Below are 72,089 nucleotides of genomic sequence, written 5' to 3' on the forward strand. Positions count from 1 at the left end.
GTATCTAATCTTATACTGTGTGATACTGTCTGCTGAGCAGTGTATCTAATCCTCTCCTGTGTGATACTGTCTGCTGAGCTGTGTATCTAATCCTATCCGGTGTGACACTGTCTGCTGAGCTGTGTATCTAATCCTATCCGGTGTGATACTGTCTGCTGAGCTGTGTATCTAATCCTCTCCTGTGTGATACTGTCTGCTGAGCCGTGTATCTAATCCTCTCCTGTGTGATACTGTCTGCTGAGCCGTGTATCTAATCCTCTCCTGTGTGATACTGTCTACTGAGCATTGTATCTTATCCTCTCCTTGTGATACTGTCTGCTGAGCTATGTATCTAATCCCATCCTGTGTGATACTGTCTGCTGAGCTGTGTTTCTAATCCTCTCCTGTGTGATACTGTCTGCTGAGCTGTGTATCTAATCTTCTCCTGTGTAATACTGTCTACTGAGCTGTGTATCTAATCCTATTCGGTGTGATACTGTCTGCTGAGCTGTGTATCTAATCCTATTCGGTGTGATACTGTCTGCTGAGCTGTGTATCTAATCCTATCCGGTGTGATACTGTCTGCTGAGCTGTGTAGCTAATCCTATCCGGTGTGATACTGTCTGCTGAGCTGTGTATCTAATCCTACCCTGTATGATACTGTCTGCTGAACAGTGTATCTAATCTTCTCCTGTATGATACTGTCTGCTGAGCAGTGTATCTAATCCTCTCCTGTGTGATACTGTCTGCTGAGCCGTGTATCTAATCCCATCCTGTGTGATACTGTCTGCTGAGCTGTGTATCTAATCATGTAATGTGTGATACTGTCTGCTGAGCTGTGTATCTAATCGTCTCCTGTGTGATACTGTCTGATGAACTGTGTATCTAATCCTATCTTTCGTGATACTGTCTGCTGAGCCGTGTATCTAATCCACTCCTGTGTGATACTGTCTGCTGAGCTGTGTATCTAATCCTCTCCTGTGTGATACTGTCTGCTGAGCTGTGAATCTAATCCTGTCCTGTGTGATACCGTCTGCTGAGCTATGTATCTAATCCTTTCCTGTGTGATACTGTCTGTGGAGCCGTGTATCTAATCCTCTCCTGTGCGATACCGTCTGCTGAGCTGTGTATCTAATCCTCTCCTGTGCGATACTGTCTGCTGAGCTGTGTATCTAATCCTCTCCTGTGTGATACTGTCTGCTGAGCTGTGTATCTAATCCTCTCCTGTGTGATACTGTCTGATGAACTGTGTATCTAATCCTATCTTTCGTGATACTGTCTGCTGAGCCGTGTATCTAATCGTCTCCTGTGTGATACTGTCTGATGAACTGTGTATCTAATCCTATCTTTCGTGATACTGTCTGCTGAGCCGTGTATCTAATCCACTCCTGTGTGATACTGTCTGCTGAGCTGTGTATCTAATCCTCTCCTGTGTAATACTGTCTACTGAGCTGTGTATCTAATCCTATTCGGTGTGATACTGTCTGCTGAGCTGTGTATCTAATCCTATTCGGTGTGATACTGTCTGCTGAGCTGTGTATCTAATCCTATTCGGTGTGATACTGTCTGCTGAGCTGTGTATCTAATCCTATCCGGTGTGATACTGTCTGCTGAGCTGTGTAGCTAATCCTATCCGGTGTGATACTGTCTGCTGAGCTGTGTATCTAATCCTACCCTGTATGATACTGTCTGCTGAACAGTGTATCTAATCTTCTCCTGTATGATACTGTCTGCTGAGCAGTGTATCTAATCCTCTCCTGTGTGATACTGTCTGCTGAGCCGTGTATCTAATCCCATCCTGTGTGATACTGTCTGCTGAGCTGTGTATCTAATCATGTAATGTGTGATACTGTCTGCTGAGCTGTGTATCTAATCGTCTCCTGTGTGATACTGTCTGATGAACTGTGTATCTAATCCTATCTTTCGTGATACTGTCTGCTGAGCCGTGTATCTAATCCACTCCTGTGTGATACTGTCTGCTGAGCTGTGTATCTAATCCTCTCCTGTGTGATACTGTCTGCTGAGCTGTGAATCTAATCCTGTCCTGTGTGATACCGTCTGCTGAGCTATGTATCTAATCCTTTCCTGTGTGATACTGTCTGTGGAGCCGTGTATCTAATCCTCTCCTGTGCGATACCGTCTGCTGAGCTGTGTATCTAATCCTCTCCTGTGCGATACTGTCTGCTGAGCTGTGTATCTAATCCTCTCCTGTGCGATACTGTCTGCTGAGCTGTGTATCTATTCCTCTCCTGTGTGATACTGTCTGCTGAGCTGTGTATCTAATCCTATGCTGTGATAATCTGCTGAGCAGTGTATCTAATCTTATACTGTGTGATACTGTCTTCTGAGCTGTGTATCTAATCCCCTCCTGTTTGATACTGTCTGCTGAGCTGTGTATCTAATCCTCTCCTGTGTGATACTGTCTGCTGAGCAGTGTATCTAATCTTATACTGTGTGATACTGTCTGCTGAGCTGTGTATCTAATCCTATCCTGTGTGATACTGTCTGCTGAGCTGTGTATCTAATCCTATCCGGTGTGATACTGTCTGCTGAGCAGTGTATCTAATCTTCTCCTGTGTGATACTGTCTGCTGAGCTGTGTATCTAATCCTATCCGGTGTGATACTGTCTGCTGAGCAGTGTATCTAATCTTCTCCTGTGTGATACTGTCTGCTGAGCAGTGTATCTAATCTTATACTGTGTGGTACTGTCTGCTGAGCTGTGTATCTAATCTTCTCCTGTGTGATACTGTCTGCTGAGCAGTGTATCTAATCTTCTCCTGTGTGATACTGTCTGCTGAGCTGTGTATCTAATCCTATCCGGTGTGATACTGTCTGCTGAGCTGTGTATCTAATCCTATCCGGTGTGATACTGTCTGCTGAGCAGTGTATCTAATCCTCTCCTGTGTGATACTGTCTGCTGAGCAGTGTATCTAATCTTATACTGTGTGGTACTGTCTGCTGAGCTGTGTATCTAATCTTCTCCTGTGTGATACTGTCTGCTGAGCAGTGTATCTAATCCTCTCCTGTGTGATACTGTCTGCTGAGCCGTGTATCTAATCCCATCCTGTGTGATACTGTCTGCTGAGCTGTGTATCTAATCATGTAATGTGTGATACTGTCTGCTGAGCTGTGTATCTAATCGTCTCCTGTGTGATACTGTCTGATGAACTGTGTATCTAATCCTATCTTTCGTGATACTGTCTGCTGAGCCGTGTATCTAATCCACTCCTGTGTGATACTGTCTGATGAACTGTGTATCTAATCCTGTCCTATGTGATACTGTCTGCTGAGCTGTGTATCTAATCCTGTCCTGTGTGATACCGTCTGCTGAGCTATGTATCTAATCATTTCCTATGTGATACTGTCTGCTGAGCTGTGTATCTAATCCTATCCTGTGTGATACTGTCTGCTGAGCTGTATCTCTAATCCTACCCTGTGTGATACTGTCTGTGGAGCCGTGTATCTAATCCTCTCCTGTGCGATACCGTCTGCTGAGCTGTGTATCTAATCCTCTCCTGTGCGATACTGTCTGCTGAGCTGTGTATCTAATCCTCTCCTGTGTGATACTGTCTGCTGAGCAGTGTATCTAATCTTATACTGTGTGATACTGTCTGCTGAGCTGTGTATCTAATCCTCTCCTGTGTGATACTGTCTGCTGAGCTGTGTATCTAATCCTCTCCTGTGTGATACTGTCTGCTGAGCCGTGTATCTAATCCTATGCTGTGATAATCTGCTGAGCAGTGTATCTAATCTTATACTGTGTGATACTGTCTTCTGAGCTGTGTATCTAATCCCCTCCTGTTTGATACTGTCTGCTGAGCTGTGTATCTAATCCTCTCCTGTGTGATACTGTCTGCTGAGCTGTGTATCTAATCTTATACTGTGTGATACTGTCTGCTGAGCTGTGTATCTAATCCTCTCCTGTGTGATACTGTCTGCTGAGCTGTGTATCTAATCCTATGCTGTGATAATCTGCTGAGCAGTGTATCTAATCTTATACTGTGTGATACTGTCTTCTGAGCTGTGTATCTAATCCCCTCCTGTTTGATACTGTCTGCTGAGCTGTGTATCTAATCCTCTCCTGTGTGATACTGTCTGCTGAGCTGTGTATCTAATCCTATCCGGTGTGATACTGTCTGCTGAGCAGTGTATCTAATCTTCTCCTGTGTGATACTGTCTGCTGAGCTGTGTATCTAATCCTATCCGGTGTGATACTGTCTGCTGAGCTGTGTATCTAATCCTATCCGGTGTGATACTGTCTGCTGAGCAGTGTATCTAATCCTCTCCTGTGTGATACTGTCTGCTGAGCAGTGTATCTAATCTTATACTGTGTGGTACTGTCTGCTGAGCTGTGTATCTAATCTTCTCCTGTGTGATACTGTCTGCTGAGCAGTGTATCTAATCCTCTCCTGTGTGATACTGTCTGCTGAGCCGTGTATCTAATCCCATCCTGTGTGATACTGTCTGCTGAGCTGTGTATCTAATCATGTAATGTGTGATACTGTCTGCTGAGCTGTGTATCTAATCGTCTCCTGTGTGATACTGTCTGATGAACTGTGTATCTAATCCTGTCCTATGTGATACTGTCTGCTGAGCTGTGTATCTAATCCTGTCCTGTGTGATACCGTCTGCTGAGCTATGTATCTAATCCTTTCCTGTGTGATACTGTCTGCTGAGCTGTATCTCTAATCCTACCCTGTGTGATACTGTCTGCTGAGCTGTATCTCTAATCCTACCCTGTGTGATACTGTCTGTGGAGCCGTGTATCTAATCCTCTCCTGTGCGATACCGTCTGCTGAGCTGTGTATCTAATCCTCTCCTGTGCGATACTGTCTGCTGAGCTGTGTATCTAATCCTCTCCTGTGTGATACTGTCTGCTGAGCAGTGTATCTAATCTTATACTGTGTGATACTGTCTGCTGAGCTGTGTATCTAATCCTCTCCTGTGTGATACTGTCTGCTGAGCTGTGTATCTAATCCTCTCCTGTGTGATACTGTCTGCTGAGCAGTGTATCTAATCTTATACTGTGTGATACTGTCTGCTGAGCTGTGTATCTAATCCTATCCTGTGTGATACTGTCTGCTGAGCTGTGTATCTAATCCTATCCGGTGTGATACTGTCTGCTGAGCAGTGTATCTAATCTTCTCCTGTGTGATACTGTCTGCTGAGCTGTGTATCTAATCCTATCCGGTGTGATACTGTCTGCTGAGCTGTGTATCTAATCCTATCCGGTGTGATACTGTCTGCTGAGCAGTGTATCTAATCCTCTCCTGTGTGATACTGTCTGCTGAGCAGTGTATCTAATCTTATACTGTGTGGTACTGTCTGCTGAGCTGTGTATCTAATCTTCTCCTGTGTGATACTGTCTGCTGAGCAGTGTATCTAATCCTCTCCTGTGTGATACTGTCTGCTGAGCCGTGTATCTAATCCCATCCTGTGTGATACTGTCTGCTGAGCTGTGTATCTAATCATGTAATGTGTGATACTGTCTGCTGAGCTGTGTATCTAATCGTCTCCTGTGTGATACTGTCTGATGAACTGTGTATCTAATCCTGTCCTATGTGATACTGTCTGCTGAGCTGTGTATCTAATCCTGTCCTGTGTGATACCGTCTGCTGAGCTATGTATCTAATCCTTTCCTGTGTGATACTGTCTGCTGAGCTGTATCTCTAATCCTACCCTGTGTGATACTGTCTGCTGAGCTGTATCTCTAATCCTACCCTGTGTGATACTGTCTGTGGAGCCGTGTATCTAATCCTCTCCTGTGCGATACCGTCTGCTGAGCTGTGTATCTAATCCTCTCCTGTGCGACACCGTCTGCTGAGCTGTGTATCTAATCTTCTCCTGTGTGATACTGTCTGCTGAGCAGTGTATCTAATCCTCTCCTGTGTGATACTGTCTGCTGAGCCGTGTATCTAATCCCATCCTGTGTGATACTGTCTGCTGAGCTGTGTATCTAATCATGTAATGTGTGATACTGTCTGCTGAGCTGTGTATCTAATCGTCTCCTGTGTGATACTGTCTGCTGAGCTGTGTATCTAATCGTCTCCTGTGTGATACTGTCTGCTGAGCTGTATCTCTAATCCTACCCTGTGTGATACTGTCTGCTGAGCTGTATCTCTAATCCTACCCTGTGTGATACTGTCTGTGGAGCCGTGTATCTAATCCTCTCCTGTGCGATACCGTCTGCTGAGCTGTGTATCTAATCCTCTCCTGTGTGATACTGTCTGCTGAGCTGTGTATCTAATCCTCTCCTGTGTGATACTGTCTGCTGAGCTGTGTATCTAATCCTCTCCTGTGTGATACTGTCTGCTGAGCCGTGTATCTAATCCTATGCTGTGATAATCTGCCGAGCAGTGTATCTAATCTTATACTGTGTGATACTGTCTTCTGAGCTGTGTATCTAATCCCCTCCTGTTTGATACTGTCTGCTGAGCTGTGTATCTAATCCTCTCCTGTGTGATACTGTCTGCTGAGCTGTGTATCTAATCTTATACTGTGTGATACTGTCTGCTGAGCTGTGTATCTAATCCTATCCGGTGTGATACTGTCTGCTGAGCAGTGTATCTAATCCTCTCCTGTGTGATACTGTCTGCTGAGCTGTGTATCTAATCCTCTCCGGTGTGACACTGTCTGCTGAGCTGTGTATCTAATCCTATCCGGTGTGATACTGTCTGCTGAGCAGTGTATCTAATCTTCTCCTGTGTGATACTGTCTGCTGAGCTGTGTATCTAATCCTCTCCGGTGTGACACTGTCTGCTGAGCTGTGTATCTAATCCTATCCGGTGTGATACTGTCTGCTGAGCAGTGTATCTAATCTTATACTGTGTGATACTGTCTGCTGAGCAGTGTATCTAATCCTCTCCTGTGTGATACTGTCTGCTGAGCTGTGTATCTAATCCTATCCGGTGTGACACTGTCTGCTGAGCTGTGTATCTAATCCTATCCGGTGTGATACTGTCTGCTGAGCTGTGTATCTAATCCTCTCCTGTGTGATACTGTCTGCTGAGCTGTGTATCTAATCTTCTCCTGTGTGATACTGTCTGCTGAGCTGTGTATCTAATCCTATCCGGTGTGATACTGTCTGCTGAGCTGTGTATCTAATCCTATCCGGTGTGATACTGTCTGCTGAGCTGTGTATCTAATGTTCTCCTGTGTGATACTGTCTGCTGAGCTGTGTATCTAATCCTCTCCTGTGTGATACTGTCTGCTGAGCTGTGTATCTAATCCTCTCCTGTGTGACACTGTCTGCTGAGCCGTGTATCTAATCCTATCCGGTGTGATACTGTCTGCTGAGCTGTGTATCTAATCCTATCCGGTGTGATACTGTCTGCTGAGCTGTGTATCTAATCCTATCCGGTGTGATACTGTCTGCTGAGCTGTGTATCTAATCCTCTCCGGTGTGATACTGTCTGCTGAGCAGTGTATCTAATCCTCTCTCATGTTATGTCTTCATCTTTTAATATTTCTAACGGCACCAGGCAGGGATGCCCGCTTTCCCCTCTCCTTTTTATTCTTACACTAGAACCTTTACTACAAAAGCTCAGAGAGGAGGGGAGGATCGTTGGCATCAAATCAGCTGGTACTGAACATAAAATCGCAGCATACGCAGACGATCTACTGATCATGACCTCTAACCCGAGAATATCTGTCCCAGTTATCCTGACATTACTCAAGGAATACGGTGCACTATCAAATTTTAAGGTGAATCTTAGCAAATCTCAAGTCTTAAATATAAATATCCCAGAACCACAAAAAACACAAATGGCAATCGGGTCCCCCTTTACCTGGTCCCCCCCATCAATACGTTTCTTGGGAGTTGAGATTTCTCCAAACCTACAAGAACTTTATAAGTTAAACTTCCCACCGCTATTGCAGAAAATCCAGAAACTTACCCCCAACTGGAATATCTCATACATCTCCTGGTTGGGTAGGAAAAATCTCCTTAAATGTATGATATGGCCAAAAATAACTTATCTAGTGCAAGCCCTTCCAATCCACCTACCTAATTCTTTTTTCATTGACATACGAAAACTCCTCAGCCGTTTTCTGTGGCACAACCAAAAACCCAGACTTCCCTTACAAATATTATCCCTCCCACACTCTGAAGGAGGTATAGATCTGCCAGATCTAAAGATACTTCAACAAGCCACTCATCTCCAAAGAGTCGTGGATGGATCAGGCTCCCACCACAGAAGCAATGGATTAAAGTAGAAGAAACAATCCTTAAATTCCCCCTTAGACAGCTCATCCTCACGCCCTCAAGTAGTACTAGGTATACATCAATTAAAAACCCTTTCACCGCCACTACTTTTAAAATCTGGTCCAATCCCCATATAAGACAAATATGCTCCCCGTTTCCCTCCCCTCTCCTACAAGTTACAGACCTAGTTCTCTCCTTTCTCCAGCCCATAATGCCACAATACACAACTCAATTCGCAACTTGATAACACCACTCCAAAAAATTACAGATAATGGGGTCATGCCCTGCTTGGCAGAACTCAATCAAATGCTAGATACTATCTCTTTTCACCCCTTTATGTACCAGAAATTTATGTCTAACTTAAAACTAGTCTTTAAAACTCCAAATTATATTAGGGAAATGACTGATTTTGAAAAACTTATAGCTGCAAAAAACCCCTAAAAAAGAACGTTATCAGCTCTACAAAAACAATTATGCCTAGCCAGAACCCCTAAGAAACTGCCATATGTAATGAAGTGGGAACAGGATCTGAATAGGCCTTTCACCCCATCTGAAATTAAAAGATGACTACTAGCACCTAAAGTCTCCTCTAGATGTGTTAGAGTACAAGAGAATGGCTATAAAGTTCTCTCCAGGTGGTATATGACTCCATCAAAACTTCAGAAATGTTACAAAGGACTTGATCCTAACTGCTGGAGATGCTCTTCTGATGTGGGCACTATGCTCCACATGTGGTGGAACTGTACATTGATTAAGCCCTTCTGGACAAAAATAATTCAAACTATTAATACAATTTTAAACTTGCAACTCTTGACCTCGCCGGAGATCTGCCTTCTGTTTCTGTTCCTAGATAACTTCCCTAAAATAAAATTAACCCTTCTTAGACAGCTCCTGGCCTCGGCTAAGTTACTTGTGACATCCTTATGGAAATCTGCGAAGACCCCAAATATCTCACTCTGGGAAATGAAGGTTGAACAAGTATACAGGCTAGAAGAATTGGCTAGTTGGGATGAAAAAAGGCATAAACAATTCTCGTTGATATGGCGTCCCTGGCACAAATATATTACAGACCGCACAATACTAACCTAAAATACTCAGATCGCTAGCCCATTCTAATCCCAACTCCCCCCCCCCTCCCATCATCTATATCTTTGTAGTCCCCCCCCCTCCCATCATCTATATCTTTGTAGTCCCCCCCCCCCTCCATCTCATCTCCCCGTTCATCCCACTTCCCTTTCAACCTTCCCCCCTTCTCCAGGTTTTTTTTTTTTCTTTTTCTCTTCTGAAGTTTTTATTTCCAGGATATCACAATAAACCTTCTTGAATATGATAACATGTTATGTGACCACAATTTTGTACTACGACATGTTCAAAAGAATTGAACCTCTCTTATATTTTTTCTCTCTTCCGAAACGTGTCAATGTTTGGCTGAAATTTATGCAGTCTGGTCAATTTCTGCTCTTATAATCTATGTGATATCGTTATCTTTGATTTGTTTCATTAACAATGTGACTTTTCTTTGTTCAATTGTTAACCTTCTTTAAAAAAAACCTTAATAAAAAGATATTTAAAAGAAAAGAATAAGCAGGACAAATAAAGGGTTTATCCAACATGTAAAACTAATTTGGAAGCTACAGTTAGGCTTTTAATAGGACTCTTTCAGCATGACTGTGCAAACCAAGCACAGGAGCTCACTGCCAATCATTTAACTACTGTTTTTCCACTATATGATTAGATATTAAGTGCAAATTGCTTGTTTCTTGGTAATGGCCGCATGCTTTTGCAAAAACTGTGCAGCCATTAACAATAAGTGAACCATTTGTAATTAATTTCTACCAGTACAGCTGAAAAAAGCTGTGATCTTTATGAAATGGGTTGTTAGCAGATGTACCTTGGTCGCACACATGCTATACTCATCAGGTGCTACATGAAACTCAAGCCTAAAGATGGCCGCGACACTCATGGGCCGCTGCATTGTGCTTGCCCCCCAGGCTAAAATTTGCCAGCCAATAATATGTGACTGGTATATCAAATACTGTGATACAGACATCAGATGTTTTACAGTAGATACACTGTCATATATATGACTACCAACATAAGGAGCATGAGTAATCCAAGACTTTATCACTACAGGCAACACCAAAACTATAGATACCACCAAAATGAAACAATAGGCGCTTATTGCCGCTAAAATAAATCTCTATTAAATATTGCAAAAATTAAAAGACAATCGTACAGAGTAGAGCAATGGAGGATCACAAACACATGAGTATCACATTTATAGAGACATAGTAGTCACATATATATATACAGTACAGACCAAAAGTTTGGACACACCTTCTCATTTAAAGATTTTTCTGTATTTTCATGACTCTGAATATTGTACATTCACACTGAAGGCATCAAAACTATGAATTAACACATGTGGAATTATATACTTAACAAAACAGTGTGAAACAACTGAAAATATGTCTTATATTCTAGGTTCTTCAAAGTAGCCACCTTTTGCTTTGATGACTGCTTTGCACAGTCTTGGCATTCTCTTGATGAGCTTCAAGTGGTAGTCACCGGAAATGGTTTTCACTTCACAGGTGTGCCCTGTCAGGTTTAATAAGTGGGATTTCTTGCCTTATAAATGGGGTTGGGACCATCAGTTGTGTTGTGCAGAAATCAGCTGGATACACAGCTGATAGTCCTACTGAATAGACTGTTAGCTGCTTTTTTCTTACCATAATACAAATTCTAAGTAAAGAAAAACGAGTGGCCATCATTACTTTAAGAAATGAAGGTCTGTCAGTCCGAAAAATTGGGAAAACTTTGAATGTATTCCCAAGTGCAGTTGCAAAACCCATCAAGAAAACAAAGAAACTGGCTCACATGAGGACCGCCCCAGGAAAGGGAGACCAAGAGTCACCTCTGCTTCTGAGGATAAGTTTATCCGAGTCACCAGCCTCAGAAATCGCAGGTTAACAGCAGCTCAGATTAGAGACCAGGTCAATGCCACACAGAGTTCTAGCAGCAGACACATCTCTACAACAACTGTTAAGAGGAGACTTTGTGCAGCAGGCCTTCATGGTAAAATAGCTGCTAGGAAACCACTGCTAAGGACAGGCAACAAGCAGAAGAGACTTGTTTGGGATAAGGAACACAAGGAATGGACATTAGACCAGTGGAAATCTGTGCTTTGGTCTGATAAGTCCAAATTTGAGATCTTTGGTTCCAACCACTGTGTTTTTGTGCGACGCAGAAAAGGTGAACGGATGGACTCTACATGCCTAGTTCCCACCGTGAAGCATGGAGGAGGAGGTGTGATGGTGTGGGGGTGCTTTGCTGGTGACACTGTTGGGGATTTATTCAAAATTGAAGGCATACTGAACCAGCATGGCTACCACAGCATCTTGCAGCGGCATGCTATTCCATCCGGTTTGCGTTTAGTTGGACCATCATTTATTTTTCAACAGGACAATGACCCCAAACACACCTCCAGGCTGTGTAAGGGCTATTTGACCAAGAAGGAGAGAGATGGGGTGCTACGCCAGATGACCTGGCCTCCACAGTCACCAGACCTGAACCCAATCGAGATGGTTTGGGGTGAGCTGGACCGCAGAGTGAAGGCAAAAAGGCCAACAAGTGCTAAGCATCTCTGGGAACTCCTTCAAGATTGTTGGAAGACCATTTCCGGTGACTACCTCTTGAAGCTCATCAAGAGAATGCCAAGAGTGTGCAAAGCAGTCATCAAAGCAAAAGGTGGCTACTTTGAAGAACCTAGAATATAAGACATATTTTCAGTTGTTTCACACTTTTTTGTTAAGTATATAATTCCACATGTGTTAATTCATAGTTTTGATGCCTTCAGTGTGAATGTACAATATTCAGAGTCATGAAAATACAGAAAAATCTTTAAATAAACTTTTGGTCTGTACTGTATATATAATATAACACTACAAGCCTCTCTCTGTCTGAAGCCTTTAAAGACTTGGCAAGTGCTACATGCCTGCGCAGTCTGGCTCTAGACAGAAGAACCCATTACGCTACAGGTAAGAGGAGTGTGTATGGCGCCGGAGATTGCGGTATGCGTAGACACTGAACACATACCGCGTTCTCCGGCGCCATACTTACCTGACCGGGAGGAGCGTTGCAGCGGTGCTTCTCTTCTCGCCGGAGACCAGGGCAGGAGTGAAGGCGTTGGAATCGGCACATATGCATAGCTCTATCCGGCGCCATTTTACTGAAGACATATTTGCAGTGTGTCTTCAGCAAAATGGCGTTGAACAGCACGGTATGGGCACACGCGTACTCTGGCGCCGCACGGCTCCCCGGCAGAACAGGATACAGAAGCGCTGGAGCACAGGGAAGAAAGGTGAGTATGTGTTTATTTTTTTGTATCTGTGCACCGTGAAAGGGATGAGGGGTGCCATACATAACAGGAATGGGGTGTGACGGGTACCATACATACCAGGAAAGGGGTGTGAGGGGTACCATACATACCAGGAAAGGGGTGTGAGGGGTACAATGCATACCAGGATTTGGGGGCTGACTGAACCATGAAAACCAGGATTGGGGGGTGAGGGGTGCCATACATACCAGGATTGGGGGGTGAGGGGTGCCATATATACCAGGATTGGGGGGTGAGGGGTGCCATACATACCAGGATTTGGGGGGTGACTGAACCATGAAAACCAGGATTGGGGGTGAGGGGTGCCATACATACCAGGATTGGGGGGTGAGTGGTGCCATACATACCAGGAATGGGGGGTGAGGGGTACCATACATACCAGGAAAGGGGTGTGAGGGGACCATGCATACCAGGATTGGGGGATGAGGGGTACAATGCATACCAGGATTTGGGGGGTGACTGAACCATGAAAACCAGGATTGGGGGGTGAGGGATGCCATACATACCAGGATTGGGGGGTGAGGGGTGCCATACATACCAGGATTTGGGGGGTGACTGAACCATGAAAACCAGGATTGGGGGTGAGGGGTGCCATACATACCAGGATTGGGGGGTGAGGGGTACCATGCATACAAGGATAGGAAAGTGGGGTTCTATGCATACCAGAATAGGGATGAGGGGTACCATGCATACCTGGATTGGGGGATGAGGGGACCATGCATACCTGGATTGGGGGATGAGGGGACCATGCATACCAGGATTGGGGGATGAGGGAACCATGCATACCAGGATTGGGGGATGAGGGAACCATGCATACCAGGATTGGGGGATGAGGAGGCCATATGTACCAGGATTGGGGATGAGAGAGTCATGCATACCAGGATTGGGGATGAGAGAGCCATGCATACCAGGATGGGGGATGAGGAGGCCATACATACCAGGGTAACGCTGAGGGGGCCATGTGCAGCATGATGGGGATTAGAGGTGCCATACATACCAGGACAGGGATGAGGGGTGCCATGCATACCACTATACCAGGACAGGGATGAGGGGTGCCATGCATACCACTATACCAGGATAAGGATGAGGGGTGTCATGCATACCGGGACAGGGATGAGGGGTGCCATGCATACCGGGACAGGGATGAGGGGTGCCATGCATACCGGGACAGGGATGAGGGGTGCCATGCATACCGGGACAGGGATGAGAGGTGCCATGCATACCGGGACAGGGATGAGGGGTGCCATGCATACCGGGACAGGGATGAGGGGTGCCATGCATACCGGGATAGGGATGAGGGGTGCCATGCATACCGGGATAGGGATGAGGGGTGCCATGCATACCAGGATGGGGATGGGGACCACGTATAAAAGGAAGGGGGGGGGCATATATACCAGGATGGGGGATATTGTCAGAATTGGGGGACATTACCCCTATACCAGTGTCAGCAGAAGACCCCCTCCCCCTTAAAAGTGCATCAGGAACACATTTTTGGCTTAAATTTTTTTATTTTTATTTTCCTCCTCTAAAACCTAGGTGCGTCTTATGGTCCGGTGCATCTTATAGTCCGAAAAATACGGTACTTCTTACATTACATGAGTGATATCTATTGTAAATTCTATAATAGCTCAGAAACCGGCGAATCCTCACAGTGCATGGGGCGTGTCATGGGGGGATTCAAAAGTTTTCATTTTAGACTGTACATTATAGTCCTCCATACAGTAGTATGAGCACCACATAGTCCTCCATACAGTATTGTGGACACCACATAGTCCTCCATACAGTATTATGGGCACTACATAGCACTCCATACAGTATTATGGGCACCACATAGTCCTCTATACAGAATGGGCTCCATACTGAATAATGGACCCCATATAATGTTCCATACAGAATAGTAGGCCCCATATAATGCTCTATACAGAATAATGAACCCCATATAATGCTCATTACACCATAATTGACCCCATATATTACTCCATGAAGAATAATGGGCGTCATGTAATATGCCATACAGAATAATGGGCCCCATATAATGCTCCATAGAGAATGGGCCCCATATAATGCTCCATAGAGAATGGGCCCCATATAATGCACCATAGAGAATGGGCCCCATATAATGCACCATAGAGAATGGGCCCCATATAATGCTCCATAGAGAATGGGCCCCATATAATGCTCCATAGAGAATGGGCCCCATATAATGCTCCATAGAGAATGGGCTCCATACATAAAAAATAAATAATAAAATACTCACCTCTCCTCATACCCTGCTGGCTACAGGTCCTGTCTCTTCAACACTGAGACGTGACAGAGTCAGAAGACGCAGAGGAGACTGGACCTGCGGCCAGCAGGGTATGACGAGAGGTGAATATTTCAAACACCGTAAAGCACGGGGGGGGGGGGGGTTACACCGGGCCCCCCCAACTCACAGGCCCAATAGCGTTCCAGTGTCCCCAACTGTGAGTGGGGCCCCCCTCTTGCCCAGGGCCCTGGCACTTGCCCTGGTGCAATGGGTGGTTATGCCGGCTCTGCCCTGCAGCTTGTGCAGGATCAGTCTGGGGCAGGGGTCTGTATAGTAAGGTCTGAAGTATCTCGATCTCAGGTCCGATGTGATTTGAACATTCATACAGATCGAGAGCCGATGATCTCACACTGACAGCACGACCCCAACCTGCTTGAAGGGTCCATCTGCTACAATAAATCTGTCTGATCCTCAGCAGAGCGACCATAGATAACATTCAGGATCTGGCCCTGGACTTGTCAGGAGGTGAGCAGCGTCCTGCCACTTCCACACTCTACAAAAAGTATAAATCTCCTGTCCTGACCACTATCCGGAGCTCAGGCTAAGGCCACGGCCCCACTATCAGTATTTGGTCAGTATATTTTCTCAGGAGTGGGAGCCAAAACCAGGTCAGTAACAATCAGAGAAAAGGTATAATAGAAACAAGTCACCAATTCTGCATTTATCACCAACTCCTGGTTTTGTCTCCCACTCCTGAGAAAAAATACTGACCGAATACTGACCAAATACTGATAGTGGGGTCGTGGCCTTACAAGAATCAAAGATGTCTGCCCTCTCGTACTGCTCAGCGGCTGAAGCTTCTCTCCGGCAGGCATAAGAACGTGGCCTGTGCCGGCTGTTCTGGGCTGCAGATGCCCAGCTGGCACATGTACACAATGAAAGATACAGGGCCGCCCTGCAGTCTGTAAAGAAGCAGCTGCTTGGCCACCGGCTTGGAGGGCATGTGCCCCTCTGGCCCACCTCGCCCCTGGTCAATATGATACCATCTTTTTCATTACTTGGTGAGGTTAGAAGAAATTTCACTCCAAGACAGTGGATTTTGTACTTTATTCCAGTATATTTATACATAGAAAACATGGCAATGAAAAACAAGTAGATGCACGTGCATAAAAATGTCCCAACATTAATTTAAAAAAGCCTTTAAGATACAGATAATACTTGTATACAAAAATATTAACACATTCTCAAATTGTATATAAAGTGCACAAAAGTCAATAGCCCTGACATATAGTGTACACAGGGTCCCGTCCCCCCATATGGTATACACAAAATACAATGTCATCCAGGAAATAACCAAAAATAACAAATACATTTAATCTATTCTGAAATCCCATGTCTATACAAGATAATAATATGTAAAATTCTACAGTGTCAAAGAAATGAGCTAGAGACTACTACATGGCGATGATGCCTACACACAAGATAATGCCCAGCTAATGCTGTAAATGATACAAATATTACCAGTCACCCAATTAGACACATGAGGTCCGGGCAAGTGATTTTCTACAGTTCATTGACCTCTATGATGACATCTAATATTTTCAATCATTTATAGAGCGGGATACATTGGGCCTCATTAATAAATCTGCTCACTAGAAAACTAGTTGCCCATCCTAACCAATTAGAGCTCAGCTAAGGTTGTTTTAACTGACCTGGAAAAGTAAAAGCTGTTCTGTGATTGGCTGGGATAAGTAAAAAGGCTGTTTTAATAAATGATTCCCAATGTACCAAGCCCCGCCATAAATGTTATTGATTACAGTAGGGGCCACAATATCCCATGTGTATAGTCATCACATTCATCTTATTGTCTGCGGTTACCTTGGGACATGCTATATTGAAATGTAAGATGATATCAGTGGGGTCCATGAGGCAGAGCAGTGTGTGGTACGTGTGACATTTCCTAATATCGAGCAATCAATACTCTACCTTGGTCTGGAATGCAAAGTCTGCGTGGACAAGGAAGGGGCTCCCAGATGCCAGCTGTAAAACCCGTCGCTCCACCATCACACGCTCATCACCGTCAGCAAGCAGGGCTCTTTTGCCGATGATCTTAACAGCAAAATGTTTGCGGGTAGATGAATCTTCCGCCAGCAGGACTGTTCCATAGCATCCCCGGCCAAGCACTTGATGGAATAATAATCTCCTCTTGATGGTATCAGAGACTGTGCTTTTGGAGCCGGTTGGCCGAACACCGCTGCTTCCTTCAGCTTCTTCAGCCTTCTGCTTTAGATCCATGGGTTTCTGTCCTAATGTAATCCTTCTTCTTTTCTTCTCCTTTTTGTCCCCTGATGAGATGAAGATGGCTCCTCTCTTCTTGGCTCCCATCTTCTGACTTTCTACCTTCTCCTTTTCTTCCACTTCTTCTTTCTTCTGGACTGGTTGTTTTGTCCTGTTGACTGAAGACTTCCTCTCATCATCAGATGTGTCATGGGAAGGTCTTAGTCTCTTCGCTCCTTCCCTCCTCACCACGTTCTCCTTTACTTCTTTCTTCTGGACTGGTGGTTTTGTCCTGTTGACTGAAGACTTCCTCTCATCATCAGATGTGTCATGGGAAGGTCTTCGTGTCTTCACTCTTTCTCTGCTCACCACAATCTCCTCCTCTTTTATATCCATATTATTGCTTTGCTTAGAGTTAGCCGACATCTCCTCCACTGTTGTTGGTCAATTCCAACTGTCACTTCCAACTGTCACTCAGTGCATTTCATATGGAATCATCATGCATGCACCACCACTGGTCATGTGATCAGCATCTGACCAATGATATTTAAGAGATAAATGAACATTAGCTGAGATTAAATATTCAGGTAATATTCAGATATTCTGTGGAACACAAGGTGCCACATTTACTAATAGTAATAGAACTGCACTAAGTCGCCAATTTAATTTACATTGTTACTACAGAGCATCAGATGAATGTAATATAATAAATATTAGCAAGATGTATGATTTCCATCCACTCTACGTATCATAGAAATACAGATATACTATCTTTTTATATAGAGATGTAGCAGAAGCCATCCTGATTGTTTGCAGCATGCTATGGTGATAGAGAAGCATGCATGACTGTGCCATGCAAATGGTGAGGAGCACCAAAATGGGACATATGATTCACGTAGCCAGGGGCGTAATGTCCGCGGTCGCAGTGGCAGTCACTGCGACCGGGCCCAGGGGGGGTTGGGGCTTGTAAACGGCAGCAGAAATTTCAACAGGATGTGTGTATCGCAGTGCACAGTCGCTTCGGGTCCGTGCGTGACAAATCAGGAGCGGACTGGGTCGGGGGCAGAGCCGGACTGGGGTGTCTGGGGCCCACCAGGGACACTGACTCCAGGGGCCCACCCGGGCCCACCCACCCTTCAGCTATTTGCAAATACCTGTTAGCCGTTATACCCATTATACTGGCGGCTCCTGCCCATCACTGTGCGCTCACCAGAACTGCGATGTACAATTACTGTAGTTTGCATTAAAGGGTTTTTATTGGTGAAAACAAGTTATCAGCGATGCACAGGTTGGGAAGGTGATCACTTATTTATTGGTGGAATCCGCACTGTCAGAAGATTGTGGCACTTTGACTATTTGGTGAGATTTTTACCTCTGTATTTATAAGACAAAACCAGGAGTGGAGCAATCCGAATTAATGTTTTATGCATTTCTCACCCACTCCTGGTTTTGTCTTATAAATACAGAGGTGAAAATCTCACCAAATGCCAACTTGCTTTCTCTGGTGAACCTCTGTAACTGCATCTCTGCTGCTGTGTAATAGTCACAGGGCAGGGAGGGGTTAAACATCCAAGTATTTAATATCTATTGGAAATAAAGAGGTTTCCCCTTATTGATATCAGATAAAACAAATGACCAACCACAATCCACTCTACCAAGACCAATATTACCAGATAGAAGGCAGAAATACCACCACACCGTGACCAGATCACATATTACCACCACATAGTGCCCAAATAATGCCACATACAAGGCACAAATACCGCCACACCATGACCAAAGCACATAATATCACCACATAGTGATCAAATGCTACCAGATACAAGGTATAAATACTGACACACCATGAGACCACATATTACCACCACATAGTGACTGAATAATACCACATAGAAGGGACAAATATCGTCATGTCATGACCAAAGCACATAATGCCACCACATAGTGACAAATAATGCTAAAATAATAAAAATGTAAAAAAGCTCAGTATATTGGGTCAGTGTACAGGTTATACAGTGATCACCAGTGACATTATGCACAGGAGCTCTGTATATAGTGTACAGGTTATACAGTCATCACCAGTGACATTATACACAGAAGCTCTGTATATAGTGTCAGTGTACAGGTAATGCAATGATCACCATTGATATTATACACAGGAGCTCTGTATATAGTGTACAGGTAATACAGTGATCACCAGTGACATTATACACAGGAGCTCTGTATATAGTGTCAGTGTACAGGTAATACAGTGATCACCAGTGACATTATGCACAGGAGCTCTGTATATAGTGTCAGTGTGTGTGTGTATAGGTAATACACATACTCACCAGTGATGTCTCTAGGTGAAGTTCTTTATTTGCAGACCGATATATCACATCTTCTATGCAGGACTTATCTCTGCAGAAAATAACATAGTTAGCTATAACTCATCACTTCCAGAGCACAAGCCACACTTTTCCCAAGATTTCTACACTGCATGAAATGACAAAATGCAACATAGTGCCGCACTACACAGTAAAAATAAAACACAAAATACATTTAGGGACTCCATCTTTAATAAAAAAAAAAACATCATGAGAGATCAGAGATTATGGGGCCCAGTCAGGGATCGTACATAGAAATCATGTGGCCCAGTCAGGGGAGTATACAGAAATCATGGGGCCAATCAGGTTAGGGGTGTACATAGAGATCATGGGGCCCAGTCAGCGGCGTACATAGAGATCATGGGGCCAATCAGGTTAGGGGTGTACATAGAGATCATGGGGCCCCCTCAGCGGCGTACATAGAGATCATGGGGCCCAGTCAGCGGAGTACATAGAGATCATGGGGCCCAGTCAGCGGCGTACATAGAGATTATGGGGCCCAGTCAGGGATCGTACATAGAGATCATGGGGCCCAGTCAGGGATCGTACATAGAGATCATGGGGCCCAGTCAGCGGCGTACATAGAGATCATGGGGCCAATCAGGTTAGGGGTGTACATAGAGATCATGGGGCCCCCTCAGCGGCGTACATAGAGATCATGGGGCCCAGTCAGCGGAGTACATAGAGATCATGGGGCCCAGTCAGCGGCGTACATAGAGATCATGGGGCCCAGTCAGCGGTGTACATAGAGATCATGGGGCCCAGTCAGCGGCGTACATAGAGATCATGGGGCCGAGTCAGAGGCGTACATAGAGATCATGGGGCCAATCAGGTTAGGGGTGTACATAGAGATCATGGGGCCCCCTCAGCGGCGTACATAGAGATCATGGGGCCCAGTCAGCGGAGTACATAGAGATCATGGGGCCCAGTCAGCGGCGTACATAGAGATCATGGGGCCCAGTCAGCGGTGTACATAGAGATCATGGGGCCCAGTCAGCGGCGTACATAGAGATCATGGGGCCCAGTCAGCGGCGTACATAGAGATCATGGGGCCCAGTCAGGGATCGTACATAGAGATCATGGGGCCCTATGAGGTGAGGCTCTCACCTCCTCAGGGAGCTCTCACAGGGCATCACAGGCCTTAGTATGAAGCAATACTAGAAGACTTGTGGAATTGCTTCATACTAAGGCCTGTGATGCCCTGTGGGAGCTCCTGAGGGCACCATACTGGCGAGGTGAGATCCTCACTTGGCAGTAGTAGGAGCAGCATCTCCATAGTGTGGCATTCACATCACACTACATGCTGCACTGTACAGGACTCCCAGCCGGCAGCAGGACAGATGAGGAGGTAACTGTCTGGGACCAGCGCTGGACTGGAGTACCTGGGGCCCACCAGGAAAAATCAATCTTGGGGCCCACCAGCACCATGCAGTTACCGTATATAGGAATAACATAAGTCCACAAACTCTTTCAAAATGAATCAACTTTATTAACCAATAAATCTCTGCTGCTGTGTAGTAGTCACAACACAGGGAGAGGTTAAACATCCAAGTATTTAATATGTATTGCAAATAAAGAATGTTCCCATTCTTAATATCCGAAAAAACAAATGACTGACAACAATCCACTATACCTAGACTAATAATACCATATAGAAGAGAGAAATACCGCCACACCATGACCAGAACACATACCACCACATAGTGATCAAATACTACCAAGTACAAGGTATATATACTGCCACACCATGAGAAGACCACATATTAGCACAACATAGTGACTGTCTGAATAATACCACATACAAGGGACAAATACCGCCACGCCATGACCATGGCTCATAATGGCACCAGATAGTGACTGATAATGAAAATGTAAAAAAGCTCTGTATATAGAGTCAGTGTACAGATAATGTAGAGATTATCAGTGACATTATACACAGGAGCTCTGTGTATAGTGTCAGTGTAGAGGTAATACAGTGATCATCAGTGACATTATACACAGGAGCTCTGTATATAGTGTCAGTGTACAGGTAATACAGTGATCACCAGTGACATTATACATAGGAGCTCTGTATATAGTGTCAGTGTACAGGAAATACGTGGATCACCAGTGACATTATACACAGGAGCTCTGTATATAGTGTCAGTGTACAGGTAATATAGTGATCACCAGTGACATTATGCATAGGAGCTCTGTATATAGTGTCAGTGTACAGGTAATATAGTGATCACCAGTGACATTATGCATAGGAGCTCTGTATATAGTGTCAGTGTACAGGTAATATAGTGATCACCAGTGACATTATGCACAGGAGCTCTGTATATAGTGTCAGTGTACAGGTAATATAGTGATCACCAGTGACATTATACACAGGAGCTCTGTATATAGTGTCAGTGTACAGGTAATATAGTGATCACCAGTGACATTATACACAGGAGCTCTGTGTATGGTGTCAGTGTACAGGAGATAATTTGCATATTCCCACTGCATTTTGGGGTAAGTGAAGAGTCTCCGCGAGCTCAAAGAACACTGGATTTTGGCTGTTGGAGCTGAAAAGAGGACATCGGTAAACCAGGGGAGGAGTCCTGAGGAGATAATTTGCATATTCCCACTGCATTTTGGGGTAAGTGAAGAGTCTCCGCGAGCTCAAAGAACACTGGATTTTGGCTGTTGGAGCTGAAAAGAGGACATCGGTAAACCAGGGGAGGAGTCCTGAGGAGATAATTTGCATATTCCCACTGCATTTTGGGGTAAGTGAAGAGTCTCCGCGAGCTCAAAGAACACTGGATTTTGGCTGTTGGAGCTGAAAAGAGGACATCGGTAAACCGCGCGCCGGTTTTGAAGCTTTTTTTTTAAGCTTTTTTCACTGTTTTCAGAACATTAACAGTAAGAACATGGAAGAGTCCAGGAGCCATTTGGTGAGCTGCATATTCTGCTACATGTTCACAGACTTGCCAGTGGAAAAGCCAAACTTCACATGCCAGAAATGCAAGCTTGTGTCCCTGTTGGAGGAAAAGTTGCGAAATCTAGAAGAGAGGTTAACTACCTTGAAAATCATTAAGGAAGGTGAAGAGTTCTTAGACAGAGCAGAATTATCTCTTCATGATTCAGAAAGAGAAGAAATTCGAACTGCACCTGAGGAAACAGAGGAATGGAAGCATGTGACCCAGAGAAGCAGGAGGATCGAGAGGCAGTCAGCACCCATACTGCTCAGGAACCAGTACCAGGCTCTCACGCAGGAGAACCATGAAGAAATACAGCAAGATAAGACTTTGCCAGCAATGAATAACCTTGTAAGCCCTCAGAATCCTCCTGGATGGAGAAAGAAGAATGTTGTGAAGAAAAAACGGAGAGTGGTGGTCATGGGGGATTCCCTGTTAAGAGGAACTGAGGCCGCTATCTGCAGACCAGACATAACCTCAAGAGAAATGTGCTGTCTTCCAGGAGCAAAAATTAAAGATGTGTCTGACAGGATATCAAGACTCTTCAGACCTACAGATCACTACTCATTCCTGCTAATACATGTGGGGACAAATGACACCGCAGGAAAGGACCTGGAAACCATCTGCAGTGACTTTGAAGACTTAGGCAAGAAAGTAAAAGAATTGGGAGCGCAGGTGGTCTTCTCATCCATCCTCCCAGTGGATGGCCATGGAACAATGAGGTGGAATAAGATTCTACAGGTGAACAACTGGCTACGTCGATGGTGCCGTCAACAAGGATTTGGATTTCTGGATCACGGAATGAATTACCTATACGATGGACTACTTGCTAGAGATGGGGTGCACCTTACGAAGACTGGAAAACATGTATTTGGAAGTCGCCTTGCTACACTCATCAGAAGAGCTTTAAACTAGAACAATGTGGGAAGGGAAGCAAAAGGCCAGAAAAAGCTATACAGCTGACAAATACTATTGAGATCTCTGCTACTGGAAGTGGAAAGGAAGAACAAAGACAAAACAATTTAAATAATAAAAATATGGGAGGAAGAGAAACCAATCACAAACTAAAATGTTTTTATACAAATGCACAAAGCATGGGCAACAAACTAGGAGAATTGGAACTACTAATGCAGGAAAAGAAATATGATGTCATTGGAATCACTGAAACTTGGTGGGACGATACACATGATTGGAATAAAAGGCTAAAAAGGATACAACTTATTTGCAAGAAACAGACTTGATAAACGAGGAGGAGGTGTTGCATTGTATGTTAGAAAAGCGTATATCTGCACAGAGACTGAAGCTTCAGAGACTGGGAGTTCTGTGGAAACTGTTTGGGTAAGAATACAAGGAGAGAACAACGGAAAGTACACCATTGTAGGCATTTACTACAGGCCACCTGGGCAAGCTGAAGATATGGATGAACTCTTTATGTATCAAATGACCAAGTTCTCCAAAAAATATGACGTAGTGGTCATGGGAGATTTCAACTATCCAGACATTTGTTGGGAATCTCTCTCAAGTAAAACTAACAGGTCAAGCAAATTCTTATCCTCTCTTGCTGACAACTTTATCTTCCAAAAGGTAGGGGAGAAAACAAGGGGATCTGCTACTTTGGATCTAATCCTTATAAACAGGGAGGAAATGGTTGAGGAGGTAAAGGTGGCTGGGACCCTAGGAGGCAGCGATCATGCTATTATAGAATTTTGGATAACTAGAGGAGGAAGACATGTGAAGACTCAAACTTCAAGGTTAGATTTTAGAAAGGCAGATTTTAAGAGACTCAGAAAGAGAATAGGAGGGATCCAATGGCTGGATGTCCTTAAGGACAAAAATGTCCAGGAAGGATGGGAAATTTTTAAAAATGAGATTCTCAAAGCACAATAGTTAACAATCACGAAAAGTAGGAAGAATGGGAAGCATTTAAGGAAACCAGGATGGATGAACACAGAACTTAAACACATGCTAAAAAGAAAGAAAGAAATGTTTATTAAATGGAAAGAGGGAGGCATATCTAAAGAAGATTATAATGCAGTCTGGGACCTGTATTGTTCAACATCTTTATCAATGATTTAGATGAAGGAATTGAGGGTAAACTGATTAAATTTGCTGATGACACAAAGCTAGGAGGGGTAGCTAATACTAGAGAAGAGAGAGAGAGGATTCAAAAAGACCTAAATAAACTGGAGCAGTGGGCAGCAACCAACAGAATGGTTTTTAACAGGGAAAAATGCAAAGTACTACATCTGGGCAATAAAAATGAAAAAAGCATATACAGAATGGGAGGAATAGAGCTAAGCAACAGTACATGTGAAAAAGACTTAGGTATACTAATAGATCATAGACTGAACATGAGTCAACAGTGTGATGCCGCAGCAAAAAAGGCAAATACAATTCTGGGATGTATTAACAGAAGCATACAGTCTAGATCACGTGAAGTCATTATCGGTCTTTACTCCTCTTTGGTCAGACCTCATCTGGAATACTGTGTACAGTTTTGGGCACCACATTTTAAAAAAGACATAGACAAACTGGAGCAAGTTCAGAGAAGAGCGACCAGAATGGTGACTGGTCTGCAAACTATGTCCTATGAGGAACGGTTGCAGGATTTGGGAATGTTTAGCTTGCAAAAAAGAAGACTGAGAGGAGACTTAATAGCTGTCTACAAATATGTCAAGGGCTGTCACATTGTAGAAGGATCATCTTTATTCTCATTTGCACAAGGAAAGACTAGAAGCAATGGGATGAAACTAAATGAGAGGAGACACAGATTAGATATTAGAAAAAACTTTTTGACAGTTAGGGTGATTAATGAGTGGAACAGGCTGCCATGAGAGGTGGTGAGTTCCCCTTCAATGGACGTCTTCAAACAGAGGCTGGACAGACATCTGTCTGAGATGATTTAGTGAATCCTGCTTTGAGCAGGGGGTTGGACCAGATGACCCAGGAGGTCCCTTCCAACTCTACCATTCTATGATTCTATGATTCTAATACAGGGATCACCAGTGACATTATGCACAGCTCTGTGTAACGGATCTGGGAGGCGGAACCTCTGAGCAACTTATACAAGGGGGCGGTCCTTGTAAGGAAGCGGGTGGCGACCAGGGAAGACAGGCAGGTAGTCACAGCAGGTGACCGGGACAGTCTCTGGGTAAACGGGCAGGAGGTCACGGCAAGTGACCGGGACAGTCTCTGGGTAAACGGGCAGGAGGTCACAGCAAGTGACCGGGGCAGTCTCTGGGTGAACGGGCAGGAGGTCACGGCAAGTGACCGGGACAGTCTCTGGGTAAACGGGCAGGAGGTCACGGCAAGTGACCGGGACAGTCTCTGGATAAAGGGTAGGTACGACCTGTGACGGCTGAGCCTCCAGGTAGGCTAGCAGGCAGATGGCAGATGTGTGCTCCCAGGTGAGCAGGCGAGAGTCTCTGGATAAGCAGGTGGTCACAGCATGTGACGGCGGAGCCTCCAGGTAGGTTAACAGGCAGGTAGCAGATGAGCGCTCCCAGGTGAGCGGACCGGAGTCTCTGGACTGGCAGGTGGTCACAGCACGTGACGGCGGAGCCTCCAGGTAGGCTAACAGGCAGGTAGCAGATGAGCGCTCCCAGGTGAGCGAGCAAGAGTCTCTGGACTGGCAGGTGGTCACAGCACGTGACGGCGGAGCCTCCAGGTAGGCTAGCAGACAGGTAGCAGGTGAGCGCTCCCAGGTGAGCGGGCAAGCTGGTCCATAGACAGACTGACAGATGTCGGAAGGCAGACCGTCGGACCTCAGGCTAGCAAGCAGGTAAGCGGATAACAGGCAGGAATCAGACAGCAAACTGGCAGGTAACTGAAAACGGGACCTGAGGGCTGAAGCAGAGTAGTGAACAGTGCAACAACATTGCTCGGGCACCTCCATTTTGGAGGAGGTGCCTTATATATGGTGAAGTCCTCCGGCCATTGGCCGGGGACTCCTTAGGACGGCGCGCGCGGCCCCTTTAAGAGGGGGGGAGCGCGCGCGCCCTAAGCACCGTGGCCGGGAAGGAGCGCGCGCTGCCAGCAGAGCGGGAGGAGGACGCCGGGCTCGGAGAGGAGAGGTGAGGGGAACAGCGTCCCTGCCTAGCAGGAGGCAGGGACGCCGACGCTACACTCTGTATATAGTGTCAGTGTGTGTGTGTATAGGAAATACAGGGATCACCAGTGACATTATACACAGGAGCTCTGTATATAGTGTCAGTGTACAGGTAATACAGTGATCACCAGTGACATTATGCACAGGAGCTCTGTATATAGTGTCAGTGTGTGTGTGTATAGGTAATACACATACTCACCAGTGATGTCTCTAGGTGAAGTTCTTTAACTGCAGACTGATATATCACATCTTCTATACAGGACTTATTTCTGCAGAAAATAACCTAGTTAGATATAACTGATCACTTCCAGAGCACAATCCACACTTTTCCCAAGATTTCTACACTGCATGAAATGACAAAAAAAGAAACATAGCACTGCACTACACAGTAACAGTGCTCCAGTGTCATTCTGTGCCTGCTCATCTGTCAGCAGACATATTTGTCTGATGGCAAAGATCTAAGAGAGATGAAGACAGAAGACCTATGGATTCCGTTGGGAGTGAGGATTTTTCTTTATTAAAGATGGAGTCCCTAAATGTGTTTTATTTTTAATAATAAAAAAAAAAAAATCTGTTTTTTTTTTTTCTGTTTACTAGAAATTGATGGTGGCTATGTCTAATTTGGCGTGAAACCATGAATTTCGGGCTTAGTACCAGCTGATAAGGCAAAGATGGCCTGGTACTAACCCTATTATTACCCAGGTTGCCACTCACCACCAGGGCCGCTGGAAGAGCCGAGTAAAGCACCTGGAAATGGTGCCATGATGAATGCGCCATTTTCAGCGTGGAGGGCCAAGAACGCTTGGGCCTTACCATGCTGCGAATCCCAGCCCCCAGTTGCCTGGTTTTATCTGGCTGGCGATCAACATATGGTGGGAAAAAAAAAAGTTAAGTTTAAAACAAATATTCGGCTTCTCTGTCTTTTGATCGTCAGCCAAGGTAAAACCAGGCAGCTGGGGGTGGCAGTACGTAGCTGTCTGCTTTATCTGCGGTGAGAATCAAAAATTCATTTTTAAAATTTTCTTTTCACACTTTTATATGTGACAGACCCAACAGTCAATCGCAGATGCTGTCAAAGAGGATGGGCTTCTGTGATTGGCTGTTTGAGTAATGTACAATCAGCCCATACATTCTAGTATGGTACTATGTATGGGCTGCTTTCAGGTTACTCAAGCAGCCAATCACAGACGCCCATTCTCTGTGTCAGCGTCTGTGATTAGCTGTTGGGACTGTCACATATAGAAGTGTGAAAATAAATAAATAATAAAACAAAAATGACATAGCGCTCTGCAGAAATTTTGATTCTCAGCGCAGATAGAGGTGGCAGCCCGTAGCTGTCTGCTTTATCTGCCTGGTTTTACCTTGACTGGCGATCAAAAGTCAGGAAAGCCCAATGTTTTTTTTAAATTATTTAAAAAAATAATAATAAAAAAAAAATGCGTGGCCTCCCGCCATATTTTGATCGGTGGGGCTGGGGGCTGGGATTCTCAGCATGGTAAGGCCCAAGCATTCTGGGCCCCCCACGCTGAAAATGGCAGCCTGCAGCCACCCCTGGAATTGGCGCATTCATCGTAGCGCCATTTCCAGGCACTTTATCCGGCTCTTCCAACGGCCCTGGTGGGGGGTGGCACGCTGGGTAATAATAGAGTTAATACCAGCTTTGTATTATCAGCTGGCACTAAGCCTGAAATTCATGGAGTCACGCCAAACTACACATGGCCACCATGAATTTCCAGTAAACAGAAAAAAACACAACACAATTTTTTAATAAAAATAAAACACAAAACACATGTAGGGACTCCATCTTTAATTAAAAACAAAATCCTCGCTCTGACGTAATCCACGGCTCTTCTGTCTCCAGCTCTGCTACATCTTTGCCATTAGACAAATATGCCTGCTGACAGATGAGCAGGCACAGAATAACACTAGAACCCAGTTGTCAGAGAAGTGCTCAGCTGGCCTCCAGCCGCCGACCATGTTTTGCTGTGCGGTGCAAATAATGCATACTTTCAAACACATGCCTATTTTTGCTATGCAAGTCTACAGTACATTGCGTCTGCGCTGATTTACAACGGATGCGTTGTAACGCAAAGCATAAACGCAATGATAACCCAGCCTAACAGCAGCGAGAAGGGGAGACGGAGCCCTGGAGACCGCCTAGTCAGTCTACTGGTGGTACTATCATGCCCATTGCCCAGTATGTACTGCCAGCCTCTGTGGTATTAGCATTCAAGCTCACATGGCATGTCCTGCCAGCCAGCCACTGGTGTTAGTACTAGCATGATAGTACCACACCACCAGTGGCTGGGCAATGGGCATGCATGATGGTACCACCAGTGGCTGGGCAATGGGCATGCATGATGGTACCACCAGTGGCTGGCAGGACATGCTGGGCATGATTCATGCCTAGTATGTCCTGCCAGCCTCCTTGGTACTATCACGCCCACCCACTATGTCCTGCCAGCCACTGGTGGTAGTACATGCTGCTGGGCATAGTACCAGTAACCAGAGGCTGGCAGCAGGACATGCCCATTGTCCAGTAGTATTTACTGCCAGCCCCGGCCAGGGGTCCTCCCAGTCACCCCTCCCCCCTATCCCTTCCTCCCTCCCCTCCCCGTTTCATACTCACGCGTCGAGATGAGCTGCAGCCGCTGTCTGGAGAGACGCAGGGTCCGTACTCCACAGCGCGCACAGGAAGCAGTCCCAGGGCAATGACGTCATCACCCTGAGACTGACCTCCTGCGCACGTGCCGGCAGTGTCGCGCTGCGCAGAGGAGGCAGAGGGCCCATCACTAATCATATCGGCAGTGCTGCGAACCGGGGAGGGCCTCTGTTCTCTGTACAGGGCCCAGGGGGGTAGGGGGCGGGGCCATCGGGACCCGGGGGTTTTCCCGATCCTCCGGTGGGCCAGTCCCCCCTGCAGAGGGGCATATGTATACATGCAGGTCGGCCACATCCCAGTGGTGCAGACACATCCACACTGCACCCTGTATCCTTGTGCACTGCCGTCTGCTGCAGTGGTAGGAGCCGCCTGAATGCATCTTCTTCCTGCCGGAGAGGAGCTTGTGGGCCTGTGCGGTGAGGAGGTGGACGCTGCGCACCTCCTGAGAAGTATATGGCACTCCATGTATCTGTGCACATAGTATACCACTCTAGTATATAGCAGAAAGGAGACATCGACCAGAAGAGTCCAGGCATGTGGGTGATGCTAATAATTATTATATTGATAACCAGGTGGAAGAGGAGGAAATGCAAAAAAAGGGGGGAATTAAAAACTATGCGCAAAGGGGACGTCGAGACAGGAATTACAATTAACACCAGTGGGAATGGATCATGATTAGAACAGCAAAGGGATAATACAGAGAATCAAGCCACAAATTAATCCAGTATATAAAAATATATATACATATCATTAGTTAGCTATATCTGTACATATGATTGTTTAATTATCATAAACTTTACATAAAGTGCAAGTGCCTCCAAAGAATAAATCTACATAAATTATATATCTCCTATGTGAACAAATACAGGTGTTTCTCACTAAATTAGAATATAATCAAACAGTTATTGTTTATTTCTGTTAATGCTGATGATTATGGCTATACGAGTTTCACTTTTTTGTATTGAAGAACTGAAATAAATTAACTTTTTGATGATATTCTAATTTAGTGAGATGCATCTGTATATGTATATATACAAGGGCTGGTCCCTTATTATTTGGAGGTCGGTGTGAATCCTGTAGAGAGTAGGGCACTGACTTGGGCATATGTGCTGTTGACAGATATGTATTTGTATCCACTTTAAGCGTTTTTAAAAAAGGTGACCACATGTGCATTGTACTCACACTATAGCAGATGCAGATCCCACTCCTGATTGGCGTCCACCCGATGTATGTTTCGGCTTCTTGTCTTCGTCAGGGGGTGGCATCATTCGGAAAGAGCTAAGAGTTAAACGGCCAACTATAGCCAATCAGGATGGAGGTATGTCTCCACCAACCAATGGGTGCTGAGGAGGCGCGGCGCGATACACAACGCGCACCAACGCTACGAGGAAACTATGTGACCTGTGATGCTGCGAGCACGTGATGGAGACACTTGATCGGGGGTCACGGGGCACATATAGATACATCTAATCTACTGATTGAGTGTAGATATATCGGATAAAGTGGAAAATCTTCTTAATTTATAATGATGGATAACGAGTATAGGTTATATATTACAGCAATACACAGGAATAGGGGGTAGTGAGTGTTACATGTATATAACCATAGGCGGATTATAATGAGGACGATCTGGGCTACCGCCCGGGGCCCCGAACCTCCAGGGGGCCTGGGGCTCCGGGGTGTCTATGGCCAGATTGTCCTCATTATATGTGCTGCGCCACGGCACATACCGGCAGGCAGTGGGGGGGGGGGGCCCAGGATCGCTCCCCCAGCAGCGGCACACAGCCGCTGCTTCTTCTTCGGCCGGGCCAGCACTGCAGCAGTTAACTTCCCTGTGCTGGCCCGGCCGCGTCACTGCTAGGAGACACGGCCCTGTGCGCGGCCGTGTCTCCTAGCTGTGACGTCACGCAGTGCGCACCCGGCCTGCAGTGCTGCACCGGAAAAGAGCTGGAGCCGAGTCGGGGGATGGTGAGTGTGTGTGTGTGTATGTATATGTATGTATGTATGTGTGTGTGTGTGCAGGCAGATGTCATTGTGTGATGTCTGTGTATATGTATTTTTGTGCTTCAAATGTGTTTATGCGTGTATGTATATGTCTGTATATGTTTGTGTGTGCGTGACTGCGTGCGGCTTCCTGCTGAGTATAGATGGCGCCGTGCGGCCTCCTGCTGTCTCTGGGGGGGCGCCGTGCGGCCTCCCGCTGTGTATAGATGGCGCCGTGCGGCCTCCTGCTGTCTAGGGGGGGGCGCCGTGCGGCCTCCCGCTGTGTATAGATGGCGCCGTGCGGCCTACTGCTGTCTCTGGGGGGGGGCGCGCCGTGCAGCCTCCCGCTGTGTATATATGGCGCTGTGCAGCCTCCCGCTGTGTATAGATGGCGCCGTGCGGCCTCCCGCTGTGTATAGATGGCATTGTGCGGCCCCCTGTGTATAGATGGCATCGTGCGGCCTTCCGCTGTTTATAGGTGGCGCCGTGGGGCCTCCCGCTGTGTATAGGTGGCGCCGTGCGGCCTCCCGCTGTGTATAGGTGGCGCCGCCCGCTGTGCATAGGTGGCGCCGTGCGGCCTCCCGCTGTGTATAGGTGGCGCCTCCCGCTGTGTATAGGTGGCGCCGTGCGGCCTCCCGCTGTGTATAGGTGGCGCCGTGCTGCCTCCCGCTGTGTATAGGTGGCGCCGTGCGGCCTCCCGCTGTGTATAGGTGGCGCCGTGCGGCCTCCCGCTGTGTATAGGTGGCGCCGTGCGGCCTCCCGCTGTGTATAGGTGGCGCCGTGCGGCCTCCCGCTGTGTATAGGTGACGCCGTACGGCCTCCTGCTGAGTATAGATGGCGCCGTGCGGCCTCCTGCTGTCTTTGGGGTCGGGGGCGCCGTGCAGCCTCCTGCTGAGTATAGATGGTGCCGTGCGGCCTCCTGCTGTCTCTGTGGGGGGGGGCGCTGTGCGGCCTCCTGCTGTGTATAGATTGCGCCGTGCGGCCTCCTGCTCTCTCTGGGGGGGGCGCTGTGGGCCTCCCGCTGTGTATAGGTGGCGCCGTGTGGCCTCCCGCTGTGTATAGATGGCGCCGTGCGGCCTCCCGCTGTGTATAGATGGCGCCGTGCGGCCTCCCGCTGTGTATAGATGGCTACGTGCGGCCTCCCGCTGTGTATAGATGGCTATGTGCGGCCTCCCGCTGTGTATAGATGGCTACGTGCGGCCTCCCGCTGTGTATAGATGGCTACGTGCGGCCTCCCGCTGTGTATAGATGGCTACGTGCGGCCTCCCGCTGTGTATAGATGGCTACGTGCGGCCTCCTGCTGTGTATAGGTGGCTACGTGCGGCCTCCTGCTGTGTATAGATGGCTACGTGCTGTAGCATCGGCGTCTCTGCCCCGTTCTAGGCAGAGACGCCGTCCCTCTCAACTGCCCGCTCCTGGCGCGGCGTCCTCCAGCGCTGCTCTCCCCGCTGCTTCCGGCACGCGCTCCTTCCCCGGTAGTGTGCTTAGGGCGCGCGCGCTCCCCCTCTCTTAAAGGGACCGCGCGCGCCGTCCTAAGGAGTCCCCGGCCAATTGCCGGAGGACCTCCCATATATAAGGCACCTCCTCCAAAATGGAGGTGCCCGAGCAATGTTGTAGCACTGTTCACTACTCTGCTTCAGCCCTCAGGTCCCGTTGCCAGTTACCTGCCAGATACCTGCCAGATTCCTGCCAGTCTGCTGTCTAATTCCTGCCTGATATCCTGCTACCTGCCTGCTAGCCTGAGGTCCGACGGTCTGCCTTCCAACTTCTGTCAGTCTGTCTAAGGACCAGCTTGCCCGCTCACCTGGGAGCGCACATCTTCTACCTGCCTGCTTGCCTGAGGTCCGACGGTCTGCCTTCCAACTCCTGTCAGTCTGTCTAAGGACCAGCTTGCCCGCTCACCTGGGAGCGCTCATCTGCTGCCTGTCTGCTAGCCTACCAGGAGGCTCTGCCGTCACGTGCTGTGACCACCCGCCTGTCCAGAGACTCCTGCCCGCTCACCTGGGAGCGCTCATCTGCTACCTGTCTGTTGGTCTTCCTGGAGGCTCCGCCGTCACATGCTGTGACCACCCGATTATCCAGAGACTCACACCTGCTCACCTGGGAGCTCACGTCTATCATCTGCCGCCACAGGTCGTACCAATCCTTTACCCAGAGACTGCCCCGGTCACTTGCCGTGACCTCCTGCCCGTTCATCCAGAGACTGCCCCGGTCACTTGCCGTGACCTCCTGTCCGTTCATTCAGAGACTGTCCCAGTCACCTGCTGTGACTGCCTGCCCGTCTACCCTGGTCACCACCCGCTCCCTTACAAGGACCGCCCCCTTGTATAGTAGCTCAGAGGTTCCGCCTCCCAGACCCGTTACAGTTTGCTCGGGCCATGGAACCCGGTGGCACCCAAGCTCCCTCGCTCTCAGACCTGTGTCATGAACTTTCCCGTCAGAGGTCCCAACAGGAGTCCATCCTGGGTCACCTGCGGAATGTCAATTCTCGCCTGGACACTCTGACTGCTCTGCCTGCAACCACCGCCAGTGCCATGACTCGCAATCCGGCAGCTCCACTGCCAACTAATAACATGGTATCCTACCCCGGACCCCGGCTTTCTGCACCTCCTCGTTTCGGAGGCGACTCCGCCCAGGCTCGGGGCTTCATAAATCAGTGCACCCTGCACTTTGAACTCCTGTCTCACCAGTTTAACTCCGACAGGGCCAAAATTGCCTTCATCATGTCCCATCTCACCGGAGAGGCCCTGGCCTGGCTAAATCCTCTATGGGAGAGAGGAGACCCCCTGGTGTCCGACTTGCCTGCCTTTCTCACGGCTTTCCGGAAAGTCTTCGACGAACCCGGACGGAAGACCTCATCCGCATCATCTCTGCTACGCCTCCGTCAGGGAAGTCTCACCGTGGGCCAATATGCCATACGGTTCCGTACCCTTGCCTCGGAGCTGGCCTGGGATAATGACGCTCTGGTTTCCGTCTTCTGGGAGGGTCTGTCCGGCCGTATAAAAGATGAACTTGCCGGTCGGGATATTCCTACCACTCTCGATGACCTAATAACTCTTGCCACCCGGATTGACCTGCGGTTCCAGGAGCGTGCCAAAGAGGTCACCCGTGAGAGGAGGTTTCCACGTCTAGCTCCTACTTTTCAGAAACCCGTCACTCCCTCCGTCTCTCCTCAGCTACACTCTCCTGAGCCTATGCAGGTCGACCAGACCAAGATGGTCAGTTCTCGCCAAGAATCTCGCCGAGCCGAGGGAAGCTGTTTCTATTGTGGCAGTATGAAGCACTTCATCCGTTCCTGCCCGGAAAAGCCGGGAAACGCCAGTGTCTAGGACCACTCGGAGAGGTCGTCCTAGACAAAAGTAAGCCCTCTCCGTCTCTGACCTTACCGGTCTCTATTGCTTGGGGAGAAAACCGTCTCTTTGAACTCGCCCATCTGGATTCTGGAGCTGCTGGAAACCTCATCTCCCAGTCTCTGGTAGAGAGATACCATATTCCCACCAAGTCCCTGGCTGAACCATTGTCAGTCGCCTCCGTGGATGGAAGACTTCTCTCGGAGACCATCCTGCTCGTCACCGAACCCATAACCCTGCAGGTGGGAATGCTGCACTCTGAGGAGATCTCATTCCATGTGCTGTCCGGACTTTCTCACTACCTGTTGCTAGGTCTACCTTGGCTCCAGACACATGAACCCGTATTGAACTGGCGGTCCGGTGGAGTACTCCGATGGGGTCCTGACTGCCATAGGACCTGCCTGGTCCCGGTCCGTCCACTTCGCCCTCAGCCTACTCCAGCTAACTTACCTGGTCTCCCGGCTCCCTACTGGCCCTATGCGGACGTCTTCGGTAAGAAGGAAGCTGAGACGTTGCCACCCCATAGGCCATACGATTGCCCGATCGACCTGGTACCTGGCACCACTCCTCCCCGTGGGCGTATCTACCCGTTGTCTGCAGCCGAGACCCGAGCCATGTCTGAGTACATTGAAGAGAATCTGGCTAGGGGATTTATCCGAAAATCTACCTCCCCGGCTGGAGCCGGATTCTTCTTTGTCAAAAAGAAAGACGGCTCGCTACGTCCCTGTATTGACTACAGAGGACTCAATCTCATCACGGTAAAAAACAAATATCCCCTGCCACTCATCTCCGAATTGTTTGACCGTCTCAAGGGCGCCAGGATCTTCTCCAAGCTGGATCTATGAGGAGCGTATAATCTGGTCCGTATCCATCAAGGAGACGAGTGGAAGACAGCATTCAATACCCGGGACGGTCACTACGAGTACCTTGTGATGCCCTTCGGTCTCTGTAATGCTCCCGCTGTCTTTCAGGAACTAGTCAACGACATCTTCCGTGACCTCCTGTACTCTTGCGTAGTGGTATACCTGGACGATATCTTGGTCTTCTCTCCGGATCTCCCCACACACCGGAGGGATGTTCGTCAGGTCCTGCTTAGGCTTCGGCAGAACCACCTTTACGCCAAATACGAGAAGTGCCTCTTCGATCAGACCTCCCTTCCGTTCTTGGGCTATGTCATCTCCCAAACAGGTCTGCAAATGGATCCCGAGAAGCTCTCTTCCGGTGTTGACAAGCTCCTTGTTGATGTTAACAGCCGTTTATTTCCTGTTATTTAGGGCGATTCTAACAATTCTTCTATCAGTCTGAGGAGTTGTAGCCTTCTTCCTTTCTCTACCTGGTTTATTCTTTATCGAACCAGTCTCTTGAAACCGCTTACACACTTTGAGAACGAAAACATGTAATTGCTTACCTTCTGATGACAAACTGGCATTAAAATATAAAAACCGCATTTTAATCGCACAATATCTGTCTTAAATCACACCCAGGTCACTATAAACCAACATAGAATACATATCGCAGAAGAGGGCGTGTGTACAAGTAAGTAGGTCAGTGAAATCCTCCATTAAATATTGGTGATGGTGAAAAACTGAAAGTGTTGCCTCAATTTTGGCCACTGGTGTATAACACAAAATATAAACAAAAAAGAAAGGGAAGAACATTTCTGCACAAAAAACGTGTCGCTCGGCAGGAAAATCCCCTTGATATTGCGTTTTTTGAGATTTTTTTTTCCCGTTCTTTAGAAACGCTGCAAAAATACTGAAAGAATAGACATGAAACTGCTTCAAATCTGCAAGGATTCACTTTTCCTGGTACTATCAAACATAGCGTTTTTGGGAACTTGGAGCTCTATATTACAAATATGTCCACCCCCCCAGTTGAAAGAAATTAACATTTTCCTGGAGGGAAGTTTATATTTTACATTATGTCAGTTTTTGTCTATCGATGATAAAGTGCAGTTTGCAGCAATTTTTATTGTGACATATACCCATATCATTTACGAAAATATTTTACATTCAACGCGCGTCGGGCGGGCCTGCGTGTTCTCACATGCCAGGGCTGAGTTTCAGTTCCAGTCCGACCCTGTTTATCATCTATGGTTTCCCTTCAGAGTGAAAAATGCTGAAAAATCGGAAGTTCCTGGGATCCATTTTTGAACAGAATATCAGAACCAAATCAAAACCGATGATTCAGGAAATGGACATAATGGGGTAAGTCCCAACTCTAAGGTACAAGTCTATGGCATACAGTCTGTAAAAGACGACAGAGTAGGCTGCTGTTGAGCATCGGCGGCTTCTTCTCTGATGTTCCTCGCTCATCCATGCAGTACATGGTCGGCCATTCAATTGATTGAATGTCTTATAATACCACATTTGCCCTAGGGACACAAAGTATGACGAGCGCCACTCCTCCTGGTGATAGGTTATACCCAACAGATGGAGCAGCGCCACTACTCGTGGTGATGGGTTACACCCAGCAGATGGGGGAGCGCCGCTCCTCGTGGTGATGGGTTACACCCAACAGATGGGGGAGCGCCACTCCTTGTGGTGATGGGTTACACCCAACAGATGGGGGAGCTCCACTCCTCGTGGTGATGGGTTATACCCAACAGATGGGGGAGCGCCACTCCTTGAGGTGATAGGTTATACCCAACAGATGGGGGAGTTCCACTCCTCGTGGTGATGGGTTATACCCAACAGATGGGGGAGCGCCACTCCTCGTGGTGATGGGTTACACCCAACAGATGGGGGAGCTCCACTCCTTGTGGTGATGGGTTACACCCAACAGATGGGGGAGCGCCACTCCTTGAGGTGATGGGTTATACCCAACAGATGGGGGAGCGCCACTCCTCGTGGTGATGGGTTATACCCAACAGATGGCGGAAGTTGCAGAATGGCTTGTTATGGTGCAAGAACAATGTGGACATGTTTTTTTTTTTTTTGTTTTAACTATTATGCCTTTATGTTCTTTATTTTTTTCCTACAGACCCTCCCAGCTAACTCCAAGCAAGTCCCTAATCTCAGAAGTTGAAAGGTTTGGGTTTCTTTGAGGTTTAATGCATGCATTTAATTTTTTTAGAATCCCATCGTACAAAAGATATAGGATATCCAACTTCTTGGACTCCAAGAATAAGGGGGCTGCAGCCTGGAAGTAACCCCACTGCCCTTTTTAAAGAATATGCTGGTGTGGGTCAGCTACCCGGATATTCACTGTGCAGGAGAACTGCAGCTAAGCCCATTCACTTTGCTGGATCTATGCTGTCGTTCCGCTGCACAGTGGAGGCCATGATGCCAATGTGCAGGGAATGACTGTGAAAGGGGCTGTTCCTCATTACCAGCATCAGTGCCCCTTTATTATATTAGAGATTGACCCCAACAGATCATAAATTGATGGTGTACCCTTGCAATATACTGCTTCCTTCCTTTTTTTATCAGTTCACCCGTGAAACCAGATTACATGATTGTGGCGGAACCTCCTGTAGGACACCCAAGTTTTCTGGTGGCTGAAGTCTCTTTACCTAAAGTGGTGAGACCCTCAGATGTGGTTTAGGATTGTGACCTTTTTGCATTTCATGTGATTTCCAATAGTCTTCCCTTATTAAAAGTCTATGCCAACCTCGTGCTACCGGTCCTCCTCTGCCAACTTTTATCATCACAGCTTTGATGTGTCCACAGTAGCCAATTGCTGGCAGCTGTGACACATTTGCTGGATGATGATGATATCATTTTTTTTTTCATACCATGGTGGGTTGTTTGCAAGCTGTTGGAATGGGAAAGAAGATCTCTGTAAACGACTCTGTCAGCAGAGAACGACTGTTCAAACCAAGCACAGACGCCCAGTGCTTCACGGCGGGACCAGTCATTTATATAAGCCTCCCCCCCTGCTTGTTTCCCCTCCATCTCCACCATCACCTCTTCTTTGACAGTTCTGGCTTCATAGATCCAGAGAGGAGATAGAGGGAAAACAAGCTGGTGGGAAGATGTATATATTATTATTGTTATTTAATTATATAGTGCCATTGATTCCATGGTGCTGGTGCATATAAATGATGTTATAATGATGATAGAAATGATGAAAGAGGCTTGTTGCAATAGTGTAGAACACACCGCTCTTTATTTTTTCTATATTAATGCGACATTTGGAGGAATCGCACAGAAAATGCTTTAAATGTATTTATTTTTTAATTTGATTTTTCTCATGTCCATGATTCACATTGCGTTAAATGAGGCATAATGAAGATTAAGAATGTTTCAGCTAATGTAGCCTTCATCAGACAGGATAATGTAGCTTGAGGGGACCCACTTGGTTAAGTATAGGGGTCAGTTCTGGTCTTCCCAAAAAGCAGATTAAGTAGTCACCACACGGGAATCTGGTGATTACTGGGTTTGCTTTTGGGGACCCCAGATTTCTTCATATAACCGAGTGGGCCTTCTGCCTAATGAAGGCTACATTATGTGAAATTCTGGTACCATTCATTATGCCTCACTTAAAGGGGTTGCCTGGCCCTTTAATATTGATGACCTATCCTAAGGATATTCCATTAGTATTAAAGTGGTGGACAACCCCTTTTAATGCAGTGTGAATCCTAAAAAATATTTTTCAGCATTTTCTGTGAGCAGTTCCTCCACGTGTCAGATTTAATGTATGAGACGTGTGGAGCTACACAGTAACTTCTAGTTGGCCACGTATCAAGATAAAAGTTTAGATTTTTGTGCACTTGTTGGTTACAACTTTCTTTCCCGTACAGAAGCATTCAGCGACATAAGCGTTGTTACCACGCTGGTCTTCTCTTTACAGTCTTCTGCTAGATCTCTTGTGTTGGACTTGGGTGAAGACAGAATAGTCTTAGTCGGACGTCCCGATTTGTATCATCTAGACGTCTTCATTCCTTACAATATCATCCAAGAACAAAGTGGAGCTCAGTTCAACAAGGACAGTAAGGTGAGACAATTAAGCAAAGCTGGACATGTCTTATAGCCCATTCTGAAATCATCTTCTTAAAGAGGTTCTCTGAGAAAATGTATAAAATAAAATTTTAAAAAATGTATACATTTATTTAGCAAAAATAAATTGTTTTAATTAGTGGATAATTCTATGTGAATACTTTTATGCCCAAAAATGGCAAAAGTATTCTTGGAGTGATACCTTTATTGGCTAACCAGAAAAAAAATATATATGCAAGCTTTCAGAGCACAGAGGCTCCTTCTTCAGGCAATATTACAAATGAATTCTTAACATTTGTAATCCTGCCTGAAGAAGGAGCCTCTGTGCTCTGTAAGTTTGCATATATATATATATTTTTTTTCTGGTTAGCCAATAAAGGTATCACTCCGAGAATACTTTTGCCATTTTTCGGCATAAAATTATTTCCATCAAATTTTCTGGCTAACACGGTACCACAATATAAATTTGTACTGTACATCACAATTAGGGGATAATAATTGCGTATAGACATAATGGCCAACGATGTCAGCAGCCATCCATCCTAGATGGAAGGTAAACTGATTGAGACGGACATCTCTGACCTACCTGTCGGAATCAAGAACGTGCATCTATGTCATTGATTGACTGACTGATCACGTCCATGACTCAACATGTTGTAAACCTGTCATGATGAGTGAGCAGATAGGATGCTGCCCCTCACCCTGACAGGAACTTATCTATCACAACATATAGTTGCCCAGAGACATCTGAATGCATCGGCTTTCCTTTATGCCATTCATCAAACATGTCGTATATTTTGTGTATAGCGAGTCACAAGCCTCGCACTGCTCTGTGTCTTATCATTTGGTTCTATGAGCTGCAGTAAAACGTGACGTATATTCCAGGTGCTGACGATCACAATGCCGGTGCAGCCAGCATAGCGGTGGGCTCAGAAGATCAGCTTTGGAAAGCGTTCCTCTTATATAGATCCAGTGGATCCTACTTACATTCGCTGCTGTTTACATTGTATGGTTACAATTCTATTTACACTTCAATATGACTCCAGAATAAATTTTTGTCTTTCTTATACTTGCCGTATATTTTTCCCAAGGAGGGGGTTTAGGTATTGTGCTTTTTTTTTTTTTTATTTCTACTGTAATATTTCATAATATCTGTGAATAAGTCTTGAAAATAATTTGCATTGAAAAGGTTGAGATCCTCTGAATCTACAGGGATTTTTAGGAATTAAAAATCTACAGCAGTAAATCTGCAGCAGAATTTACATTTTGCACCATGTCTGGATTTAGTAGCAGCTGCCCCTTTAAATGGAATATGTCAGCAGGTTTTTGCTATCCCATTTGAGAGCAGCATAATCCGAGGCCCTGATTCCAACGATGTATCACTTACTGGGCTGCTTGGTGTTATTTTGATAAAATTGCAGGTTTTTTTTTCTCATGCAGATCTCTGAATGCTGAGCTCTGTATAATAACCCCACCCACACCACTGATTGGCAGCTTTCTGTGTACACTGTATTTAAACTGCCAATCAGTGGTGGGGGGCGTGGTTGGACTACCTGGCTGCAGGTTTACTAGTCATCTAGTGATAATCTTCTGCTAATAAAAGACCTGTAAGGGGTCTTTGTCTCTACATCATGCTGCTCTCAAGAACAACCAATAAATAGTACATCCGACAAGGGGTCAATGTGTTAAAAAAGACCTTTATTATAACAATTTGGGTACATGGCGGGAAAGAAAAGAGCGCACACACATATATATAGTAATACCATATAATAGTGAGGAGGTATAATGTAAATATTTGAATTGCAGAGACACCAGGGCTAAATAGTAGTAGCTCCAATTGTGCTAATGCATACTGATAGTATATCCTAGGTCACATAGTAAAAGGATATAATCCCAAATAATAAAAGCCAATATAGGCATTCCCAAGATAATGACCTTATGGTATATACATATCAAGGGATGTATTATATCCAAGTAGGTTAATTCCTAAGTAACAATAATGTTGTATTGGATTCATTCATACCTGGTATATATTGTCTGCACGTCTTGCAATAGCTCTGGGCTCGGTGGTCCTACTCCTAGTGTGGCGCTCACCCCATCATGCTGCTCTCAGAATAGCCAAGAAAAACCTGCTGACAGATTCCCTTTACAAATAGCTGAAATGGCTCCTAGATACCAGAGAAGGAAAACGTTATTAAAACGGTTTTGTTTCCTAAATAGAAAAGCAAATTAAACACCACTGGATAATGTGGTGTGTGAAACCGTCCATTGGATTGCTGTTTCGGGTGGGCTCAGGAGCAGAGCCCCCATCCTACACAGCTGACATCTTGCTGTAACAGCAGCGGCCAGAGCGGAGCGTCAATCACTGCTGTTTAACCATTTATATGCCGTCAATCACTGATGGCAAGTTAAATAGCGCAATCACCGGTACGCTATACAATGTTACTAGAATTTTTTTTTTACTTTTCCATTTCCTTGAATTACTTGTTGTGATTTGCGGATCCATTGACTGGCCAAGTGGAAGGGCTGCAGCCGATCATTCATGTCCGTAGCAGATACACATTTACGTGTGGAAATAGGCCCTTATAGAAATCAATCAATAGAACGTATACCTGGATATCCAGGTTTATCCTTTGCATACATTTAAAGAGGTATAAGTCATGGCATATTACTAGGATGTCATTCTTGGGGGTCTGACAGCCTAATTTAGAAAGAAGTGGATGCATTATTTTTTTCACGCTCCCAATTTAACAATTTGAGTACAGTTGGATCTATTGTTTTTTTATTTTTTGCACTATGGGTGGGTGGTTGGGAGCACAGCTGTGCAGGAAAAAAAAAGCTTACAGGTTCTCAATTCCTTCATTCTTGGAATCGGTGGCGGAACCACAGGTCGGACCATCGCCAATCAAGATATTATATCCCTTCACACTCATCATTGCTCCCAATTAACAATTTGAGTACGTGCATTTTTTTAGGGTATTTTTGCGCAATGGGTGGGAGCACAGCTGTGCAGGAAAAAAAGCTGATAGGTTCCCCATTCCTTCTTTCTCAGAATCAGTGGATGGAACATCGCCAATCACAATATTATATCCCTCACACTAATCGTTGCTCCCAATTATCAATTTGAGTACGGTTATACCTATTGTTTTTTTAGGGTTTTTTTTTGCACTGTGGGTGGTTGGGAGCACAGCTGTGCAGGAAAAAAAAAAGCTGATAGGTTCCCCATTCCTTCATTCTCAGGATCAGTGGTGGAACCAGAGGTTGGATCATCTCCAATCAAAATATTATATTATTCACACTAATCATTGCTCCTAGTTAACAATTTGAGTACGGTTGAACCCATTGTGTTTTTTTAGGGTTTTTGTTTTTTTTGCACTATGGGTGCAAGTTATAGTAATATGTGTCACCGTAAAAAAAAACAACTAATAGTGTCTCCTGATTGTTCAGACACAAATATATCTGTTGAAAATAGTCTGGTATACACCAGTAAATTATAACTGTGGTTTTGCTGTTCCACAGTAAAAAATCTCTATTATCCTGCTTTTGGCATTTTTTGCCGCAAAGAAAAACAGTAGTAGTGTCTCCTGATTGTTCAGACACAAATATATCTGTTGAAAATAGTCTGGTGTAGGCCCGAGAAATACAAGTGTGGTTTTGCAGTTCCACGGGTCAAATCTCTGTATTATCCTGCTTTTTTGCATTTTTTGCTGTAAAGAAAAACAGTACTGTCTCCTGATTGTTCAGACACAAATATATCTATTTAAAATTTTCTGGTATACCCCAGTAAACAATAACTGTGGTTTTGCCATTCCACGGTAAAAAATCTCTATTATTCACCTTTTGGTATTTTTTCCGTAAAGAAAAACAGTAATAGTTTCTCCCTGATTGTTCAGATTGTTTAAAAGAGTCGGGTGTAGGCCAGAGAAATAGAACTGTGGTTTTCCTCTTCCACGGTTCTAATCTACTTTATTACCCTTTTTCCATTGATGGTGCGAGTGTAAGCTATTTTACTTACTTTACAATGGGCAAGGCGCGTGGCAAGGGACATGGAAGTGGACGTTCTGGTGATGGTGCATGCAGAGGACGGGGCCGTGGCCAAGGTGAAAATGTGCCACAACCAACAGCCATATCTTCTCACTCCCACTTCTTGACCGAATTACTAGGGAAGCACAGAACAACACCAGATCAGTGTGAACAGGTTATTAATTGGATAGCAGATAATACTTCCAGTTACCTGGGCACCACCACCTCCGGTCTGTCTTCCACACGGTCAACTCTTAGTAGCCATGAGTCTCGACCGCATACTCCTCCTCACCCTGATGCTCCTCCCTCCCATCATGCCGAGTGTCGTCAGATAACAACTGATCCCACACTTGGACACTCTGAAGAGCTGTTCACTGGTCCATTTCCAGATTTGTGCCCCTCGCCTGCTCCGCTTGAAGTGGTGGAAGAGGAGATCCCATGTAGAGATGCCCAAATATTTGAACAGCCACGGCCAGAGGAAGTCAACGCTGGCAATTTGTCACAAGAGGTTGACGATGACGAGACACAATTGCCAGGAAGTGAGGAGGAGGATCGTGGTGCGCAAGTGGAAGAGGAGGAGGTGTTGGATGATCTAGTAACTGACCCAATGTGGCAGGAGGACATGCAGAGCGAGGCCAGCAGCAGACAGGGTGAGGGAGGCAGAGTACCCCAACAGGCAGAAAAAAGCAGTGTGGTGGCCGCACACAGAAGGCCGGCAACAGTTCCCCGTAACACCAACACGAGGGACGTTGCCAGTACAACCTGTAGGTCTTCCAGAGTCTGGAATTTTTTTAAAGACTCTGCTGATATCCCCAAAAAGGCCATTTGTACCACCTGCCATGCCAGCATCAGCAGGGGTGACAAAACTACCAGCCTGACCACCACCAGCATGATCAGGCACATGGCAGCAAAGCACCCGACTTTGTGGGGCGAACCCCAGGGTCCATGACAGTGTCAGCGGGTGTCACCTGTTGTGTGTGCATGGCAATCCCCTGTCCATACTGCATGCAAAGATGCCCCCTCCTCTCAGTCTTTATGGCAGTCTCTCAAGAGTGTGCAAAGCAGTCATCAAAGCAAAAGGTGGCTACTTTGAAGAACCTAGAATATAAGACATATTTTCAGTTGTTTCACACTTTTTTGTTAAGTATATAATTCCACATGTGTTAATTCATAGTTTTGATGCCTTCAGTGTGAATGTACAATTTTCATAGTCATGAAAATACAGAAAAATCTTTAAATGAGGTGTGTCCAAACTTTTGGTCTGTACTGTATGTACCATCTTGACAAACTTTGAGGAGTCCACCAAGATGGTGAGTGGAGATGACGCCATCATTAGCGTCAGCATTCCACTTGTCTGTCTTTTGCAATGCTCTCTGCAGAGAATTAAAGAGGAGGCATTGCAGCCAGAGTATGATGAAATGGATCAAGAAGCCGTAGCGGTCGATTACACACAGCCCAGCCTCATCTCATCCCAACGTGCATTGGGGGACAATGAGGGAGATGAGGAGGAGGAAGAACAGGAGCTTGTATCATGCGCTGTAGACGGTAGTACCTGTACAACTGTCATACTGTCAGTTCAGCGTGGGTGGCCTGAGGACAGGGGGGGGGGGAGGAGGAGGAGAGCATGGTCAGTCGTCATCTTGGTGAGGACACGGAAGTCTTGCCCGTTACCAGTCTGGCACGCATGGCTGACTTTATGTTACTCTGCCTTAACCGTGACCCTCGCGTTGTCAAAATGTTGGGTGACAGTCATTACTGGTTGGTGACACTTTTAGACCCCCGCTACAAGGAGAACTTTCACTCTCTTATTCCTGAGGTGGAGAGGTCTACGAAAATGGGGCAGTACCAGAAGGCCCTTGCTGCAGAACTGTTAAAAAAAATTCCCATCTGAACACGCTAGCGGCAGAGGTCACAGTTCGTTGACCAACCAAGGCGTACAAGCGAGAGAGAGGCAACTCCAATCCAGCAGAGGCAGGGGAACACTGTCAACATTCTGGGACAGTTTTCTGAGACCTGCCCAGCTTACAGGCCCTGAGGCGCGGGGTACTCTCACAAGCAGTGGAAAGTTTCAAAAGATGGTGAGGGAGTACCTTGCCGACCGTACCAGCGTCCTCCGTGATTCCTCTGTGCCTTTTAATTATTGGGTATCCAAGCTGGACACTTGGAATGAAATCGCTCTGTACGCCTTGGAGGTCCTGGCCTGCCCTGCCGCTAGCGTGTTATCGGTGCGTGTTTTTAGTGCTGCTGGGGTAATTATAACTGATAAGCGCACTCGCCTGTCAACTGACAATGCTGACAAGCTGACCCTTATCAAAATGAACAGTAGCTGGATTGGGCCAGACTTCTCATCACCACCAAATGACAGCAGAGTAACATAAAGTCAAATCCACTGTGTTATTTCGGAAGGTGTATTCACATGCACCGCTTCACACCCACACATGGGTATACGCTTCCTCATTTCGGCTGTTTTATGTTCTTCTCCTTATCCTCAGCCTCCACCACCACTATACCACCAGGGTGACCGTGGTCCGTGTTGCCATTATTGAAAGTTCCTCCGTCCTTATTTTTGTCAGCTTTTGCTTGGAAGGCATAAGCAAAGACTGTGGGAGACCCACTCCCCAATAATGGGAATAATATTTTTAAAATGCTGTACTGTATGGCTCTTGTAAGGGGCATTAAAAGCGTCTTGTTAAGCTACTGCGACCTCCACCACTTTTCCGAGGAGCATTAAAACCGTCTTGTTAATCTACTGGGACTTCCACATCTCTCCCAAGGGGCATTCAAACCGTCTTGTTAAGCTACTGGGACCTCCACCACTTTTCTGAGGGGCATTAAAAGCGTCTTATTAAGCTACTGGTACGTCCACCACTTTTCCGAGGGGCATTAAAAACGTCTTGTTAAGCTAGTGGGACCTCCACCACTTTTCCGAGGGGCATTAAAACCGTCTTTTTAAGCTACTGGTACCTCCACGTCTCTTCCAAGGGGCATTCAAACCGTCTTGTTAAGCTACTGGGACCTCCACGTCTCTTCTGAGAGGCATTAAAAGCGTATTGTTAAGCTACTGGGACCTCCACCACTTTTCCGAGGGGCATTAAAACCGTCTTGTTAAGCTACTGGGACCTCCACCACTTTTCCGAGGGGCATTAAAACCGTCTTTTTAAGCTACTGGTACCTCCACGTCTCTTCCAAGGGGCATTCAAACCATCTTGTTAAGCTACTGGGACCTGCACCACTTTTCCCAGGGGCATTCAAACAGTCTTGTTAAGCTACTACGACCTCCACCACTTTTCCAAGGGGCATTAAAACCGTCTTGTTAAGCTACTGGGACATCCACTTTTCCGAGGGGCATTAAAAGCATCTTGTTAAGCTACTGGGACCTCCACCACTTTTCCGAGGAGCATTAAAACCATCTTGTTAAGCTACTGTGACCTCCACGTCTCTTCCAAGGGGCATTCAAAGCGTCTTGTTAAGCTACTGGGACCTCCACCACTTTTCCGAGGGGCATTAAAAGCATCTTGTTAAGCTACTGGGACCTCCACCACTTTTCCGAGGAGCATTAACACCATCTTGTTAAGCTACTGGGACCTCCACGTCTCTTCCAAGGGGCATTCTAACCGTCTTGTTAAGCTACTGTGACCTCCACGTCTCTTCCAAGGGGCATTCAAACCGTCTTGTTAAGCTACTGGGATCTCCACTTCTCTTCTGAGGGGCATTAAAAGCGACTTGTTAAGCTACTGTGACCTCCACCACTTTTCCGAGGGGCATTAAAACCGTCTTGTTAAGCTACTGGGACGTCCACGTCTCTTCCAAGGGGCATTCAAACTGTCTTGTTAAGCTACTGGGACCTCCACGTCTCTACCAAGGGGCATTCAAACCGTCTTGTTAAGCTACTGCGACCTCCACCACTTTTTCAAGGGGCAGTAAAAGCGTCTTTTTAAGCTACTGGGACCTCCACCACTTTTCCGAGAAGCATTAAAACCGTCTTGTTAAGCTACTGGGACCTCCACTTCTCTTCCAAGGGGCATTCAAACCATCTTGTTAAGCTACTGGGACCTCCACGTCTCTTCTGAGAGGCATTAAAAGCATCTTGTTAAGCTACTGTGACCTCCACAACTTTTCCGAGGGGCATTAAAACTGTCTTGTTAAGCTACTGGGACCTCCACGTCTCTTCCAAGGGGCATTCAAACCGTCTTGTTAAGCTACTGGGACCTCCACGTCTCTTCCAAGGGGCATTCAAACCGTCTTGTTAAGCTACTTGGACCTCCACGTCTCTTCCGAGGGGCATTAAAAGCGTCTTGTTAAGCTACTGTGACCTCCACCACTTTTCCGAGGGGCATTAAAAGCATCTTGTTAAGCTACTGGGACCTCCACGTCTCTTCCAAGGGGCATTCAAACCGTCTTGTTAAGCTACTGGGACCTCCATGTCTCTTCCAAGGGGCATTCAAACCGTCTTGTTAAGCTACTGCGACCTCCACCACTTTTCCAAGGGGTATTAAAACCGTCTTGTTAAGCTACTGGGACCTCCACCACTTTTCTGAGGAGCATTAAAACCGTCTTGTTAAGCTACTGGGACCTCCACGTCTCTTCCAAGGGGCATTCAAACCATCTTGTTAAGCTACTGCGACCTCCACCACTTTTCCAAGGGGCATTAAAACCGTCTTGTTAAGCTACTGGGACCTCCACCACTTTTCTGAGGAGCAATAAAACCGTCTTGTTAAGCTACTAAGACCTCCACGTCTCTTCTGAGGGGCATTAATAGCGTTTTGTTAAGCTACTGTGACCTCCACCACTTTTCCAAGGGGCATTTAAACCGGCCAGTTAAGCTACTGGGACCTCCACGTCTCTTCCAAGGGGCATTCAAACAGTCTTGTTAAGCTACTGGGACCTCCACTACGTTTCTATGGGGCATTAAAACCATCTTGTTAAGCTACTGGGACCTCCACCACTTTTCTGAGGAGCATTAAAACCGTCATGTTAAGCTGCTGGAACCTCCACGTCTCTTCTGAGGGGCATTAATAGCGTCTTGTTAAGCTACTGTGACCTCCACGTCTCTTCCAAGGGGCATTCAAACCGTCTTGTTAAGCTGCTGGGACCTCCACGTCTCTTCTGAGGGGCATTAATAGCGTCTTGTTAAGCTACTGCGACCTCCACCACTTTTCCAAGGGGCATTAAAACCATCTTGTTAAGCTACTGGGATCTCCACGTTTCTTCTGAGGGGCATTAAAAGCGTCTTCTTAAGCTACTGTGACCTCCACCCCTTTTCCGAGGGGTATTAAAACCGTCTTGTTAAGCTACTGGGACCTCCACCACTTTTCCAAGGGGTATTAAAACCGTCTTGTTAAGCTACTGGGACCTCCACATCTCTTTTGAGGGGCATTAATAGCGTCTTGTTAAACCACTCTGAACTCCACAGCTCTTCCAAGGTGCATTGATATGTTGTTTTTAATTAACTCTAACCTCCACGACTCTTCGAACGGGCATTGCAGTTCCTCTTAATTTTTGGCAGCGTTTTCTTGGAAGGCATAAGCAAATACTATGGGAGACCCACTCCCCAATAATGGGAATAATGTTTGTAATATGCTGTACTGCATGGCTCTTGTAAGGGGCATTGCAAGCTCCTTCGTCCTAATTTTTGGCAGCTTTTGCTTGGAAGGCATAAGCAAAGACTATGGGAGACCCACTCCCCAATAATGGGAATAATGTTTGGAATATGCTGTACTGCATGGCTCTTGTAAGGGGCATTGCAAGTTCCTCCGTCCCAATTTTTGGCAGCTTTTGCTTGGAAGGCATAAGCAATGACTATGGGATACACACTCCCCAATAATGGGAATAATGTTTGTACTATGCTGTACTGTATGGCTCTTGGAAGGGGCATTAAAAGCCCCTCTTCCGAGGGGCATTCAAACCGTCTGGTTAAGCTACTGGGACCTCCACGTCTTTTCCGAGGGGCATTGAAACCATCTTGTTAAGCTACTGTGACCTCCATGTCTCTTCAAAGGGACATTAAAACAGTCTTCTTAAGCCACTCTGAACTCCACAGCTCTTCCTAGGGGCATTGAAATGTTGTTTTTAATTACCTCTATCCTTCACAACTCTTCCAACGGACATTGCATTTCCTCCTAATTTTAGTCAGCTTTTGCTTTTCAATGCAAAGGCGAATACTAAGGGAGACCCACTCCCCAATAGTGGGTAGAAGGTTTTAAGTACGCTGTAATCCACGTCTGTTTCAAGGGGCATTGCAGTTCCTCATAATTTTTGGAAAGCCTTCCATTCACTGTTTAGGCCAACAGTGTACAGGAGACCCAGTTGCTATAAATGGAAAAAACTGTTTAGTTAAGGCCCTCTGACCTCCATGTCATTTCCAAGGTACATTGGAGTGCCTCGAAATTTTTGGTAGGCATTGCACTCACTGTATGCCCTATAACTGTGTAGCCAAACCGCTCCTTTTGTTACAGAAACATATCCTACAAGACATATGTGGTTGACTGGCCTGATATTGATGTGAATGATCCCTGTTCCTCCTGCTCTTTCTCCTTTGCCACCACCTCATCCATCATTCATCACCTGAAGCTTTGTTTTAATGGGAGTCATAGAACTGGGATAGTAGCAGGAAAACATCCAGCAATCCTCAGAGGAGGTAGGATATGCGCCAAAACGCTGACCACCTCAGGCCTTGCCGCTACTACATACATGCGCTTGCATTCCAACAAAACAAAGCAGATGCTAACTTGTATCATCATCATGGTCCTCACCTTGGCACTCTCAACTCCCCTGATGGAGAAGCCAGGGCCCACCGGAGGAGTCTGGTTCTCTGGTGGGCTCGTCCAATGCTGCCCTAAAGCAGGCCAGGCTAAGAAAAGTGTGTGGGGGGATGTTCCAAGGAGAAATAGGGGCGGCTGGGGACCGTTTATGGACACCCGGCTGCCCCCAGGCGGCTGGCGACCGAATATGGACACCTGGGGACTGAGTATGGATACCAGGCCGCCAACGCTGCCATGACATGGTGGCCAGATTCCGCCTCCACATGCCTAAAAGGCCCAATTTCAAGTGCAAGCAAGCAGTATGGTATTGCAGCCTGGGGGTGGGTGGGTGGTTGGCTGCATATTTGCGCTTGCATTGCAAGGAATGGGGGAGGTACAATTGAACCCTGCCCTGGGACAAGAACTTGCACGGGGATAGTTGCAAGTCTGCATCTTCTGATGCGGCAAGGATGACTTCTGATGGGCACACTTTTAGGCAGTGACCGGGGAGTCAGAGATGCTTCCAGGGGTCTTCCCTATACTGTCCCCATGTCTTTTCAGCACTGTATGCATGTGTCACACAGCACATGGCCAGATAAGGTTGTAAAATGTTAAAATGACATTTCCCGGTGAATGCATTTGTCACGGTTGAAGCAATACAAAAGTGCAAAAACACATTAAAAATGCTACTTGTGAACATAGCCCAAGGTGTGGAGGAGTATTTTTTTTTTTTGTTATTTATTTTACCTTATACACAAGTCTTTACCCTGGAAAGGAACTTCCTTAACATATTTCACAGGAAAGCAGTTTCAGTTTAGTTTTTGAACGTTTTATTGTGAGCCCTTAAAAGTGGCTTAATACCTCTGACCACGTTGTTGACAGAAGTGACCTGGGGGTCAGAAATGCTTCCTGGGGCGATCCCCATGCTGTCCCCATGTCATTTGAGCACTGTCACTATCGTTTTGGGCACTTGTTAGGCTTTTAAAAGACAGCCGGGGATGCCGCCGCGAAAATGCTCGGGTCTCCCATAGACTAACATTGGGCTCGTGGCTCAGGTCGAGCAACCGAGTATCATGGCGAGCTCGGCCCGAGCTTTGAGCACCCGAGCATTTTAGTGCTCGCTCTTCACTACTAAATACCCTTCATTATTTATTATTTTTGCACTTTGCGATTTACCCATTTACTTCTAGTTACTTGGGTATTTTGCTTGCCTTTGGTTTTTCTTTGTCTAGTGTCCTTGTGTGAGCATGCATTTACATTTTGCATGCACATCAATTTATGTTTCAGTTCAGACTTCTAGGTTTTTTCTTTGTAGTGTGCTTTAGTACATATAAGGGTGTGGCCGCCCTTTGTCTGAGCTGAAATGTTTATTCTGCCTCAGGTCTATGCTTCTACTAGGGGGTCAGTCTCTCTGTCCTTATCCATATGTACGTCACTTGACAAATGGTAAGGTTTTAATATTAGAGTTAGGACTGTCCCATAAGGGTTGCCGTGATGTGGCGGGATAGTTTTTGCATTATTTTTATCAAAATTATGTTAACTAAATACCCTTCATTATTTATTATTTTTGCACTTTGCGATTTACCCATTCACTTCCGGTTACTTGGGTATTTTGCTTGTCTTTGGTTTTTCTTTGTCTAGTGGCCTTGTGTGAACATGCATTAACATTTTGCATGCACATCAATTTATGTTTCAGTTCAGACTTCTAGGTTTTTTCTTTATATGCTATATATGCTGTATGTGCGGGAAGGGAGCTTGTCTGTACACTGCTTGCTATGTGTGGGGGAGGGAAGCTGTCGGACAAAGAGGGGTCCTGCAAACATCCAACTAATGGCCCCCCATATATATTACAGGAAGGTAGGTCAAACCCAAGGATTTTTGCTGGAGCAGCCGACCATGTGCTGTGTATGAGGCCATCTCCCCCACACATATAACCACATTCATGTATATGGGGGAGTCGGGATGTGTTGTGTGGACAAGCGTCCGGTCTAAAGCTAACTAGTGTATGGGCATCTGAGACTAAGGCAAGTTATCATCCAGAAAGTCTTTCTCCAGCCTGCTGAAAAAATGCCGGATAGAGAAAGGCTTTTATCACCTAAGCCAGATCTCACTGGAGGGGAAGCAAGAAGAAAAAAGGAGAAATGTAAAATAAGACACAAGTCCAGACAGTTGTCATCCAAAACTTTATCTGGTATCGACCAAGAAAATTACAATCAGTAAAAGTATAAACCACATTTAGGAAAAACACAGATGAGCTGCGGGACCATCGCTTCTTCTTCTGGGACTTTTTGGCGGACAGGTTGCTCTGCTGTCGGAGGCCTTTCTTGTTCTTGGACTTCTCCTTCATGTGGATTCTGAAGACTAGGAGGCTCCTGAGGGTCCATCTCTCCTGCCGGCAGCTCAGAATGAGTTGGAGATATGCTTCCTTCAGTCCAGGAAAGCAAGAGAGGAAAAAGATGAATGTGATGTAATAACAAGACAAACCTAAAAAAAAAACATGTATAAAAACTCATGTAACTGCAAACTGCACAAAAATGACCCCAATAACGTAAGTGCTGTAGTATTAAAGAACCTGCAAAACGAGTGGTGTGAAAAGACCTGCGACTTGTCAGGAATATGTAATGTTTTGTCTAAAATGACAAAAAAAAAGAAAAGATTCAAGGGATGAGCAGCATTTTATAACAGGTAAAAAATATACAAATTTGTGACAAGTGATCGGTATTAAGTATTGTGGATGATAACCAGACGTTTATTTCAAATGAAGAGTTTAATGAACGTCTTGTATTTGGCCAATTGGAACCTTCCCGGAAATGTCTGCGCCGGTGATAAAATCTACTTACTAATAGAGTTCCCGACTGGACACAAAGAACTGCAGCTCATGGAGGAATGAAGCTTCTTTCCTTCTCAGCCAATAACTTCTTATATCAGTCCCGTACGGCCTCTATCATGTGCTGATATCTAGCAGAAAGAGAAAAAATCAATTATAAACTAAATAAAATTTATTAAAGAAAAAAAAACCTCCTGCGAACATGAAGCATTTGTAGCAAAGCACAGCCATTATTTACAGAGCACAATTGTTTTACTTTATTCTATATTAGTGGCCGCTCTGTGCAAAAACTTGTGGGAAATTACTGCAGCACTAATATTGTCCGTCCAGAGAGCACCCAAGTATTCCCCAATTTCTGACTCCACCGCCCGATTGCCCTCACAAACACAATGCTGCACCGCTGTCACCTGCCTGGTACAGGCTCCTTTATAGGGTCCTTTCAGCTGTTGTTCACCAAGATGTGAAGTAATCCGAGTACAGGGTTTCCCATGTCTGAGTGCAGGGGTGGAGAGCAGAGAGGATCAGACAGGGACAGGCCCATACACAGACTGCTGGTATATAGAGGACAAATCTCGCTGAACAGCAGCTACAAGAAGCTTCTGGATGGGGGCAGTGGGGGTGAGACAGCACTTCAGCAACGTGTTTGGGAGAGAAGGAAGAAAATAAGCAAATGAAGAAAATTTATAAAGTTCACAAGTCTGCAATGTGAGGAGGATAATTACATGAAGAAAACCCTCTAGGTGCAGCATCGGCAACCGGAAAACCGCCCCAAAGTCCACCTGTGTCATCAGCGCCCCCCTGCTGGACCCCTAATCAGTTGTACTGCAGACTCAGATGATTGATAGTGACACTAGGTCAGCTCTTTCCCTATGGCAGCGCTAGCTGACCATCCTGTGGATAGGACAGGTGCTGGATCATTCAGTCCTTTCCCTCTTCCCCAACGTGAAGCAAACATCCCTCTGACCAGACAAACATCCCCCTGACCAGGCAAACATCCCCCTGACCAGGCAAACATTCCCCTGACCAGGCAAACATCCCCCTGACCAGGCAAACATCCCTCTGACCAGGCAAACATCCCTCTGACCAGGCAAACATACAACCCCTTATTTTCTTTCCCATTTTACTTCCTTTATTAATTTCTCCTCCAACATTACTGACAACTCCAAGTTCAATAGTTTGATAGTCTCATCTCCTGCCTTTGTATGTGGAGGAGACAATAAACAGCCGTATACATCCTAAACCTGTCACAAGGACTTTCTCTGCAACTCCCTACTCTCAGCTTTCCCCTTGTAACAATCCATCTTTTTCTCTTTCTCGCTCATACATTTCAGACACTTTATTAACATGTTAATCATATTTCCAAACTTACTGCATTCCACTTCATCTGATCATACATCACCGTTTAAAAGAATCACAATCACTTACTTGTCTGCTGCTGTAATTCTTGGATTGTTTTCTTGCTGTTACTTGGTCTTATTTTGCTTCTTTGCTGTCCTTAAACCACCATCTGCCGCACAGTGTCCACATCTTGTTCCACCGGGTCGCTCTTTTGATCCCTGCAACAACAGACACTATGCGAGTATGACTTCACATGTGACATTTCCAAGTCCCTTTACCATTGTGGTGCCAATGGAGTACCCCTTTTCTCATTATCATGCCCCCGAAGCACACCATTTCCCGCTAGCATGCCACCGTAGCACACCTTTTCCCGTTAGTATGCCACCGGGCACACCTATTCCCGTTAGCATGCCACCGGAGCACACCTTTACCATTAGCATGTGACCGGAGCACACCTTTACCGTTAGCATGCCACTGGAGCACACCTTTACCATTAGCATGCCACCGGAACACGCCACTTTCCCGTTGGCTTGCCACCGGAGCACGCCACTTCCCAGTTGGCTTGCCACCGGAGCACGCCACTTCCCCGTTGGCTTGCCACCGGAGCACGCCACTTCCCCGTTGGCTTGCCACCGGAGCACGCCACTTTCCCGTTTGGTTGCCACCGGAGCACGCCACTTTCCCGTTGGCTTGCCACCGCAGCACGCCACTTTCCCGTTGTCTTGCCACCGCAGCACGCCACTTTCCCGTTGGCTTGCCACCGGAGCACGCCACTTTCCCGTTGGCTTGCCACCGGAGCACGCCTCTTTCCCGTTGGCTTGCCACCGGAGCACGCCACTTTCCCGTTGGCTTGCCACCGGAGCACGCTACTTTCCCGTTGGCTTGCCACCGGAGCATGCCACTTTCCCGTTGGCTTGCCACCGGAGCACGCCACTTTCCCGTTGGCTTGCCACCGGAGCACGCCACTTTCCCGTTGGCTTGCCACCGCAGCACGCCACTTTCCCGTTGGCTTGCCACCGCAGCACGCCACTTTCCCGTTGGCTTGCCACCGCAGCACGCCACTTTCCCGTTGGCTTGCCACCGGAGCACGTCACTTTCCCGTTGGCTTGCCACCGGAGCACGCCACTTTCCCGTTGGCTGGCCGCCGGAGCACGCCACTTTCCCGTTGGCTTGCCGCCGGAGCACGCCACTTTCCCGTTGGCTTGCCACCGGAGCACGCCACTTTCCCGTTGGCTTGCCACCGGAGCACGCCACTTTCCCGTTGGCTTGCCACCGGAGCACGCCACTTTCCCGTTGGCTTGCCACCGGAGCACGCCACAGTCCCGTTGGCTTGCCACCGGAGCACGCCACTTTCCCGTTGGCTTGCCACCGGAGCACGCCACTTTCCCGTTGGCTTGCCACCGGAGCACGCCACTTTCCCGTTGGCTTGCCACCGCAGCACGCCACTTTCCCGTTGGCTTGCCACCGCAGCACGCCACTTTCCCGTTGGCTTGCCACCGCAGCACGCCACTTTCCCGTTGGCTTGCCACCGGAGCACGCCACTTTCCCGTTGGCTTGCCACCGGAGCACGCCACTTTCCCGTTGGCTTGCCACCGGAGCACGCCACTTTCCCGTTGGCTTGCCACCGGAGCACGCCACTCTCCCGTTGGCTTGCCACCGGAGCACGCCACTCTCCGGTTGGCTTGCCACCGGAGCACGCCACTTTCCCGTTGGCTTGCCACCGGAGCACGCCACTTTCCCGTTGGCTTGCCACCGGAGCACGCCACTTTCCCGTTGGCTTGCCACCGGAGCACGCCACTTTCCCGTTGGCTTGCCACCGGAGCACGCCACAGTCCCGTTGGCTTGCCACCGGAGCACGCCACAGTCCCGTTGGCTTGCCACCGGAGCACGCCACAGTCCCGTTGGCTTGCCACCGGAGCACGCCACTTTCCCGTTGGCTTGCCACCGGAGCACGCCACTTTCCCGTTGGCTTGCCACCGGAGCACGCCACTTTCCCGTTGGCTTGCCACCGGAGCACGCCACTTCCCCGTTGGCTTGCTACCGGAGCACGCCACTTCCCCGTTGGCTTGCCACCGGAGCACGCCACTTCCCCGTTGGCTTGCCACCGGAGCACGACACTTCCCCGTTGGCTTGCCACCGGAGCACGCCACTTTCCCGTTGGCTTGCCACCGGAGCACGCCACAGTCCCGTTGGCTTGCCACCGGAGCACGCCACTTTCCCGTTGGCTTGCCACCGGAGCACGCCACTTTCCCCTTGGCTTGCCACCGGAGCACGCCACTTTCCCGTTGGCTTGCCACCGGAGCATGCCACTTTCCCGTTGGCTTGTCACCGGAGCACGCCACTTTCCCGTTGGCTTGCCACCGGAGCACGCCACTCTCCCGTTGGCTTGCCACCGGAGCACGCCACTTTCCCGTTGGCTTGCCACCGGAGCACGCCACTTTCCCGTTGGCTTGCCACCGGAGCACGCCACAGTCCCGTTGGCTTGCCACCGGAGCACGCCACAGTCCCGTTGGCTTGCCACCGGAGCACGCCACAGTCCCGTTGGCTTGCCACCGGAGCACGCCACAGTCCCGTTGGCTTGCCACCGGAGCACGCCACTTTCCCGTTGGCTTGCCACCGGAGCACGCCACTTTCCCGTTGGCTTGCCACCGGAGCACGCCACTTTCCCGTTGGCTTGCCACCGGAGCACGCCACTTTCCCGTTGGCTTGCCACCGGAGCACGCCACAGTCCCGTTGGCTTGCCACCGGAGCACGCCACTTTCCCGTTGGCTTGCCACCGGAGCCCGCCACTTTCCCGTTGGCTTGCCACCGGAGCACGCCACTTTCCCGTTGGCTTGCCACCGCAGCACGCCACTTTCCCGTTGGCTTGCCACCGCAGCACGCCACTTTCCCGTTGGCTTGCCACCGCAGCACGCCACTTTCCCGTTGGCTTGCCACCGCAGCACGCCACTTTCCCGTTGGCTTGCCACCGCAGCACGCCACTTTCCCGTTGGCTTGCCACCGCAGCACGCCACTTTCCCGTTGGCTTGCCACCGGAGCACGCCACTCTCCCGTTGGCTTGCCACCGGAGCACGCCACTCTCCCGTTGGCTTGCCACCGGAGCACGCCACTCTCCCGTTGGCTTGCCACCGGAGCACGCCACTCTCCCGTTGGCTTGCCACCGGAGCACGCCACTTTCCCGTTGGCTTGCCACCGGAGCACGCCACAGTCCCGTTGGCTTGCCACCGGAGCACGCCACAGTCCCGTTGGCTTGCCACCGGAGCACGCCACAGTCCCGTTGGCTTGCCACCGGAGCACGCCACAGTCCCGTTGGCTTGCCACCGGAGCACGCCACTTTCCCGTTGGCTTGCCACCGGAGCACGCCACTTTCCCGTTGGCTTGCCACCGGAGCACGCCACTTTCCCGTTGGCTTGCCACCGGAGCACGCCACTTTCCCGTTGGCTTGCCACCGGAGCACGCCACTTCCCCGTTGGCTTGCCACCGGAGCACGCCACTTCCCCGTTGGCTTGCCACCGGAGCACGCCACTTCCCCGTTGGCTTGCCACCGGAGCACGCCACTTTCCCGTTGGCTTGCCACCGGAGCACGCCACTTTCCCGTTGGCTTGCCACCGGAGCACGCCACAGTCCCGTTGGCTTGCCACCGGAGCACGCCACTTTCCCGTTGGCTTGCCACCGGAGCACGCCACTTTCCCGTTGGCTTGCCACCGGAGCACGCCACTTTCCCGTTGGCTTGCCACCGGAGCACGCCACTTTCCCGTTGGCTTGCCACCGGAGCACGCCACTTTCCCGTTGGCTTGCCACCGGAGCACGCCACTCTCCCGTTGGCTTGCCACCGGAGCACGCCACTCTCCCGTTGGCTTGCCACCGGAGCACGCCACTCTCCCGTTGGCTTGCCACCGGAGCACGCCACTTTCCCGTTGGCTTGCTACCGGAGCACGCCACTTTCCCGTTGGCTTGCCACCGGAGCACGCCACAGTCCCGTTGGCTTGCCACCGGAGCACGCCACAGTCCCGTTGGCTTGCCACCGGAGCACGCCACAGTCCCGTTGGCTTGCCACCGGAGCACGCCACAGTCCCGTTGGCTTGCCACCGGAGCACGCCACAGTCCCGTTGGCTTGCCACCGAAGCACGCCACAGTCCCGTTGGCTTGCCACCGGAGCACGCCACTTTCCCGTTGGCTTGCCACCGGAGCACGCCACTTTCCCGTTGGCTTGCCACCGGAGCACGCCACTTTCCCGTTGGCTTGCCACCGGAGCACGCCACTTCCCCGTTGGCTTGCCACCGGAGCACGCCACTTCCCCGTTGGCTTGCCACCGGAGCACGCCACTTCCCCGTTGGCTTGCCACCGGAGCACGCCACTTTCCCGTTGGCTTGCCACCGGAGCACGCCACTTTCCCGTTGGCTTGCCACCGGAGCACGCCACAGTCCCGTTGGCTTGCCACCGGAGCACGCCACTTTCCCGTTGGCTTGCCACCGGAGCACGCCACTTTCCCGTTGGCTTGCCACCGGAGCACGCCACTTTCCCGTTGGCTTGCCACCGGAGCACGCCACTTTCCCGTTGGCTTGCCACCGGAGCACGCCACTTTCCCGTTGGCTTGCCACCGGAGCACGCCACTTTCCCGTTGGTTTGCCACCGGAGCACGCCACAGTCCCGTTGGCTTGCCACCGGAGCACGCCACAGTCCCGTTGGCTTGCCACCGGAGCACTCCACAGTCCCGTTGGCTTGCCACCGGAGCACGCCACAGTCCCGTTGGCTTGCCACCGGAGCACGCCACTTTCCCGTTGGCTTGCCACCGGAGCACGCCACTTTCCCGTTGGCTTGCCACCGGAGCACGCCACTTTCCCGTTGGCTTGCCACCGGAGCACGCCACTTTCCCGTTGGCTTGCCACCGGAGCACGACACTTTCCCGTTGGCTTGCCACCGGAGCACGCCACTTTCCCGTTGGCTTGCCACCGGAGAACGCCACTTTCCCGTTGGCTTGCCACCGGAGCACGCCACTTTCCCGTTGGCTTGCCACCGGAGCACGCCACTTTCCCGTTGGCTTGCCACCGGAGCACGCCACAGTCCCGTTGGCTTGCCACCGGAGCACGCCACAGTCCCGTTGGCTTGCCACCGGAGCACTCCACAGTCCCGTTGGCTTGCCACCGGAGCACGCCACAGTCCCGTTAGCTTGCCACCGGAGCACGCCACTTTCCCGTTGGCTTGCCACCGGAGCACGCCACTTTCCCGTTGGCTTGCCACCGGAGCACGCCACTTTCCCGTTGGCTTGCCACTGGAGCACGCCACTTTCCCGTTGGCTTGCCACCGGAGCACGCCACTTTCCCGTTGGCTTGCCACCGGAGCACGCCACTTTCCCGTTGGCTTGCCACCGCAGCACGCCACTTTCCCGTTGGCTTGCCACCGCAGCACGCCACTTTCCCGTTGGCTTGCCACCGCAGCACGCCACTTTCCCGTTGGCTTGCCACCGGAGCACGCCACTTTCCCGTTGGCTTGCCACCGGAGCACGCCACTTTCCCGTTGGCTTGCCACCGGAGCACGCCACTTTCCCGTTGGCTTGCCACCGGAGCACGCCACTCTCCCGTTGGCTTGCCACCGGAGCACGCCACGCTCCCGTTGGCTTGCCACCGGAGCACGCCACTTTCCCGTTGGCTTGCCACCGGAGCACGCCACTTTCCCGTTGGCTTGCCACCGGAGCACGCCACAGTCCCGTTGGCTTGCCACCGGAGCACGCCACAGTCCCGTTGGCTTGCCACCGGAGCACGCCACAGTCCCGTTGGCTTGCCACCGGAGCACGCCACAGTCCCGTTGGCTTGCCACCGGAGCACGCCACAGTCCCGTTGGCTTGCCACCGGAGCACGCCACAGTCCCGTTGGCTTGCCACCGGAGCACGCCACAGTCCCGTTGGCTTGCCACCGGAGCACGCCACTTTCCCGTTGGCTTGCCACCGGAGCAGGCCACTTTCCCGTTGGCTTGCCACCGGAGCACGCCACTTTCCCGTTGGCTTGCCACCGGAGCACGCCACTTTCCCCTTGGCTTGCCACCGGAGCACGCCACTTCCCCGTTGGCTTGCCACCGGAGCACGCCACTTCCCCGTTGGCTTGCCACCGGAGCACGCCACTTCCCCGTTGGCTTGCCACCGGAGCACGCCACTTTCCCGTTGGCTTGCCACCGGAGCACGCCACTTTCCCGTTGGCTTGCCACCGGAGCACGCCACAGTCCCGTTGGCTTGCCACCGGAGCACGCCACTTTCCCGTTGGCTTGCCACCGGAGCACGCCACTTTCCCGTTGGCTTGCCACCGGAGCACGCCACTTTCCCGTTGGCTTGCCACCGGAGCACGCCACTTTCCCGTTGGCTTGCCACCGGAGCACGCCACTTTCCCGTTGGCTTGCCACCGGAGCACGCCACTTTCCCGTTGGCTTGCCACCGGAGCACGCCACTCTCCCGTTGGCTTGCCACCGGAGCACGCCACTTTCCCGTTGTCTTGACACCGGAGCACGCCACTTTCCCGTTGTCTTGCCACCGGAGCACGCCACAGTCCCGTTGGCTTGCCACCGGAGCACGCCACAGTCCCGTTGGCTTGCCACCGGAGCACTCCACAGTCCCGTTGGCTTGCCACCGGAGCACGCCACTTTCCCGTTGGCTTGCCACCGGAGCACGCCACTTTCCCGTTGGCTTGCCACCGGAGCACGCCACTTTCCCGTTGGCTTGCCACCGGAGCACGCCACTTTCCCGTTGGCTTGCCACCGGAGCACGCCACTTTCCCGTTGGCTTGCCACCGGAGCACGCCACTTCCCCGTTGGCTTGCCACCGGAGCACGCCACTTTCCCGTTGGCTTGCCACCGGAGCACGCCACTTTCCCGTTGGCTTGCCACCGGAGCACGCCACTTTCCCGTTGGCTTGCCACCGAAGCACGCCACTTTCCCGTTGGCTTGCCACCGGAGCACGCCACTTTCCCGTTGGCTTGACACTGAAGCACGCCACTTTCCCGTTGGCTTGCCACCGGAGCACACCACTTTCCCGCTGGCTTGCCACCGGAGCACACCATCATCCATTTAATAAAATTGGCCACACTTAGCTTTTTCTTTTATATAATGGGCCCATATAGTTTTTCATTGAATATATTGGGCCCTACATAACCTTACATTTAATATATATAATCGTCTTATCATGTCTGTCTGTCTGTCTTTCTGTCCAGGAAGTCCTGCGTCGCTGATTGGTCCGACCGTGGTCAATCAGCGACGTGGGATTTCAGAAAAAGATGGCGGCCATTAGCGGCTCATCTGCCGCACGGAGGTCAGCGGCGATGCAGCCGGGAGATGACCGGCGCTAGCGGTCAACTTCCGGCTCGCAGCAGAAGTACCCCGACCGGCGGCGCCGCTGACCTCCATGCGGCTACCATCGGGAAATCAGCGGTTAGGGCTGCTGATCTTCCGACGGCAAGTGTGAAGGGAGGATCGGGGAGCGGCGCCACCGGTCGGGATACTTCTGCTGCGAGCAGCCGGTCATCTCCCGGCTGCTCGCAGCGGAAGTACCCGCACAGGCAGCGCCGCTCCCCTGTCCTCACTAATACGATTCGGCGGCCGCGACCAATCAGCGATATTGGCTCCAAATTTAAACACCGCTCTGCACAGAGGTCAGTGGCGATGCAGCCGGTCATCTCCCAGCTGCTCGCAGCAGAAGTACCCCGACCGGCGGCGCCGCTGACCTCCATGCGGCTACCGTCGCTAGATCAGTGGCTAGGGCCGCTTATCTCCCGACGGCAAGTGTGAAGGGAGGACCGGGGAGCGGCGCCGCCGGTTGGGATACTTCTGCTGCGAGCAGCCGGTCATCTCCCGGCTGCTCACAGTGGAAGTACCCGCTCCCCGGTTCTCACTAATACGATTCGTTGATTGGTCGCGGCCGCCGTCCGTGACCAATCACCGGTTTTGGCGCCAAATTTAAACATGCTCTCCGGTCCTCACTAACACGGTTCGCTGATTGGTCGCGGCCGGCCGCATACATATTCTAGAATAACCGATGAGTTAGAATCGGGCCACCATCTAGTTTAATATAATGGGCCACAAATTGCCTTCTAGTTATTACAAGAGGTCCTGCATAGTCTTCCATTTATTTTAATAGGCCCCATATAACCTTTCAGCATCTGAAACAACGGATACTGAAAGCCTGTGCTAGCATTTCTTCTGCGGTGTTGCTATCAGTGTGTCAAGAGTGGGAGAAGAGGGTTGCATTGACAATCCAACACAATGGGCAGTACTTTGAACACATTTTATAAGTGGTCATAAACTTGTAAAAAATTCATGAAAGAATAAAGTTATGTTAAAACCAAGCACACCATTGTATTTTCTTATGAAATTCTCAATGAGTTTGATGTGTCACATGACCCTCTTCCCATTGAAAAAAATAGTTAGATCCAAAATGGCCGACTTCAAAATGGCCGCCATAGTCACCACCCATCTGGAAAAGTTTCCCCCTCCCATATACTAATGTGTCATAAACAGGAAGTTGACATCACCAACCATTCCCATTTAATTTAGGTGTATCCATATAAATAGCCCACCCTGTATTATTACCATTTTTATTATTGCTGTACATACTGTAGCTTTTCATTTAATTTATTGGGCCCCATATAGGCTTCCATTTAATATAATGGGCCCCACATAGCCTTCCATTTAATATAATGGGCCCCACATAGCCTTCCATTTAATTTAATGGGGTCCACATAGCCTTCCATTTAATTTAATGGGGTCCACATAGCCTTCCATTTAATTTAATGGGGCCCACATATGTTTTTATTTAATATAAAGAGCCCCACATAAGCCCCTAATTAATATAATGGGCCCCACCTTGCTTTCCATATAAAATAATGGGTCCCACATAGCCCTCCCTTTTGTTATCATGAGCCTTACATATCACACCATTTCCCGATGGTCTGCCACCGAAGTACACCATTGGCTGCTGGGGTGCCACTGGAACACACTCTTTACAGTTGGGGTGCCAACAGAGCACACCTTTCAACATTAGCATGCCACCGGAGTACACTTTTTGCCACTGGCATGCCACTGAAGCACACCCTTTACCATTGGAGTACCATCGGGCACACCCTTTACCGTTGGCGTGCCATCGGAGAACTCTATTTCCCGTAGGCCTACCAGAGGGGCCCAATATGTGACCTTTTTTGCTTACCACTGGGGCACCCATCTTGAGCTTTTTAGCTTCCACCGGGGTGCACTCTTTGGCCTTTTAGCTTACCACCGGGGCACCCATCTTGGGCTTTTTAACTGCGACCGGGGTACACTCTGACCATTTTGCTTACCACCGGGGCACTCTTAGGCTTTTTTAGCCTGCTACCGGAGTGCACTTTTTGGCCTTATTGCTTACCACTGGGGCGCACTCTAGGGCTTTTTAGCCTGCCACCAGGGTGCATTCTTTGGCCCCTATTGCTTACCACTGGGGCACATTCTAGGGCTGCTCAGTCTGCCACCAGGGTCTACTCTTTGGCCTTTTTGCCATTGGTGTGCCACCAGAGCACACCCTATGACGTTGGAGTGCCACCGGAGCACACCCTTTACCTTTGGAGTGCCATCGGAACACACAATTTGCCATTGGCAAAAGTATAATGGACCCCCACATAGAATTCTATAAAGTATAATGGCCCCCACATAGCCCTCTATATAGTATAATGAGCCGCACATTGCCTTCCATGTACTATAATTTAATTTATTGGGCTCCACATAGCTTTTCATTTAATTTATTGAACCCCATATAACCTTCAATTTAATATACTAGGCCGCACTGGACTCCATTTAATATATTGGACCTGACATAGCCTTCCATTTAATAAAATGGGGCCAAAATATCCCTCTATTTAATATAATGGGCACCAAAAAGCCTTCCATGTTTTATATTGGGCACCACATAGCCCTCTATTTAATACAATTGGCCCCACTTAACCTTCCATTTAAAATATTGGGCCCCACATAGCTTTACATTTAATTTACTGGGCTCCATATAGGCTTCCATTTAATATAATGGGCCCCACATAACCCTCCATTTAATATAATGGTCCCCACATTGCCTTCCATTTATTATAATGGAGGCAAGATACATCTCTATTTAATATAATGGACAAAACATAGGCTTCCATTTAATATAATTGGCGCTACATAGCCCTTTATTTGATAAATGTGCCTCACATAGCCCTCCATATAATATTATGGGCCCCGCAACGCTTTCCATTTAATTTAATAGGCCTCACATAGCCCTCAATTTAATACAGAGGGCCCCACAAAACCTTCCAGATAACATAGTGGGCCCCAATATAGCTTTCTTTTTAATGTATTGGTCCCCACATAGCCCTCTATTAAATATAATGGGCTCCACATAGCCTTCCATTTAATATCATGTGCCCCACATAGAATTTATCATAATTAAATGGGCCCCGCATAGCCTTCCATTAAATATAATGGAACACACATAGTCATCCATTTAATATAATGGGCCCCATATAGTCATACATTTATTATAATGGGCCATACGTAGCTCTCTCTTTAATATAATGGGCCCCACATAGCCATCCATTTAATATAATGGGCCCTACGTAGATGTCCCTTTAAGATAACGGGCCCCACATAGCTTTCCCTTTAATATAATGGGCCCCACATAGCTTTCCCTTTAATATAATAGGCCCCACATAGCTTTCTCTTTAATATAATGGGCCCCACATAGCTTTCCCTTTAATATAATGGGCCCACATAGCTTTCTCTTTAATATAATGGGCCCCACATAGCTTTCCCTTTAATATAATTGGCCCCACATAGCTTTCTCTTTAATATAATGGGCCCCACATAGCTTTCCCTTTAATATAATGGGCCCCACATAGCTTTCTCTTTAATATAATGGGCCCCACATAGCTTTCCCTTTAATATAATGGGCACCACATAGATTTTATTATTATATAATGGGCCCCACATAGCTTTCCCTTTAATATAATGGGCCCCACATAGCTTTCTCTTTAATATAATGGGCCCCACATAGCTTTCTCTTTAATATAATGGGCCGCACATAGCTTTCCCTTTAATATAATGGGCCCCACATAGCTATCCCTTTAATATAATGGGCCCCACATAGCTTTTACTTTAATATAATGGGCCCCACACAGCTTTCTCTTTAATATAATGGGCCCCACATAGCTTTCTCTTTAATATAATGGGCCCCACATAGCTATCCCTTTAATATAATGGGCCCCACATAGCTTTCCCTTTAATATAATGGGCCCCACATAGCTTTCTCTTTAATATAATGGGCCCCACATAGCTATCCCTTTAATATAATGGGCCCCACATAGCTTTCTCTTTAATATAATGGGCCCCACATAGCTTTCTCTTTAATATAATGGGCCCCACATAGCTTTCTCTTTAATATAATGGGCCCCACATAGCTTTCTCTTTAACATAATGGGCCCCACATAGCTTTCCCTTTAATATAATGGGCCCCACATAGCTTTCTCTTTAATATAATGGGCCCCACATAGCTTTCTCTTTAATATAATGGGCCCCACATAGCTTTCCCTTTAATATAATGGGCCCCACATAGCTTTATCTTTAATATATTGGGCCCCACATAGCTTTCCCCTTAATATAATTGGCCCCACATAGCTTTCCCTTTAATATAATGGGCACCACATAGATTTTATTATTATATAATGGGCCCCACATATCCGTCCCTTTAATATTATAGACCCCACATAGATTTATTATAATATAATGGGCCCCACATAGATTTATTATAATATAATGGGCCCACCTAACCCTCCAGTTTATACACTGCAGTCGCTCTCTTTCTTCTCTTCTTTACCTAGTCCAGTCTTTCGTGACGACTTCCCGCCATGATTCGTCTTTGCAGTTTGCTGTCCAGGTTTCGGCTGCTCCGCACTTTTCAGCAGATCACCGCACTCCTGCAAAACAAAAATGTTACAAATATAAGCGACTTAAATAAATAATGCCACCCACTGTGCCACCAAATGCAAATATGTGCCACACTGTGCCCATGAGTATATCATTCACCGCAATGAAGTCTGCTCCACTGAGAATATAAATCAGTCACTAGCTTGTGCCCCCGTTATAAATAGTGTTGAGCGAGCACTAAAATGCTCGGGTGCTCGAAGCTCGGCCCGAGCTCGCCGTGATACTCGGGTGCTCGACCTGAGCAACGAGCCCATGTTAGTCTATGGGAGACCCGAGCATTTTTGCGGCGGCACCCCCGGCAGTCTGTAGAAAGCCTAAAAAGTGCCCAAAATGATAGTGACAGTGCTCAGATGACATGGGGACAGCATGGGGATCGCCCCAGGAAGCATTTATGACCCCCAGGTCACTGTTGTCAACTATGTGTTCAGAGGTATTAAGCCACTTTTACAGGCTCATAAGAAAACGTTCAAAAACGAAAGTGAAACTTTTTTCCTGTGAAATATGTTAAGGAACATCCTTTCCAGGGTAAAGACTTGTGTATAAGGTAAAATAAATAACCAAAAACAAAAATACTCCTCCACACCTTGGGCTATGTTCACAAGTAGCATTTTTATGCGTTTTTGCACTTTTGTATTGCTTTCAACTGTGACAAATGCATTCACCAGGAAATGTCATTTTAACATTTTACAACCTTATCTGGCCATGTGCTGTGTGACACATGCATATAGTGCTGAAAAGACATGGGAACAGCATGGGGAAGACCCCTGGAAGGATCTCTGACTCCCAGGTCACTGACTAAAAGTGTGCCCATCAGATGTGATCCTTGCCGCATCAAAAGATGCAGACTTGCAACTATCCCCGTGCAAGTCCTTGTCCCAGGGCAGTGTTCAATTGTACCTCCCCCATTCCTTGCAATGCAAGCGCAAATATGCAGCCAACCACCCACCCCCAGGCTGCAATACCATACTGCTAGCTTGCACTTGAAATGGGGACTTTTAGTTTTGAGGAGGCCGAAGCTGGCCACTACCTCATGGCTGCTTCGGCAGCGAGGTATCCATACTCAGTCCCCAGCCGCCCGGCAGCCGGGTGTCCACACTCGGTCCCCAGCCACCCCGCGGCTGGGTGTCCACACCTGGTCCCCAGCCGCCTGGGGGCAGCGGGGTGTCCATAGACAGTCCCCAGCCACCCCGATTTCTCCGCGGAACATCCCCACACACTTTTCTTAGACTGGCCTGCTTTAGGGCAGCATTGGACGAGCCCACTAGAGAACCCGACTCCATCAGGGGAGGTGAGAGTGTCAAGGTGAGGAGCATGATGATGATAGAAGTTAGCATCTGCATTGTTTTGTTGGAATGCAAGCATAAGTGTGCAACCTGCCACCAACCCACCCCCAGGCTGCAATACCATACTGCTAGCTTGCGTGCACTTGAAATTGGGCCTTTTAGGCATGTGGAGGCCGAAGCTGGCCACTACCTCATGGCTGCAGCGAGGTATCCATACTCAGTCCCCAGCCGCCCGGCGGCTGGGTGTCCACGCACGGTCCCCAGTCGCCAGGGGGCGGCCGGGTGTCCACACTCGGTCCCCAGCCGCCCCGCGGCCAGGTGTCCATAAACGGTCCCCAGCCGCCCCGATTTCACCGCGGAACATCCCCACACACTTTTCTTAGACTGGCCTGCTTTAGGGCAGCATTGGACGAGCCCACCAGAGAACCCGACTTCTCCGGTGGGCCCCGGCTTCTCTATCAGGGGAGTTGAGAGTGCCAAGGTGAGGAGCATGATGAGGATGATAGAAGTTAGCATCTGCTTTGTTTTCAAGGAATGCAAGCGCATGTATGTAGTAGCGGCTAGGCCTGAGGTGGTCAGCGTTTTGGTGCATATCCTACCTCCTCTGAGGATTGCTGGATGTTTTCCTGCTACTATCCAAGTTCTATGACTCTCGTTAAAACAAAGCTTCAAGTGATAAATGATGGATGAGGTAGTGGCAAAGGAGAAAGAGCAGGAGGAACAGGGACCATTCACATCAATATCAGGCCAGTCAACCACATATGTCTTGTAGGATATGTTTCTGTAATAAAAAGAGCGGTTCGGCTACACAGTTATAGGGCATACAGTGAGTGCAATGCCTACCAAAACTTTTGAGGCACTCCAATGCCCCTTGGAAATGACATGGAAGTCAGAGGGCCTTAACTAAACATTTTTTTCCATTTATAGCAACTGGGTCTCCTGTGCACTGTTGGCCTAAGCAGTGAATGGAAGGCTTTCCAAAATTATGAGGAACTGCAATGCCCCTTGGAAATGACATGGAGATCAGAGGGCCTAAACTAAACCGTTTTTCCATTTATAGCAACTGGGTCTCCTGTACACTGTTGGCCTAAGCAGTGAATGGAAGGCTTTCCAAAAATTATGAGGAACTGCAATGCCCCTTGAAACAGACGTGGATTACAGCGTACTAAAAACCTTCTACCCATTATTGGGGAGTGTGTTTCCCTTAGTTTTCACCTTTGCATTGAAAAGCAAAAGCTGACTAAAATTAGGAGGAAATGCAATGCCCGTTGGAAGAGTCGTGGAGATTAGAGGTAAGGTAATTAAAAACAACATTTCGATGCCCCTTGGAAGAGCTGTGGAGTTCAGAGTGGCTTAAGAAGACGCTTTTAATGCCCCTTTGAAGAGACGTGGAGGTCACAGTAGCTTAACAAGATGGTTTTAATGCCCCTTACAAGAGCCATACAGTACAGCATCTTAAAAACATTATTCCCATTATTGGGGAGTGGGTCTCCCATAGTATTTGCTTATGCCTTCCAAGCAAAAGCTTCCAAAAATTATGAGGAAATGCAATGCCCGTTCGAAGAGTCGTGGAGGTCCCAGTAGCTTAACAAGATGCTTTTAATGCCCCTCAGAAGAGACGTGGATGACAGAGTGGTATAACAAGACGCTTTTAATGCCCCTTACAAGACACGTGGAGGTCAGAGTGGTATAACAAGACGCTTTTAATGCCCCTTACAAGACAACTGGAGGTCAGAGTGGTATAACAAGACGCTTTTAATGCCCCTCAGAAGAGACGTGGAGGTCAGAGTGGTATAACAAGACGGTTTTAATGCCCCTTACAAGAGACGTGGAGGTAAGAGTGGTATAACAAGATGGTTTTAATGCCCCTCAGAAGAGACGTGGAGGTCAGAGTGGTATAACAAGATGGTTTTAATGCCCCTTACAAGACACGTGGAGGTCAGAGTGGTATAACAAGACGGTTTTAATGCCCCTTACAAGAGACGTGGAGGTCAGAGTGGTATAACAAGACTCTTTTAATGGCCCTCAGAAGAGACGCGGAGGTCAGAGTGGTATAGCAAGACGCTTTTAATGCCCCTTACAAGAGACGCTCATTATTCTGGCATTTGGCAAATATTAAAAATTATGGTAATCCTAATTGACCTAAAATGGGAAAGGTTTATTCTGATTTCATGTCAGATGTTGAGAAAAACATGCAGATGTGTCTATTTATACAGTGTATGGAAACTTCTGATTTCAACTGTATATATATATATATATATATATATATATATATATATAATATATACACGGCGAAGCTCACACACCACAACACCCACAGCAGAGGAACGGGCTGCACACACACCTGCACCTGTCAGTGCTGTGAGCGCCCCTCATATCGCTGCTGGCTCTGCCCCTCATATCGCTGCTGTCTCCGCCCCTCATATCGCTGCTGGCTCTGCCCCTCATATCGCTGCTGGCTCCGCCCCTCATGTCGCTGCTGGCTCCGCCCCTCATATCGCTCCTGGCTCCGCCCCTCATGTCGCTGCTGGCTCTGCCCCTCACATCGCTGCTGGCTCCGCCCCTCGTGTCGCTGTTGGCTCAGCCGCTCATATCGCTGCTGGCTCTGCCCCTCACATCGCTGCTGGCTCCGCCTCTCATATCGCTGCTGGCTCCGCCCCTCACGTCGCTGTTGGCTCCGCCCCTCATATCGCTGCTGGCTCCGCCCCTCATGTCGCTGCTGGCTCCGCCCCTCATGTCGCTGCTGGCTCCGCCCCTCACATTGCTGCTGGCTCCGCCCCTCATGTCGCTGCTGGCTCCGCCCCTTATATCGCTGCTGGCTCTGCCCCTCACATCGCTGCTGGCTCCACCCATCAGCCGCTCACAGTCCTCAGCAATATGGAGACATCCGCACTGATCAGAATCCTCGGGGGCGTGGCCTGTCACTGTAGTCACACAAGGGTTGTCATGGAGATCTCAAGGGAAGGCAGGAGGGCGGGGCTTAGAGCAGGAAGTAGAAGCCGTGCAGTGTGATTGGCTCCTTACCTTCTGCCAGTAATGTAGCAGATATATGGCTCCTATATAATGGAGGGGGCTCAGGAGGGGTTCCCCACCCAAAAGGTCAGGGGATAAATAATACTGGACATGAGCGAGGGCAGGAGGACATTATTCTATATTGTAAGAAATCTGATTTCTTCTTTCCTCACAGTTTTTCCTGTGCAAGGCCACATGTATTGTGCGATAATCTGTGAATATGGGGGGGATCTGCTCCTCACATCCACATCAATCCCCCCACGTCTGAGCTCTCCCTTACAGGGGTCTTCTGCTCTGCACATTGATGCCGTATCCATGGAGATGACATCATGGCCGGTACATGCGGATCTCCCCGATGGGACCCTCATGTATCTGGAGGACGAGGCACTGCTGCTCCTCGGGGAGAGGGGGCACAATTCCTGTACACATGATACAGGGGCTTCTGCCATCTCTGGGCTGAGAATAATGCTGGCAGCGCGCAGTCTACATGATGTGAGGATTACAAGTCTGCAGTCACAGAGAGTCACACAGATGACTGCAGGCCTTCAGCTTCACACCGGACAATCCCTTTAAATACATGTATATTGGTCTAAAAAGACTTTTTACTATTTTGCTTCATGTAACATTTGCTCTGTTCGGCCTTTACCAGCTTTTTGTTTCCCAGCAGCACATTGATGGCTGCAGAATGAGTTAACTTGAGATTCAGTCAGTGAGCTCCTTATGATGTGGAGTTTCCAGCTCTTTTATTTCTGCCATGATTTATGACTGAATCAGAGATCAGCCCAACTTTCATGCTGGTCTGTGAACATAATCAGCACAGAGAAGGTCAGAATGAGCTCACTGATAAATTCTCAGTGAGCTCATTCTGCAACTAGCAATGCAAAGGAAATAAAAAAGCCAAATTGTTTATGAAACGTTATTGAAAAAATATTTGTATGTATATATTTAGCCCAAAATGTCTGAGTGTCCATATCCTTAGTACCAGCACAGCTGAGGATTTGGTACAATCAGGGGCGTACATAGGAATCATGGGGCCCCATAGCAGAAGTTCTAATTGGGCCCCCCCAAAAAAAATTTTTTAAAAAATGTAAATAATTGTCGGAGTCACAGAAGAGCAGATCTCACAACCTTCCAGCCTTTACATAGTAATTTTCCTCCTGCTGAAGTCCTAGATCCCTTTTTCATTGCCCATAAAGTGTGGTGCCAACAAAAGTGCCCCCCAAACACGGTATGATACCCCCATGGTGAATTCCTCCATATGCACAGTATAATGACCCTACTGTACCCCACCTCAACTCCCAGTGTAAAGTATGATCCCCCAACTGCCCCACACCTCTCCACACTCCATAGAGTATAATGCATTCGCCATGGTCCTCCACACAGTATAAGACTCTCGCCATGGTTCTCCACGCAGTATAATGCACTCCCTCGTGGTCCTCCACGCAGTATA

This window comes from Phyllobates terribilis, unplaced genomic scaffold (genome assembly GCF_046119375.1).
Source record: "Phyllobates terribilis strain yellow unplaced genomic scaffold, ASM4611937v1 Scaffold_250__1_contigs__length_2853362, whole genome shotgun sequence".
NCBI lineage: Eukaryota > Metazoa > Chordata > Amphibia > Anura > Dendrobatidae > Phyllobates > Phyllobates terribilis.